Source organism: Arachis stenosperma, chromosome 4, assembly GCF_014773155.1.
Source record: "Arachis stenosperma cultivar V10309 chromosome 4, arast.V10309.gnm1.PFL2, whole genome shotgun sequence".
Lineage (NCBI taxonomy): Eukaryota > Viridiplantae > Streptophyta > Magnoliopsida > Fabales > Fabaceae > Arachis > Arachis stenosperma.
In genome coordinates this window covers 31680411-31752499 of record NC_080380.1, presented here as the reverse complement: position 1 = coordinate 31752499, position 72089 = coordinate 31680411, and the positions used below count along the sequence as shown (strand labels likewise).

The following is a 72089-nucleotide window of genomic DNA, read 5'->3' as shown; positions in this document are numbered from 1 at the left end:
TTCGAAAATAGAAGAGGGAAAAGTAGTTAAGTGGTTTTGAAAGAGATAAGAAACAAACAAAAAGTTAGTTAGTTGATTGAAAAAGATTTAAAATCAAGTTTGAAAAAGATAAGAAGATAAGAGTTTAGATAAGATGTTTTGAAATCAAATTTTGAAAAAGATAAAATTTTTTGAAAAAGATAAAATAAAAGATAAAAAGATTTAATTCAAAAATTTTGAAATTACTTACTTCACTAACAAGAAACTACAAGATAAGATTCTAGAACTTAAAGATTGAACCTTTCTTAACAAGAAAGTAACAAACTTCAAATTTTTGAACCAATCACATTAATTATTAGTGAATTTTCGAAAATTACATATAAAGATCAGAAAAAGATTTTGAAAATAATTTGAAAAAGATTTTTGAAATTTTCGAAAAATAGAAAAAAGAATGAAAAAGATATGATTTTTAAAATTGAAATTTTGACTTGACTAGTAAGAAATAACTAATTTTGAAAATTTTTGACCAAGTCAACCCAAAATTTCGAAAATTTGGAGGAAAATAAGGAAAAGATATATTTTTGATTTTTGAATTTTTAATTATGAGAGAAAAAAACAACAAAAATACTTTATGCATGAAATTTTTGGATCAAAACAATGAATGCATGCAAGAATGCTATTAATGTCAAGATGAACACCAAGAACATAAATTTGAAAAATTTTTAATGCAAAGAAAACATGCAGGACACCAAACTTAGAAATTTTTAATGCATGAAAAATATGAATGCAAAGATGCACATGAAAAACAACAAACAACACAAAACAAGAAAACATCAAGATCAAGCAAGAGGACTTATCAAGAACAACTTGAAGATCATGAAGAATACTATGAATGCATGAGATTTTCGAAAAATGCAAGAAAAAATTTTAAAAGCATGCAATTGACACCAAACTTAAGAATTGACTCAAGACTTAAACAAGAAACACAAAATATTTTTGATTTTTATGATTTTCTAATTTTTTTTATTAATTTTTTCGAAAATAAAGTTTAGAAAAACGAAAAATAAAAGAAAAATTTTGAAAAAGATTTTTGAAAAGAAAATTACCTAATCTGAGCAACAAGATGAACCGTCAGTTGTCCATACTCGAACAATCCCCGGCAACGGCGCCAAAAACTTGGTGGACGAAATTGTGATCCTTATTCTTTGAGTTGCATTCCTTGTAAAATTATGGAATTTGAAATTGGCACGAGGGAACAATGTATCATTTGTGATCAATGTTCTAACTATTTTGAGAGGAATCATTATTATGGCACTGGTTGAATTCACAACTCCGTTCAACTAACCAGCAAGTGTACTGAGTCGTCCAAGTAATAAACCTTACGTGAGTAAGGGTCGATCCCACAGAGATTGTTGGTATGAAGCAAGCTATGGTCACCTTGTAAATCTCAGTTAGGCAGATTAAACCAATTGATTATGGATTTTCTAAAATAAATAATAAAATAAGAAAATAGATGATATAATAAAAAGGGATAGAATACTTATGTAGATTCATTGGTAGGAATTTCAGTTAAGTATATGAAGATGCTGTATGGCCCAAGGACGCCTGCTCTCCTACTGCTTCAACTCAATCTTTCTTACTCCTTTCCATGGCAAGCTGTGTATAGGGGTTCACCATCAGCGGTGGCTACTTTCAATCCTCTCGGGAAAATGGTCCTCTGCGGCTGTCACTCGCATGGCTAATCGTCTGGAGGCATCACCCATGGTTGATGGCTACATCCCATCCTCGCAGTGAAAACTACGCTCACGCACTCTGTCACAGCACGGCTAATCACTGGTGGTTCCTGCGCCTACTGGAATAGAATCCCTTGATTCTTTTGCGTTTGTCATCACGCCCAGCACTTGCAAGTCTGAAGCACGTCACAGTCATTCATTACCGGAATCCTACTCGGAATACCACAGACAAGGTTAGACTTTCCGGATTCCCAGGATCCTACTCGGAATACCACAGACAAGGTGAGACCTTCTGGATCCTCATAAATGCCGCCATCTATCTAGCTTATACCACGAAGATTCTGTTGGGGAATCTAAGAGATACACATTCAAGCTCTGTTGCATGTAGAACGGAAGTGGTTGTCAATCACGCGCGTTCATAAGTGAGAATGATAATGAGGGTTATCTAATCATCACATTCATCATGTTCTTGGGTGCGAATGAATATCTTGGAATAAGAATAAGAGAGATTTGAATAAAAGAAAATAGAATTGAATTAATACTTGAGGTACAGCAGAGCTCCACACCCTTAATCTATGGTGTGCAGAAACTCCACCGTTGAAAATACATAAGTAAAAGGTTCAGGCATGGCCGAATGGCCAGCCCCCTAAAACGTGATCAATAGCCTCTTAGGATGAAGAAGAAAACAAAATTGAGACCAAAGATATCTAATACATTAGCAAATCATCCTATTTATAATAAACTAGCTCCTAGGGTTTACATGAGTAAGTAATTGATGCATAAATCCACTTCCGGGGCCCACTTGGTGTATGTTTGGGCTGAGCTTGATCAATCCACGAGCTGAGGCTTCTCTTGGAGTTGAACTCCGAGTTATGACGTGTTTTGGGCGTTCAACTCCGGATCATTACGTTTTTCTGGCGTTTAACTCCAGACAGCAGCATGTACTTGGCGTTCAACGCCAAGTTACGTCGTCAATTTCCGAATAAAGTATGGACTATTATATATTGCTAGAAAGCCCTGGATGTCTACTTTCCAACGCCGTTGAGAGCGCGCTAATTGGAGTTCTGTAGCTCCAGAAAATCCATTTCGAGTGCAGGGAGGTCAGATTCCAACAGCATCAGCAGTCCTTTTGTCAGCCTTTTTCAGAGTTTTGCTCAAATCCCTCAATTTCAGTCAGAATTTACCTGAAATCACAGAAAAACACACAAACTCATAGTAAAGTCCAGAAATGTGAATTTAACATAAAAACTAATGAAAACATCCCTAAAAGTAGCTTAAACTTACTAAAAACTACCTAAAAACAATGCCAAAAAGCGTATAAATTATCCGCTCATCACACTACCTCGACAGGCGGGATTAACCACCATCCCTGCCAGGCGCATAGCGTCTCAAAATATCATGTAAAAATATTATTTTAGTGGTTTTCAAAAGTATTTTCAGCATACATAAATCCATCACATCAATCCGAGTCCCCGACTCATCTCAACCATTGTCCCTTTTATAACTCAGTTTCCAAATACCAAAAGTCCATCATTTCTCATCTCACATACCAATCATCCTTCACCTAACATCAAACCATTCTCAGCACGCCAGAAACCTAGACCTCCGTTTTCTAATTTACCTTAAGATCATGTACTAGAGCCCTTAATTTATATCCCATGTTCTAATACTCAAAACTAGGTTTTTAACACCAACTTTAAATAATCGTAACTTTCTCTACAAAATTCCAATTTTTACAAACCTTATACTGATTCGAAGAATTTTCAAAGATCTTTAATTCTAAACAATTTTCAATCAATTTTGAAAACCGAGGCAAAAGTTATGATCAAACAAAGTTTACCAAAAACTCAATTTTTCCAAACTTCACAATTACCACCCTATCTCACCATACCCATACCAAATCATACCAAACCATCCAAAGCTCCATTTTCATCAAAATGTACCTGTTATAGCATAATACATCAACCTCACCACATTTTTCTTCTCATTTCATTATTCTCAATTCCAACATCAACTATATAACACTTATGATCAAAATCACCATCAAACCCACCATTTCATAAATCATAACACTACAATCATTATAAGAACCAACTCCCAATCCATACAATCATTCAACATCATCATATCATTATAATTCATCACAATCAACTCAACATTCATCAATTCATCAATATTTAGTATACCAACCATCCTTTTAATTCAACCTATCCTATTGGTCACTAGCCTATGTGTCCATGAATATTATATACTACATAGAGGAAACCGAAACCATACCTTGGCCGATTCCCTTTATGCACCCAAACTCAAAATGAGCACCAACAAGCTTCCAACCACAATCCAAGCTTTCAAATCCACTCCAACAAGCACAAATAAGTTCCAAAAGCTCCCATAGCCACAATAATCAAACTATATACATATAAATCACCACAAATCAACCTAGGGTTCAACATAAGCATAATCTCACAAGGGTTTAAGAGATTTTACCTTTCCCAACAGATTTGACAACACAAATCCAAAGCTAAGTAAGGATTAGAGCAAACCTAAACATCCAAAATCACAAAAACCCATTTAACCCAAAACTCTAATAAAACCCGAAATTTTGAAGAGCAGAACTGGAAGGATTTCGTGATTACCTTGAGGGTTTCTTGGATGGGTTTTGTAGAGCTCTTCACAAGGAACGCGTAGCCGCAAACGGTGCGGCGATCGGAGCTCCGTAGCTCAAGATATGAGCTTGGGAAGTTTGAAGTGAATAGTAACAATAGTGGAAAGCTCTCACCTCTCTCCTCACTTCAGCTGCTGTTGTGTTTAGGTTATGAGGGTGAAAATGGCTGAAATGGGTTCATTTAAGTGTATTTATATGTTGGGCTTAGGCCCAATTTGGGCCCGGTCCAATCCGTTAGCGTTTTTAGCCCGTTTGGCCTAACTTCGGGCCAAACCTTTAAAATAAATGCCCGGTTTTCTATTCCTAATGTTTTTCTAAGGTTTTTGACGGTTTTCACTTTTTATTGTGCGGTACTGGGCAGACTTGAACCGGTTCAACCGGTTTAACTGCCGGTTCGTAATTTTTCACGGTTTTTCGTAGAAAGCACATTTTCTGACTCAGAAAGACCCATTGAGTCCAAAAATCACCTTTAAATCCTCAAATTCTCTCTCTAACCTTTCGGAATCTAATTTGGGCAATTAGTTCACTTAATTAACCGGTTGATTAGTTGCGGTTCTTACATTCTCCCCACCAAATAAGAAATTTTGCCCTCAAAATTTGAATCACCTGAGAAAAGCTCGGGATAATCCTTTCGCATCTCAGACTCCAATTCCCAAGTGTGCTCTTCTACTCCTGCTCGCTCCCAAGCAACTTTAACCAATGGGACATCCTTTCCTCGCAGCTTCTTCACACTAGTGTCATCGATCCTCACTGGTATCACTTGGATAGTCGAGTTCTCTTTCAACTTGACCGATTCAGGCTCCAACACATGAGCCGCATCCGACGTGTATTTACAGAGCTGTGACACGTGGAATACGTCATGCAAGTTAGACAGATGAGGTGGCAAAGCTACTTGATACGCCACCGGCCCGAATCTCTTCAAAACCTCAAACGGTCCTATATATCTTGGGTTCAACTTCTTGGTCTTGATTGCTCTTCCAATCCCAGTTGTCGGTGTAACCCTAAGGAATACATGTTCTCCCACTTCAAACTTTAAGGGTTTCCTTCTCTGATCCGCATAACTCTTCTGTCGACTTTGGGCAGTTAAAATCCTTGCACGAATCTTCTTAATGTTCTCAGTAGTCTCTGCTATCAAATCTGGGCCCAAAACACTTATTTCTCCACATTCATATCAACAAAGTGGAGATTGACACTTCCGTCCATACAAAGCCTCATACGGAGCCATCCCAATGCTTGCATGAAAGCTGTTGTTATATGCGAACTCCACCAATGGCATGTAACGATCCCAACTCCCGGGTTGATCCAACACACATGCTCTCAGCATATCTTCCAACGTTTGAATAGTCCTTTCCGATTGTCCATCTGTTTGTGGATGATACGCCGTACTAAGACATAGCTTTGTACCGAAAGCTCTTTGGAAAGCTCCCCAAAACCTTGATGTGAATCGGGGATCACGGTCCGATACTATGCTTGACGGCACACCATGCAACCTCACTATCTCCTTGATGTATAATCTTGCCAACTCCTCCATAGAACAGTTTAGTCGGATAGGCAGAAAATGAGCGGATTTGGTTAAGTGATCTACGATCACCCAAATCGCATCAAACCCCGACCTAGTCCTCAGTAAACCGGTAACAAAATCCATTGCAATTCCTTCCCACTTCCACTGAGGAATCTTAAGTGGTTGTAGCATTCCTGACGGTTTTTGATGCTCTATCTTCACTTTTTGGCAGGTCAAACATTTGGATACCACTGTAGCTACATCACTCTTCATCCCCGGCCACCAGAACATCTTCTTCAAGTCATAATACATCTTCGTGCTCCCGGGATGAATAGAAAACCCACTGTTGTGAGCCTCCAACAGCAAGTCTTGCCCCAAACTCCCAACATCTGGTATGCAAATCCTTCCCTTGTATCTCCATAACCCTTCATCATCCTTAGTGAATTCTTCGCGTCTCTTATCACCAACTAGTTGAAACAATTGCTGAAACTTCTGCTCATCTTGCTGAGCCCTTTGTATTTTTGATTTAAACGTGCTTGAAATCTGTAACTGGTTCAAACAAGCTCTTCTGGCAACTTCACTAATATCCAGCTTAAGATCTACAAACTTATCCACTAGTTCTTCTTCCTTGATTCTCATCCAAGCAATTGTTAAAGATTTCTGACTCAAAGCGTCTGCTACCACGTTCGCCTTTCCAGGGTGATAACTCAACTCAAAATCATAATCTTTAAGCAACTCCATCCACCTTCTCTGGCGCATATTTAGCTCTTTCTGATCAAAGATATACTTGAGACTCTTATGATCAGAAAAGACGCTAAACCTTACTCCGTATAAGTGGTGTCTCCAAATCTTCAATGCAAACACAATCGTCGCTAATTCCAAGTCATGAGTGGGGTAATTCACCTCATGCGGTCTTAGCTGACGCGATGCGTAAGCCACCACATTCCGATGTTGCATCAACACGCAACCCAAACCCTTCAAAGAAGCATCACAATATACCTCAAACGGTTCACGCGGTTCCGGTAGGATTAGAACAGGTGCTGAAGTTAATCTCTACTTTAACGTTTGAAAACTTTCTTCGCACTCCGATGTCCACTCGAACGGCACTTCTTTCCTTGTCAACTTTGTCATTGGTAGCGCAATCTGGGAAAATCCTTCGATAAATCTCCGGTAATATCCGGCTAAACCCAAAAAGCTTCTGACTTCCGTCACAGTCGTCGGTCTTTCCCATTCCATCACCGCTTCTACCTTAGAAGGATCTACAGCTATTCCTCCTTTACTCACCACGTGGCCTAAGAACTTTACTTCCTCCTTCCAGAACTCGCACTTTGACAACTTAGCGTACAACTTTCGCTCCTTTAAGATTTGCAGTACAATCCTCAAGTGTTCTTCATGCTCCTTTACCGTCTTAGAGTAAACTAAGATGTCATCTATGAAAACCACCACAAATTTGTCCAAAAAGGGACGAAACACTCTGTTCATGTAATCCATGAAAATAGCAGGTGCATTCGTTAACCCAAAAGACATTACCGCAAACTCGTAGTGTCCATAACGTGTTCTAAAGGCAGTCTTAGGGATATCATCTTCCTTCACTCTTATCTGGTGGTAACCGGATCTCAAATCAATCTTGGAAAACACTCCAGCTCCTTGCAATTAATCCATCAAGTCATCTATCCTTGGCAACGGGTACTTGTTCTTCACTGTCACTTTATTTAACTGTCGGTAATCCACACACAAACACATCCCTCCATCTTTCTTCGTCACCAATAAAACTGGCGCTCCCCACGGTGATACACTCGGTCGAATGAACCTCTTATTCAAAAGCTCTTCCAACTGAGTCTTTAGCTCTGCCAGCTCTATAGGAGCCATTCTATACGGTGCAATCGATACTGGTCCGGCTCCCGGCACCAATTCAATCGCAAACTCAATTTCCCTTTGAGGTGGGAACTCGGGGATATCTTCCGGGAACACTTCTGGAAAATCACTAACCACCGGAATTTGATCTAAGTTCTGGGCATCGCCCAACACATTGGCAGCCAACAGAATATAACCCTGACACTCCTCCCCACTATAATGCACCATTACAGAGTTCAGGTAATACCCTGTAGCTACCACTGCTCCATTTTCTCCTTCCGGCATAAACCGAATTGTCCGTTCAAAGCAATCCAACAAAATTTGGTTCTTCGACAACCAATCAAACCCCAAAATCATCTCCAACCCCACCATTGGTAAAAAGATCAAATCGTGTACAAAGTCTCTACCCTCAAGCTTGAAACCTACTTGTCTACAACCTGACCTAGTCATAACTGTTTGATGCGGAGTATGTACATGTAGATCAAAAGGTAACTCTGATATTTTCAAGCCTAATTCCTCAACTTTAGCAAATGAAATAAACGAATGCGAAGCTCCAGTATCATATAATGCAACTGAGAATTTATCACCAATTAGACATATACCTTTCATCAAAGGATCCGCCTTGGAAGCATCCTTGGCATTCACAGCAAAGACTCGACCTTGATGCTGACTTTGGCCCGCATTCTGATTCCTTCCACGAGGGCAATCCCTTGCAATGTGGCCAGGTAACCCACACTTGAAGCAACCACCTAAACCAATCTTACATGAGTCATAAGGGTGAAAACGTCCACAACGATCACAAGCTAAATCCGGAGAACTCTTACTCTGATTTCCTCTTCCTTTAGCATACTGAAACTGATTCTGATTGTTCTTTCTGAAGCCCCCTTGGCCTTGAGGAGTATATCCCCCTCTTTTGAAGCTTTGTCCTCTAGGATGAAAATACTTGCCACGCCCATGACTAGAGCTCCCTCCATGAGTGTCCTTAGATGCCGCCACTGTCTTGGCATACTCCTCCACTACCCTTGCTTTGCTCACCAAGTCGGAGAAGACACGGATCTCCATAGGAGCCACGGCAGTTATAATATTATCCTTTAATCCCCTTTGGTACTTAATGCACCTCCAACTCTCGAAAGTCTCCGGGTCACCCTGACATACCCGAGAAAACCTACAAAGCTCTTCGAACTTGTTGGTGTACTCTGCCACAGACATGGAACCTTGCTTCAGCTGCATTAGCTCCATCTCCTTTGCTTCCCTTGCAGACTCAGGAAAGTATTTCTTGTAGAAAGCCGTTTGGAACACCTCCCATGGAATGTCGTTGTTCTGAAGCTGTAGCAAATGACACTCAACTTGCCAGCCTCTCCCGCTAGCTGATAAGCGGCAAACTCTACATATTGATTGAGAGGAACATGCTGCGCCTGTAAAGCACGCTCTATAGCCTGGAACCAGTGGTCCGCTTCAATAGGATCTGTGGATCCTCGGAAAGTTGGCGGATGAACCTTGAGGAACGTCGCCAAGGTCATCGGAACTCTTCCTGTGTTATCGCCATTACCCTCAGCATTATCATTGGTATTACCTTCGCCATTCCCATTTCCGTTGCCATTCCCAGTCGGTTGGCCCAATCTCTGCACTGCTTGCAGAGTCGCAACAGCATTAGCTTCCATGGTGTTAGCGAGATTCGCCATCGCCGCCATAAATTCGGCGTGATTGTCAGCTGGTTGCTCATTCCTACTTCCTCGCGTATGCGTTCGACCTCGCCCGCGAGTAGCCATGTAGGATTCCTGTCCACACCAAACAATAGATATCAAGGTGATCAGTCTCAATATCAAAAGTCTAGTGCTTCAATTATCCCAAACAGGCACTCACAAACAAGCATGCTATGCATATATCAAACAGATAACCTAATAGCATCAAAGAAAAGACACACAGAGTATGCAATGAAGCACAATCGGTCCATCCTTCAGGCTCACGAGAACGAACCGCTCTGATACCACTAAATGTAACACCCTAATTAGCCTAAGCCTTACCTCGCGTCGTAAAGCCAAGGTTAATCAGAGATTACGACAATTCTAAACTCATACATAATATATATATATGGAAAGAATAGCATAATCTAGAAGCCCGATGAAAGATATAGCTCAAAAACAGAATTTCGAAGCTTAAACGTACTAACGGAGCTACTAGATTAAGGCATAAGAAATAGACAAGATATAACAAAAGATAAGTATATAATATCATAGGGAACTAGTCACGACTCGCAGAGTTTAAGCCGGCTAGCCATATACTGATATACACAACCATACAGTGAAAATAGCTTATACAAGTTTTGTTCTCTCAAATACATGCCTCTAGGCAAAACAAAATACAAAAGGAGAGATGTATAAAAAAATAAACCAAAAAGAACTCCAAAATGATCCAAGATTCTCCGTTCCTATCACCAACCAAAACAACTCACCGAGGTGGGTTGCGACCTGTATCTGAAAAATACAACAACAATATGGTATGAGAACCGGAGGTTCTCAGTATGGTAACAGTTCCCAGTGATATAGGATATAAGACCCCGGGACGCCAAAGGCAATCCTAAGCTTCATATCCATCACAAGATTCAACTTAAAGCATTCTAAAACATTTAAGCATAATATACCAACTCGACTTAAATAAACCAGGTTATCTATCTTAAGGGATTTCTATTCTAACCAAACACCGCTGTCCCACAGCCTTCACCAACCAATCCTCCATGCGATCTCATCGCCACCGCCTTCCGAACCTCCTCAATCCCAGCAGAAAACACAGATAATGTTCAAAGCAAGTAAAGCACAAGTAGTAACATATATGGCAAATAATTCAGATAGCAAGTAAGCATGTTATTCAATTAGGCAAACCATTACAAGTAGACAAAGCATACAAGCAGATAGGAAATGCATATGATGAATGCCTGCCCTATTGACTGTGATATCACATTGTCGGTTCAACTGCCAACCCGACACATCTCCATGGAGACGTCGCCCTTCGGATTTCTCATATGGGAACCCCCGAGATATAGTGCCCGGATCACAGTCCAGGTACCGGCGCCTGCTCGCCCTATAGATTCGAAGGGATGCGAGCGGGATATTCTTGCCTCAGACCTCACATCTCAACGTAAGCGGGATTAACCACCGTCCTTACGCTGCCGCCACTACCTCGACAGGCGGGATTAACCACCGTCCCTGCCAGGCGCATAGCGTCTCAAAATATCATGTAAAAATATTATTTTAGTGGTTTTCAAAAGTATTTTCAGCATACATAAATCCATCACATCAATTCGAGTCCCCGACTCATCTCAACCATTGTCCCTTTTATAACTCAGTTTCCAAATACCAAAAGTCCATCATTTCTCATCTCACATACCAATCATCCTTCACCTAACATCAAACCATTCTCAGCACGCCAGAAACCTAGACCTCCGTTTGCTAATTTACCTTAAGATCATGTACTAGAGCCCTTAATTTATATCCCATGTTCTAATACTCAAAACTAGGTTTTTAACACCAACTTTGAATGATCGTAACTTTCTCTACAAAATTCCAATTTTTACAAACCTTATACTGATTCGAAGAATTTTCAAAGATCTTTAATTCTAAACAATTTTCAATCAATTTTGAAAACCGAGGCAAAAGTTATGATCAAACAAAGTTTACCAAAAACTCAATTTTTCCAAACTTCACAATTACCACCCTATCTCACCATACCCATACCAAATCATACCAAACCATCCAAAGCTCCATTTTCATCAAAATGTACCTGTTATAGCATAATACATCAACCTCACCACATTTTTCTTCTCATTTCATTATTCTCAATTCCAACATCAACTATATAACACTTATGATCAAAATCACCATCAAACCCACCATTTCATAAATCATAACACTACAATCATTATAAGAACCAACTCCCAATCCATACAATCATTCAACATCATCATATCATTATAATTCATCACAATCAACTCAACATTCATCAATTCATCAATATTTAGTATACCAACCATCCTTTTAATTCAACCTATCCTATTGGTCACTAGCCTATGTGTCCATGAATATTATATACTACATAGAGGAAACCGAAACCATACCTTGGCCGATTCCCTTTATGCACCCAAACTCAAAATGAGCACCAACAAGCTTCCAACCACAATCCAAGCTTTCAAATCCACTCCAACAAGCACAAATAAGTTCCAAAAGCTCCCAAAGCCACAATAATCAAACTATATACATATAAATCACCACAAATCAACCTAGGGTTCAACATAAGCATAATCTCACAAGGGTTTAAGAGCTTTTACCTTTCCCAACAGATTTGACAACACAAATCCAAAGCTAAGTAAAGAATAGAGCAAACCTAAACATCCAAAATCACAAAAACCCATTTAACCCAAAACTCTAATAAAACCCGAAATTTTGAAGAGCAGAACTGGAAGGATTTCGTGATTACCTTGAGGGTTTCTTGGGTGGGTTTTGTAGAGCTCTTCACAAGGAACGCGTAGCCGCAAACGGTGCGGCGATCGGAGCTCCGTAGCTCAAGATATGAGCTTGGGAAGTTTGAAGTGAATAGTAACAATGGTGGAAAGCTCTCACCTCTCTCCTCACTTCAGCTGCTGTTGTGTTTAGGTTATGAGGGTGAAAGTGGCTGAAATGGGTTGATTTAAGTGTATTTATATGTTGGGCTTGGGCCCAATTTGGGCCTGGTTCAATCCGTTAGCGTTTTTAGCCCGTTTGGCCTAACTTCGGGCCAAACCTTTAAAATAAATGCCCGGTTTTCTATTCCTAATGTTTTTCTAAGGTTTTTGACGGTTTTCACTTTTTATTGTGCGGTACTGGGCAGACTTGAACCGGTTCAACCGGTTCAACTGTCGGTTCGTAATTTTTTACGGTTTTTCGTAGAAAGCACATTTTCTGACTCAGAAAGACCCATTGAGTCCAAAAATCACCTTTAAATCCTCAAATTCTCTCTCTAACCTTTCGGAATCTAATTTGGGCAATTAGTTCCCTTAATTAACTGGTTGATTAGTTGCGGTTCTTACATGAATCCCAGTGAGGAAGACCTCATGGGACGTCCTCTAGACAAAAAGGAGTTCCCATTTGAGGAACTTAAGGAATCTGATGCTCATCTAGAGATCATAGAGATTTCATTGAACCTACTTCTGCCATTCATGAGCTCTGATGAGTATTCCTCCTCTGAAGAAGATGAAGATATTACTGAAGAGCAAGTTGCTAAGTACCTTGGAGCAATCATGAAGCTGAATGCCAAGTTATTTGGTAATGAGACATGGGTGGATGAACCCCCCTTGCTCACCAATGAATTGAATGACTTGGTTAGGCAGACATTACCTCCAAAGAAACAGAATCCTGGTAAATTCTTAATTCCCTATACCATAGGCACCATGACCTTTGAGAAGGCTCTGTATGACCTGCAGTCAGGCATAAACTTAATGCCACTCTCTGTAATAGAAAAACTGGGAATCTTTGAGGTACAGGCTGCCAAATTCTCATTAGAGATGACAGACAAATCCATGAAAAAGGCTTATGGATAGGTAAAGAACGTGCTAGTAAAGGTCAAAGGCCTTTACATCCCTACTGATTTCATAATCCTAGACACTGGGAAGGATGAGGATGAATCTATCATCCTTGGAAGACCCTTCCTAGCCACAGCAAAAGCTGTGATTGATGTGGACAGAGGAGAGTTGATTCTTCAATTGAATGAGGATTACCTTGTGTTTAAAACTCAAGGATCTCCCTCTGAAACCATGGAGAGGAAGCAAGAAAAGCTTCTCTCAATGCAAAGTCAAACAAAGCCCCACAGTCAAACTATAAGTTTGGTGTTGGGAGGCCACAACCAAACTCTAAGTTTGGTGTTGAACCCCCACATTCAAACTCTAAGTTTGGTGTTGGAAGGCCCCAACAATGCTCTGAATATCTGTGAAGCTCCATGAGAGCTCACTGTTAAGCTATTAACATTAAAGAAGCGCTTATTGGGAGGCAACCCAATTTTATTTATCTATGTTATTTTCTTTTTTTAGGTTGATGATCATGTGAAGTCACAAAAACAACTGTAAAAATTAAAGAAAAATAAAAAATAGCATTAAAAACAGCACACCTTGGAGGAGAAACTTACTCGCATTTAGACTCTAGTAAGGGTAGTAGAATGGGCGTTTAACGCCTAGTCTGGCACCATTCTAGGCGTTAAACGCCAGAAAGAAGCACCAGACTGGCGTTAAACTCCAGAAACAGGTTGTAGCTTGGCGTTTAACGCCAGGAAAGGAATAAAAGCTGGCGTTTAACGCCAGAAACAAGCAGCAGTCTGGCGTTAAACGCCAAGATTGCACAATAAGGGCATTTTGCATGCCTAAAAGGAACAGGGATGAGAAATCCTTGACCCCTCAGGATTTGTGGACCCCACAGGATCCCCACCTACCCCACCTCTCTCTCTTCCCCTCACACATCTCTATAACACTCTACCCAAAACACCACTCACCTATCAAATCCTTCTCTTTTCCTATAAATACCCCTCTTCAATCCTTCATTTTCACACATCACAAACCCTCTCCTACCCCCTTGGCCGAACCTCTATCTCTCTCCATCTCCTCCATTTTTCTCTTATCCTCATTCTTTCTTTCTTCTTTTGCTCGAGGATGAGCAAACCTTTTAAGTTTGGTGTGGTAAAAGCATTACTTTTTGTTTCTCCATAACCATTTATGGCACCTAAGGCCGGAGAAACCTCTAGAAAGAAAAAGAAAAAGCAAAAGCTTCCACCTCTGAGTCATGGGAGATGAAGAGATTCGTCTCAAAGATCCATCAAGACCACTTCTATGAAGTTGTGGCCAAGAAAAAGGTGATACCTATGCAATTCAGCTGGAATTGTCATAGAAAAAGACATCCTCATTGAAGAGGACAAGCCCATCATAAAAAAAAGAGGATGGAGCAAACAAGAGAGCCCACTCATGGACCTCAACAAGAGCATGAAGAATTCTCTCATCAAGAAATCCCTAAGATACCTCAAGGGATACATTTTCCTCCACACAACTATTGGGAACAATTAAGGATAGGAGCACCAAAAGCACTAAGGATAGAGCAACAAAGACAAGGAAGAGACATTGAGGAGCTCAAGCACTCCATAGGATATTCAAGAGGAAGAACTAGCCACCATCACTAAGGTGGACCCGTTCTTTAATTTTCTTGTTCTTATTTTTCTGTTTTTCGAATTTGATGCTTTATGTGTTATCCATGTTTGTGTCTTTACTATATGATCATTAGTGTCTAGTGTTTATGTCTTAAAGCTATGAATAATTCCATGAATCCTTCACCTCTCTTGAATGAAAAATGTGCTTAATTACAAAAGAACAACAAGTACTTGGATTTCAAATTTTATCTTGAAATTAGTTTAATTATTTTGATGTGGTGACAATACTTTTTGTTTTCTGAATAAATGCTTGAACAGTGTATATTTTTTATCATGTTATTTATGAATGTTAAAATTGTTGGCTCTTGAAAGAATGATGAACAAAGAGACATGTTATTGATAATCTGAAAAATCATGAAATTGATTCTTGAAGCAAGAAAAAGCAGTGAAAAAAAAGAGAAAAATGGCAAAAAAAAAGAAGAAAAAGAAAAAGCCAATAGCCCTTTAAACCAAAAGGCAAGGGTAAAAAGGATTCAAGGCTTTGAGCATTAATGGATAGGAGGGCCCAAGGAAATAAAATCCAGGCCTATGTGGCTAAATCAAGCTGTCCCTAACCATGTGCTTGTGTTATGAAGGTCCAAGTGAAAAGCTTGAGATTGAGTGGTTAAAGTCGTGATCCAAAGCAAAAGAGTGTGCTTAAGAACTCTGGACACCTCTAACTGGGGACTTTAACAAAGCTGAGTCACAATCTGAAAAGGTTCACCCAGTTATGTGTTTGTGGCATTTATGTATCCGGTGGTAATACTGGAAAACAAAGTGCTTAGGGCCACGACCAAGACTCATAAAGTAGCTGTGTTCAAGAATCAACATACTGAACTAGGAGAATCAATAACATTATCTAAAATTCTGAGTTCCTATAGATGCCAATCATTCTGAATTTTAAAGGATAAAGTGAGATGCCAAAACTGTTCAGAAGCAAAAAGCTATAAGCCCCGCTCATCTAATTAGAACTAAGTTTCATTGATATTGTGAGATTCATTGTATATTCTCTTCTTTTTATCCTATTTTGTTTTCATTTATTTGGGGACAAGCAACAATTTAAGTTTGGTGTTGTGATGAGCGGATAATTTATACGCTTTTTGGCATTGTTTTTACATAGTTTTTAGTATGATTTAGTTAGTTTTTAGTATATTTTATTAGTTTTTAAGAAAAATTCACATTTCTGGACTTTACTATGAGTTTGTGTGTTTTTCTGTGATTTTAGGTATTCTCTGGCTGAAATTGAGGGACCTGAGCAAAAATCTGATTCAGAGACTGAAAAAGGACTGCTGATGTTGTTGGATTCTGACCTCCCTGCACTCGAAATGGAATTTTTGGAGCTACAGAAACCCAAATGGCGCGTTCTCAATTGTTTTGGAAAGTAGACATCTAGGGCCTTCCAACAAGATATAATAGTCCATACTTTTTCTGAGTTTAGACGACACAAACTGGCATTCAACACCAGCTTTCTGCCCTATTCTGGCGTTAAACGCCATTAACAAGTTGCAAGCTAGAGTCAAATGCCAGAAACAAGTTACAAACTGGTGTTTAACTCCAAAGAAGGCCTCTACATGTGAAAGCTTCAATGCTCAGCCCAAGCACACACCAAGTGGGCCCGGAAGTCGATTTCTGCATCATTTACTTATTTCTGTAACCCTAGTAACTAGTTTAGTATAAATAGAACTTTTTACTATTGAACTAGGGGTCTTTTTCCCTATTTTTGAATTCATATACCATTTGGGGAGGCTAGCCATTCAGCCATGGCTAGACCTTGTTCTTATGTATTTTCAACGGTGGAATTTCTACACACCATAGATTAAGGTGTGGAGCTCTGCTGTTCCTCGAGTATTAATGCAAAGTACTATTGTTCTTCTATTCAATTCATGTTTATTCTTATTCTAAGATATTCATTCGCACAGCAGAGCTCCACACCTTAATCTATGGTGTGTAGAAACTCCACCGTTGAAAATACATAAGAACAAGGTCTAATGGCCATGCCTCCCAAATAACATGAAACAATCGAAAAAGGGTTCAAAGACCTGATCCCAAGATCAAAGATGATCAAAAGATCACAAATGATCAAAAAGATCAAAATACAATAGTAAAAGATCCTATTTATAGAGAATTAGTAACCTAGGGTTTACAGGAATAAGTAAATGATGCAGAAATCTACTTCTGGGGCCCACTTGGTGTGTGCTTTGTCTGAGCATTGAAGCTTTCACGTGCATAGGCTTCTCTTAGAGTTAAACGCCAGCTTTGGTGCCAGTTTGGGTGTTTAACTCCAGCTTTTATGCCAGTTTGGGCGTTTTACGCCAGAATTTTTATGCTGACTTGGAATGCCAGTTTGGGCCATCAAATCCGGGACAAAGTATAGATTATTAAACATTTCTAGAAAGCCCAAGATGTCTACTTTCCAACGCAATTGAGAACGCCCCAATTGAGCTTTAGTAGCTCCAGAAAATCCATTTCGAGTGCAGGGAGGTTAGAATCCAATAGCATCTGTAGTCCTTTTTCAGCCTTTGAATCAAATTTTTGCTCAGGTCCCTCAATTTCAGCTAGAAAATACCTGAAATCACAGAAAAGCACACAAACTCATAGTAAAATCCAGAAATGTGAATTTTGCATAAAAACTAATAAAAATATACTAAAAACTAACTAAATCATACTAAAAACTACCTACAAATAATGCTAAAAAGCGTATAAATTATCCGCTCATCAGCTGGCAACCGGAGAGAACTTTTAGAAAAAGTTTTAGTACCGAAAGAAGGTCCACATGGAATTGGAAGACAGAAATAGCATCGATAAGAAAGCAAACAGAATTCGAAAAGTTCAATGACAATGAAAGATTGTGAAAAATTGGGATAAGAGAAAGAAGAGATAGAGATAGAGTTGGGATTGAAGATAAATGGTAGTGGTAGCTTGGGATTTTATTGAAAATTAAAAGAAATTAGAGTTTGGATGCTTTTGTGGTACGAAACTCATTTTTTATAGGTACAACATTAGTTTTCTTATTTGATAGATAATTTTGTCAGCATTTGTAAAGTTCATGGGTACAAATAGTTATTTTTTCTTTAGACTATTTTAAACAAGTTTTCTGTTATCTCCTAAACATTTTTGCATCCTAAATAAGTGATTTGTTTTTTTAGTCCATCCTCCTGCTTAATTAAAAATATGTTATGCTAGTGCATGACTCATCCAACAATGGCTCATTGTCAGGCAACACATAGAGTGCTAAGCCATTTGAAAGCCTACTTGCTTGTCTTTTAGTTTAACAATGTTGATTGGAGAGGATGCCTTGATTATTGGTGACGATTAAGTGGCTACTATTTTAGCCAAGGAAGAATACATAGCTTGAGGGACCACAGATACATGAATTCACCAATTATGTAACGTATTGCATATTAGTTGTAATTGATCGTTTTTGATATACTTTTCATCACATAAAATATTTTACATGTGATGTCATGTACTATAACGCTTTCTTGCACCAAAATGTATTACATTATGTGTAACTATACTAGAAACACTAAAACAAAACATCATTTGGGTGACCGTTTTTGTTTTAATACTTAACGACAGTTATAACTGTCACTAAATATTTTCATGACGGTTAAAAAAAGCATCACAGATTTGAACGTCGTCGTTGACATAGTAACAGTTTTAAACCACCATTGGTAAGGAATGTCACTAAATTATTTGTGATGATTTTTGAAGTATAAAATTGTCATTAATTTACAACACTTGTCAAGGAATTTTCTGTGCTGTATTTCGTGACATTTTGAAACTGTCATTAAATTACTAAATCCAGTTATAGTTTTTCTTATATTTCGTGATTGTATTAAACCGTCACGAATTTTTTAGCGACGATTTGAAAATGTAACTATGTTACTAGTTTTTATGACAGCTTTAGGTATATTTAATGACTCTTTAAACCATCGTAATATTTTTAATGACAGTTTCTCAATTTGAAACCATTTTTAAGTTACTAATTTCCGTGATGGGCTTTTTCTATATTTAGTGACTTTTAAAACTGTCATAAGACTTTTAAAACTGTCATAATCTCTCCAACATTAAAGTTGAATTCTACAAAACTAGCATTGTATTTTAAGAAATAGCAACAATATATTTTAAAGTTAAATTCTACAAGTTTTACATAATCATAGTCCATAACATGTAAATTCAAAGAAAAAACAACAAAGAGAACATAAGGATATGATCATTATGATAAATTATTTTTCATTTGGCTCTGCTAGGTAGACAATGAAAAATATGAACAATATGAACAATAGGTTGATTTTTTGGCCCACTAAAGATTAAAAAAATCCAACCCAATCAAGTAAAAAAAATCATTTTACCTTATCTTTTCCAAATTCTTAACCATCCACCGCTGCTGACTCTCTTGGAAACCATATCAGCACTATTGTTGTCCCACCAGTCCCCCACTGGATTTGCAACAAGCCATCCCTTTTGTATGTAAAATGAACATCCATCCTTTTTGTATGTAAAATGAACATCTATCTCTCTTTTTTTTATATAAAATGAACATCCATTCTTTTTGTATGTAAAATAAAATACAATAATAGATTTGCAACAAGAACAACCATCCCTTTTGTATGTAAAATGAACATCTACATGCAAGGAATTAGAGAGTTATAGAGATGGGTTTGTAAAGTTTAATAGTTTTTGAAATTATTTGAACTATAATAAATGTGAAATTTTCAATGAAAAATGGAGTTATAGAAATGGTTTAAATCAACTTCATGAAAGATTACTTCTTTTAAATTGGTTATGAGTAGTGAGAATATGTTGTATGTAACATCCCGTTACCCTAAGCCTTACCTCGCGCCGTAAAGTAAGGGATAACAAAGTGTCACAAAAGTTCTACGACTCATATAATATTATATATATAGAAAGAAATAGTAATACTAGAAGCCCGATGAAGGAATCAATGCTCAAGGTCGCGTAAAGTGGAAATAGAAAACACGAAGTGTCCACACACGATAACTAAATGCGTAAGCACGAACAAGACAAGACATAATTCATATAAACCTTGTAGATAGCTCCAGGATATACAAGGCAATAATCAAATTAACAATATATATAAGTATGAAATACCAAAAAGAGAACTAGTCACAGCCTACGGAGTTTAGGCCGACTAGTCAAACTGAAATACAAAGAGATTTTGAAGTTTAAAACAGCTTATACAACTTATCTCTCAAATCAAGCCTCTAAGGCCATAAAGTCTAAAATAGAAAAGTGAGAGAAAGTACTACAGCAAAATAAAACAGAAGTAAACAACAAGCAAGGAACCGTACTGCGCTCAGCCACCATGTCTGCAATTTTACCGAGGTAAATTACGACCTGCATCTGAAAAACAACAACAAAGTATGGAATGAGAACTGGAGGTTTTCAGTATGGTAACAGTGCCCAATAATGTAAGATATAAGGTTTCGGGATGCCGAAGGCAATCCTAGAATTTAACATCGATACAAAATATTCAAGCTTAAAACAAAATAATTAACGTAAACCATAAACAATAAACAGGGTTTTCTAATCTTAAAGGATTTCTAAATAGTACTAATCACACCACTGTATCCCACAGCCTTCGCCAACCTACCCTCCATGCGATCCCATCACCACCGCCCACCTAACCTCCTCAGTACCAGACAAACACAGATAATGCAAGTAAGGAAAACACAGGTAGTATTCATATATATAACAAGTAATTCAAGAAGCAAGTAGGCATGTTATACAATTAGGTAAACTCAAGTAATCAAAGTAAGCAAGCATATAGAAGATGCATATGATGAATGTCTGTCCTATTGGCTGTGATATCACATGTCAGTTATACTGCCAAACCCGACACAAAATCTGGATGGCAACTCCCAGACTAGTCTCTCTGTTGCGGATACTCAGGAGGAATAATTCCGAGGGATGAGTGCCTTACCACCTTCTCCTTTTAGAGGGAAACATTTTGAGGGAGAGTGTTCTACCACCTTCCTCTGGATGCCGCATGATTCCGTGGGTTAGTGGCCTACCACCATGCAACAAGAGAGAAATCGCATGCTCAGGAGGAATAAATTCGAGGGATGAGTGCCTTACCACCTTCTCTTTTCAGAGGGAAACGTTCCAAGGGAGAGTTCCCTACCACCTTCCTCTGGAAGGATAAATATGAGTGAGAAGCCCAGCTTCAAGCCTCACATCCGAACGTAGGTGGGAGACTGCCACAGCCCCTACGACGGAGAACAATGCATATTGTAATCACATATTCAATCTCAGAAACCACTACTCATAGCACACTTCCGCTCATACTCATTCCATTAAGCATAATCATTCATTTCCAAGTCTTAAACTCATCATCCGTTCTTAAAGTCACAGGTTCATCATTAATATAGCCCGTCGTCAGATACCCAACTAGTCCATCCCTGTAACACCCTAATATTCAAATCCTTATGCTCGAGTCATAAGTCAATGATACTACGGTGGTACGACTCTCAGGTGGATTTTTAATATATAAATATAGGTAATTTCGAAAGGAGTATTAATCGAGAAGCCTAAAAAGAGTAGAAATAAAATCACGAAGACATATCACTCATGTTTCGACAACAAAAAGATAAACCGTGAAGCCGAAAGTGATATACGAACAAGGCATAAAGGAGATTAAGAGATAGATAACAGATAGATATATATAACATAAGTAAATAGCCACTAGTCGCGACCCGCGAAGTTTAGGCCGGCTAGGGTACAGTATGAAAGTAGTTGACAACAGTATATCCTAATCTCTCCCAAAGGAAACACGAGATCCTCTGTAGGCGAGTTCAAAAGAGTTTAATACATAATATAATCTTTTCAAAACAAAGGTGGAGAGATTCTAAGCAAAACACAAAGTAGAGAAAATAAAGATCTTCGCCGTCTATCAGACGACCCACAACTCACTTCTGAGCACCTGGACCTGTATCTGAAAAACAAGAGATATATACGGAATGAGAACCCCGGGCCCATGGGTTTCCAGTACGGTAGAAGTGCCAAATAAATACAATGTACTACAATAAAAACTCACTAAGCATCCTAAACTTCTTCACCAATTATCCATCCTAGGTTCTCGCTAATCCATGAATAGGCAACTGTCATAAGGGAGTGCTAAATCTAATTCATGTTTCACATGTTTTCCAACTTGCTGACTCTTTCACGAATCAGACTCAGAATCATAAACAAAACCATCACCAGTTGTTCTGCCTTAGCAATTCTATATCAATATATCATACCCTCACCTGGAGCTAGTAAAACCACATCACTGCGTCTACCCAGGGAGCTCAAATTATCTCATTCAATAATAATCATCATCATGCAATCGCATCATCAATTCATCTCATCAAGAACAGCCCTCAACATCCACCGACACCAGCATGAGGGGCCTCTCAGTTGTACAAATACAAGCAATACAGGCAAGTAATACACAAATAAGGTACAAGTAGAACAAGTAGCACATAATCAGGTAACATAGCATATATGATGTAGAACTCCAACACAAATAGGCAAACCCAAACAATTCAAACATATGCAAATGATGAATGCCTGTCCTATGGCTGATGATATCATCTGTCGGTTATCAAGCCAACCTGACGTGTTTGGTAGCTAACCCGGGCACAGTCTCTCTGTTACGCATTAATATCATTAGAGGGAATATGCGTCCTGTCGCCATTAGAGGGTATCGGTGCCCTGTCGCCATTAGAAGGTATCGATGCCCTGTCACCCTTACTACCAGAGAGAAAATACAAGCATACTCACATTCAACATTTTCCATCATTATTCATTTATCATATTCGTTCATTAATCATATATGCATCTCCAGCATACTCGCCACATGTTAATGCGTCCATAATCAATCATTGTTGTTATCAAACCTCAAACATTAACCTGGAGCAAACGGAACGAATCACAACCCTTGCTACTATCCAGGTATCACAAATACACATTATTCATAAATGCATAATTAAACTTATTATCATAATCCTCTTTCCCCATCTCATACCCAGAGCAAGTGGACGACGCCACTGCCTACTACCCGGGGTCACGCATCACATTCCACATTTGATCATTAATCATACACATATACATACTTAGCCATAACTCAATTCTTATCGCAGCCATCCGGCTCATGGCATGACCCATAACCAGCCAATAATCACCATCAAATACAGCCCTTTGTCTCACGGCATACACCGTATTTCTATCATCACCCTCAGCAACTCATACAGTCATTATTAATCATAACTCATCATTAATCTCACTTGCTTCATCCACAAGTGATCACATGTCCTAGTCTCTTTTCATTACTAGGCATACTATAAGGATTTAGGACATAGAGGGTGAGAATAGAGACTTATAGGTCTAGAATTTGGCATTAACAACTTAAAAGTCAACCTTGGGGTGAAAACAAGATCACGCATGCGCGTCGCCCACGCGCACACGTCGAACACCAAAAAGTCAATCGACGCGTATGCGTCGTCCACGCGTGTGTGTGGATGAAATGAAAGCTAAGGGACGCGTATGCGTCAGTCACGCATACGCGTGGGTGCGTTTTGTGCCCCACGCACAAAGCCAGCACGCTTCTCGCACAACTCTCGGGAATTTGGCTGGACAATGGGTGCAGCTCATCGACGCGTACGCGTGGGCCATGCGCACGCGTGGATGGTGCATTTTCAAAAATGACACGAGCGCGTCAGCCACGCCTACGCGTGGGTGAGCTGCATAATTCACTGTTTCAAACCTCAAACTTCCAACACACATAACTTCATCTACAAAACTCCTTTTTAAAACATTTCTAAACCGTTGGAAAAACGGCCCGCCGAAGTTGGTCAAAAATTAGTTTTTATCCAAACATAAAAATCATCAATTTTTCTAATGTTCCCAAGCCAAATTCGTTTCTAATCATCCAAATAACCACAACTCAATCACATCCATTACACTCAACCAAAACCAAACCAACCTCATCTACACCATTTCACCCAAAACCATTAAATTCCACTCTTAAGTTCCTTAACCCATATTATTCAATAACCAAACCAATCATTCACACATTCAATCTCTAGAATCCATCCAATCACTCATGTCATCCCACAACATACACGTTAACTTACCTTACTTACCTCTTTCCGGCCTCCGGCCCAAAATTCATGGCCTCCGGCCCAAATTAACAGTTTAAATATATATTCCACAAATCAATATTCATTATCCAATTCATCAAGTTCTCAACACACTAAACATACAAGGCCACACAATCCTTAACTCAATCATTAATTCACAATACATATCAACTATGCATATTAGCACCAACCATTTACACAATCCAAACTTAATCCTAGGGGCATCTAGCCTAGGAATCCTCATCACACCACATGGTACTTAAATGAAACTTAAACCGTACCTCTTGAAGCCAAACCAATTGAGCCTCTTCTATGGAAGTCTCCACCAACCCTTAGCTCCAAGCCTCACCAAAACTCCACAAGCAACACCAACCTCCCAATTGTGCATCAAAATCACCAAATACACTAACATAACCAATTTCACATATATACATCAACCTAGGGCTCATAAAAATGATAAATCACAAGGGATTGAGTACATCTTACCTCAGCCTATATGAAATAGGGATAGAACCCACTTAGAATCCATGTTGGAGTATCCCTAAACACCCAAAATCACAAGATTTCAACACTAACTACCCAAAAATGTGTAACAGTGGAGAATTTCGAAAACTGGGCAGAGATGAATGAAATACTCACCACAAAACTTAGATAGAATTGTAGAGGATGAGAAGAGCGACGCGTGGCCGTAAATGGCTCGTCAATCGGAGCTCTGTAGCTCAAGTTATGGTGGTTTGAAGATAAAAGAGAGTTAGGTTTTCTCTCTTCTCTTCTCTCTTCCCAAATCAGCGCCCCTCCTCTTATTTTTAGGGTAAAATGAGCTGAAATGCTCATAACTAATATTTATATATGTTGGGTCTTAGGCCCGGTTCACTTATTTTTGTCCGTTGGTCCAATTTTGGGCCAAAACCCTTTAAGATTAGCGCTCTAAATCGCACTTTAAATATTTCTACCTCCCCTAATTATAATTCCTCATTTCTTAATCTTATTTACTCATAATCAATTTTCTCAACTACAGTACCAGACAGATCTCAGCTGGTACTGCCGGTCAAAATTTCACTACGCGCTTTTACGTAGAAAACTATGTTTTCCGACTCAGAAAAATTCACTAAATCCAAATATCATATTTAAATTATCGAATTCCAATTGCCAAATCTTCCAACCATATTCGCTCCTATTTAACTTATTATTTAATTAATTTTGGTTAGACTGGGTTTTACATTCTACCCCCCTAACAGAAATTTTTGCCCTCGAAAATTCCATCCATTACTGCGAGTACATGAGCATAGTCTACCTTTATATCCAACGCATAACAGTTCCAAGGTCTTTTTACTCTGCGCGCTTCTGTTGCTGCGCTCTGATTTCTCTATCTCCGAGGATCTCGGTCATTCGTTCAACGCCGACATCCTTACTTTTATCGTCTCATCAACTCACACCCTATTAAATCTCAAATCATGTCATCAATAATATTGCCATCATCGTTAATCATAGCCATCACCCCACATCACTATAATCAATCAAAGATCATCACCACACCTTAATCATACTCCATCACTATCCTCTCTCTCTGCCAAGCCAATTCCTCTAATCACAGTTCAACCCCAAGCATAACCTCCAAACTTACTTTCTTATTCTCAAACCCTCGAATTTCTACATGACTTACTGTTATAAAGTCTCTGACTCATCAATCAAAAACCCCTTTCATTTCTAGAAATCAAATGAGTTTGGAATAACAAGCTAACAAAATTATAAGAATTCGGCTTCCTTTAATAATCTATAAAAGCATTTGAAACACATCTCTTTTGTTAAGGTTACTCAAATCAAAGGTCATTCTCGAAACTATAACCAACACTTTCAAATTCTTGGGAAATTTTGACAGCACCTCTCCTAAAAACTGGAGTTTACCACCCGTCACAGGTTCCCTCAAACCAATCTCAGTACCACATCAGCATTTCAATTTAATAGTTTTCACATTCGTCTTTCAAAACCAATCATTATAAATCTCAATCTAAATCCAAGGTCACTATGACCAAACATCATTGTACTCTTCTCTCAAACAAGACAACTTGCACTCTCTCATCATCTAAATCCAATTACGCATCAATGATAATTTCCTCATCCGCTTTAGACTCATCAAAGCTCACAGCCGCAATCAATTCCAATTATTTGGGGATCATTACTTGCAGTAACCCACTTAACCCTTCTAGTATTCAAACTTAAGATATTATAGTAAACTTTTATAGCTCTTATTCGTAGCTATCCTGTGTTACTACTTCCGCAAGTTTCTGCTGCTTTATTCTGATCTCTCGTCTAGTACTAGCTCTATCACTTACTTTCTCAAGTACTCAACCACAACTTAGCATGACTGGCATTCACTTGATTTCTATCTATGATAGCCAAAACCACATACCAACTTAATCGTACTTTTAACACGTTGTTACCGATCTTTCGCTTACCACTTCCCAAACCGCCGGATCTAGCGGTATCCCCTGCCGTTGTAGTGAACACACGACCTTGTTGTTGGCCTTGGAAAGTATTCTGGTTGACCTTCTCAGGACAGTTCCAGGACATGTGTCCAGCTCTTCCACAACTATAGCAAAGTCCCAATCCAGCTCAACACGGAGTTCCTGAATGATAGCTTTTACATCACCTATAAGTCAATTTATTCTGAAGTTGCTTTCCATACCTCCTCCCTTGGTGATTGTTGTTGTTGTTCCTTCGGGAGTTGTCTCAAAAAAATTTATCGTATAGGGATTTGGTCTCGTATTCACTCGCCTCTCAACGATGAGCGACTAAAGGTTGAATCAGCTCTATTCTCATTTCTTGCAGTTCACTGTCACTGGGTTTCGAACAATAACTTCGTACAGTTCTCAACACTTCCGATCCCTTAAATATAATCCAAATCACTTCTGCTATGTCTCTCTTATTCTTAACCTGTAAGAGTCTAGCTACTCCTCTAAGTTAACTAGATATCACTCCATCTCAACAACTAATGGTCCTCGACTAATTGTCCACTTAGACTCTACAATTATCAACACTTGTTATGCATCACGAACGAATATTTCATATTAATGATATGAAAAAAGTAAAAAATTCAACTGCTAGTTTAAAATTACCTCGGGCGTGAGAATCGGACCTCGCAGTACCCCGGTTCTTCCGGTTTGGGCAATCTTTGACCAAATGTCCTAGCTTCCCACAATTGTAACACAAACCTGAACCATAACGGCACAACCTATTTGGGTGATGACCCTCGCATCTTTGATAGTTCAAAACATCTGAAGCACCCGCTGCCTGTTTTTCCTTACTGTTTCCTTGCGAATTCTCATTCTTCGCAAGGTTATTCTGTCTTTGGAAAAAATGTTATGGGTATCCTCTTCTCTTAAACTCTTGACCCCTTGTTGCGTATCCTTGGTTGTGCTCTCTGCGGTGGGACTCCCGACGGTCATTCTCTACCTTAGCAGCCTTCCTCACACATTTTTCAGCAATGCGGCTCTTGTTCACAAGTTCGGAGAATACCCTAATCTCCATCAGTCCAACGGAGCTCAAGATGTCACTTCGAAGTCCTCCCTCTTACTTAATACACTTTCGTTCCTCGAAGTCTCCCAGAGCTCCCTGACACATACGAGAAAACCTGAATAGCTCCTCAAATTTATCCGTATATTTAGATACGGACATAGTACCCTGCTTCAGCTGTATTAATTCGAGTTCTTTGGCCGTCCTAGCAGAATTCGGGAAGTACTTCTTATAAAATTCCTCTTAGAAGGCACCCCAAGTGATAGGATCATTCCCCTGCTACAGGAGACGTCGAGCCCCTTGCCACCAATGCGATGCTTCCCCCGTGAGTAGATAGGTAGCAAATTCAACACACTGCTCTTCAGGCACCAACTGCGCTTGCAGTGCTCGCTCCATGGCCTGAAACCAGGTGTCAGCTTCAGTCAGATTGGTGGTTCCCTTGAACTTAGGTGGATTAACCTTTAAAAAAGTTGCCAGTGTCATCGGGCCCTGAGCTCCACTTCCACCATTGCCATTATTGTTTATCCGTTGCCCAAGAGCCTCCGTAGTGGCCTGCATAGCAGCAACCATATTCTCCAACGCCGCCATAAGGTTTACCGGGTTATTCGGGTTGATTTTTGGTTCTTGCGTACTAGTACGATCTCTCTCACGTCCCCGACCGGGTCCACGAGGCGCCATCTGGTTCCTATACACTCCAAACAATCGATATCAAGTTGATCAGTCTCAATATCAAAAGTATAGTGCTTCAAAGTACCAAAGGTACACTCATGGACTTCATGCTAGATGTATCGGTTAGATACCCTAACTAGCACAGGCACAAACTCAGAGTATGCATTGAAGCATAAGCAGTTCCATCCCTTAGGCTCACAAGGACGAACTGCTCTGATACCATAATGTAACACCCTAATATTCAAATCCTTATGCTCGAGTCATAAGTCAATGATACTACGGTGGTACGACTCTCAGGTGGATTTTTAATATATAAATATAGGTAATTTCGAAAGGAGTATTAATCGAGAAGCCTAAAAAGAGTAGAAATAAAACCGCGAAGACGTATCACTCATGTCTCGACAACAAAAAGATAAACCGTGAAGCCGAAAGTGATATACGGACAAAGCATAAAGGAGATTAAGAGATAGATAACAGATAGATATATATAACATAAGTAAATAGCCACTAGTCGCGACCCGCGAAGTTTAGGCCGGCTAGGGTACAGTATGAAAGTAGTTGACAACAGTATATCCTAATCTCTCCCAAAGGAAACACAAGAGCCTCTATAGGCGAGTTCAAAAGAGTTCAATACATAATATAATATTTTCAAAACAAAGGTGGAGAGATTCTAAGGAAAACACAAAATAGAGAAAATAAAGATCTTCGCCATCTATCAGACGACCCACAACTCACTTCTGAGCACCTGGACCTGTATCTGAAAAATAAGAGATATATACGGAATGAGAACCCCGGGCCCATGGGTTCCCAGTACGGTAAAAGTGCCAAATAAATACAATGCACTGCAATAAAAACTCACTAAGCATCCTAAACTTCTTCACCAATTATCCATCCTAAGTTCTCACTAATCCATGAATAGGCAACTGTCATAAGGGAGTGCTAAATGTAATTCATGTTTCACATGTTTCCCAACTCGCTGACTCTTCCACGAATCAGACTCAGAATCATAAACAAAACCATCACCGGTTGTCTCAGCAATTCTATATCAATACATCATACCGTCACCTGGAGCTAGTGAGACCACATCATTGCGTCTATCCAGGTAGCTCAAATTATCTCATTCAATAATCATCATCATCATGCAATCGCATCATCAAATCATCTCATCAAGAACAGCTCTCAACATCCACCGACACCAGTATGAGAGGCCTTTCAGTTGTACAAACATAAGCAATACAGGCAAGTAATACACAAATAAGGTACAAGTAGAACAAGTAGCACATAATCAGGTAACATAGCATATATGATGTAAAACTCTAACACAAATAGGAAAACCCAAACAATTCAAACATATGCAAATGATGAATGCCTGCCCTATGGCTGATGATATCATTTGTCGGTTATCAAGCCAACCTGACGTGTTCGGTAGCTAACCCGGGCACAGTCTCTCTGTTGTGCATTAATATCATTAGAGGGAATATGCGCCCTGTCGCCATTAGAGGGTATATGCGCCCTGTCACTATTAGAGGGTATCGATGCCCTGTCACCCTTACAACTAGAGAGAAAACACAAGCGTACTCACATTCAATATTTTCCATCATTATTCATTTATCATATTCGTTCATTAATCATATATGCATCTCCGGCATACTCGCCACATGTTAAGGCGTCCACAATCAATCATTGTTGTTATCAAACCTCAAACATTAACCTGGAGCAAGCGGAACGAATCACAACCCTTGCTACTACACAGGTATCACAAATACACATTATTCATAAATCCATAATTAAACTCATTATCATAATCCTTTTTCCCCATCTCATACCCAGAGCAAGTGGACGACGCCACTACCTACTACCCGGGGTCACGCATCACATTCCACATTTGATCATTAATCATACACATATACATACTTAGCCATAACTCAATTCTTATCGCAGCCATCCGGCTCCTGGCATGACCCATAACCAGCCAATAATCACCATCAAATACAGCCCTTTGGCTCAAGGCATACACCGCATTTCTATCATCACCCTCAGCAACTCATACAGTCATTATTAATCATAACTCATCATTAATCTCACTTGCTTCATCCACAAGTGATCACATGTCCTAGCCTCTTTTCATTACTAGGCATACTATAAGGATTTAGGACATAGAGGGTGAGAATGGAGACTTAGAAGTCTAGAATTTGGCTTTAACAACTTAAAAATCAACCTTGGGGCGAAAACAGGGTCACGTGTGCGCGTCGCCCACGTGCACGCGTGAAACACCAAAAAGTCCATCGACGTGTATGCGTCGTGCACGCGTACGTGTGGATGAAAAGAAAGCCAAGGGACGCGTACGCGTCAGTCATGCATACGCGTGGATGCGTTTTGTGCCCCACACACAAACCCAGCACGCTTCTCGCACAACTCTCAGAAATTTGGCTGGGCAATTGGTGCAGCGCATCAACGTGTATGCGTGGGTGATGAGCGGATAATTTGTACGCTTTTTGGCATTGTTTTTAGTATGTTTCTAGTAGGATTTAGTTAGTTTTTAGTATATTTTTATTAGTTTTTAGTTAAAATTCACTTTTCTGGACTTTACTATGAGTTTGTGTGTTTTTCTGTGATTTCAGGTATTTTCTGGCTGAAATTGAGGGACCTGAGCAAAAATCTGATTCAGAGACTGAAAAGGACTGCAGATGCTGTTGGATTCTGACCTCCCTGCACTCGAAGTGGATTTTCTGGAGCTACAGAAGCCCAATTGGCGCGCTCTCAACGGCGTTGGAAAGTAGACATCCTGGGCTTTCCAGCAATATATGATAGTCCATACTTTGCCCAAGCTTTGATGGCCCAAACCGGCGTTCAAAGTCACCCTCAGAATTACCAGCGTTAAACGCCGGAACTGGCACCAAAATGGGAGTTAAACGCCCAAACTGGCATAAAAGCTGGTGTTTAACTCCAAGAAGAGTCTCTACACGAAAATGCTTCATTGCTCAGCCCAAGCACACACCAAGTGGGCCCGGAAGTGGATTTTTATGTCATTTACTCATCTCTGTACACCCTAGGCTACTAGTTCTCTATATATAGGACCTTTTACTATTGTATTTGGGAGCTTTTGATCATGTTTTTATGATTGAACTCACTTTGGGAGGCTGGCCATTCTGCCATGCCTAGACCTTGTTCTTATGTATTTTCAACGGTGGAGTTTCTACACACCATAGATTAAGGTGTGGAGCTCTGCTGTACCTCGAGTATTAAGGCAATTACTATTGTTCTTCTATTCAATTCCGCTTGTTCTTTGTCCAAGATATCACTTGTTCTTCAACTTGATGAATGTGATGATCCGTGACACTCATCATCATTCTCACCTATGAACGTGTGACTGACAACCACCTCCGTTCTACCTTAGATTGAGTGAATATCTCTTGGATTCCTAACACACGATGCATGGTTGATCGCCTGACAACCGAGTGCTCGCCTAACAAACGAGCCAGCCATTCCGTGAGATCAGAGTCTTCGTGGTATAGGCAAGAACTGATGGCGGCATTCAAGAGAATTCGGAAGGTCTAACCTTGTCTGTGGTATTCTGAGTAGGATTCAATGATTGAATGACTGTGACGTGCTTCAAACTCCTGAGGGCGGGGCGTTAGTGACAGACGCAAAAGAATCAATGGATTCTATTCCGGCCTGATCGAGAACCGACAGATGGATAGCCGTGCCGTGACAAGGTGCGTTGAACATTTCCACTGAGAGGATGGGAGGTAGCCACTGACAACGGTGAAACCCTTGCATAAGCTTGCCATGGAAAGGAGTAAGAAGGATTGGATGAAGACAGTAGGAAAGCAGAGAGACGGAAGGGAAAGCATCTTCATACGCTTATCTGAAGCTCTCATCAATGATATACATAAGTATCTCTATCTTTATCTTTATGTTTCGTTCATCATCTATACCCATTTGAGTCTGCCTGACTAAGATTTACAAGGTGACCATAGCTTGCTTCATACCAACAATCTCCGTGGGATCGACCCTTACTCGCGTAAGGTTTATTACTTGGACGACCCAGTGCACTTGCTGGTTAGTTGTGCAAAGTTGTGTATGCCATGGTATTGAGCACCAAGTTTTTGGGGCCATTACTAGGGATTAATTGAGTTGTGAAAAGTAGTGATCACAATTTCGCACACCAAGTTTTTGGCGCCGTTGCCGGGGATTGTTTCGAGTATGGACAACTGACGGTTCATCTTGTTGCTTAGATTAGGTATTTTTCTTCAGAGTTCTTAAGAATGAATTCTAGTGTTTCAAGGTGATGTTCTTATCATCACCAAAGCTGATTGATTCTTATCAATTTAGCTCTTGAATGCAATGTCCTGCTGAAGCTTGGCTAGCTATGTCTAATTCCTTTAGACTAAAGCTTTAGACTAACATTGCATGATTCCTGGAATTCTCATTAAGAATTTTGATACCTTTATTTCTTTTCCACTTAAATTTTGAAAAATCCAAAAAAATTACAAAATCATAAAAACCAAAAATATTTCTTGTTTAAGTCTAGTGTCTCGTTTTAAGTTTGGTGTCAATTGCATGTTTCTGTTCTTCTTGCATTTTTCAAATTTATGCATGTGTCTTCATTAATCTTCAAGTTGTTCTTGATGATTTCCTTGTTTTGATCTTTGAATTCTATTGACTTGAGTATTTCTGTTGTTTGTCATATGCATTCTCATTTTGTTAGTGTCAATAGTATACAAACTGCTAAGTTTGGTGTCTTGCATGCATTGTTATTTGATTTTGGTTGCATTTTTTATTATTAAAAATCCAAAAATATTTTTAATTTATGTCTTTTCAAGTCAATAATACAGAGAATTGAAGATTCAGAACATACTGCAGAGGAATTATACAGAAAAAGCTGGGCGTTCAAAACGCCCAGTGAAGAAGGACAGACTGGCGTTTAAACGCCAGCCAGGGTACCTGGTTGGGCGTTTAACGCCCAAAAAGGTAGTGCATTGGGCGTTAAACGCCAGAATGTGCACCATTCTAGGCGTTTAACGCCAGGATGGCACAAGAGGGAAGATTTTGTTTTCAAATCAATTTTTTTTTCAAGTTTTCAAAGTTTTTCAAAATCAAATCTTTTTCAAATCATATCTTTTCAATCAAATCTTTTTCAAAATCAATTTCTTTCCTTTTTCAAAGATACTTGCTAACAATTAATGATTTGATTGAACAATTCAAGTATGTTGCCTTTTCTGTTGAGAAAGGTTTAATGTTTGAATCATATCTTTTCTTGTTAGGCAAGTCATTAATTTTTAAAATCAAATCTTTTTAAAATGTTTTTTTCAAATCATATCTTCTCAATCACATCTTTTTAAAAAAACCAATCATATCTTCTTAACCACATCTTTTTCAAATAGTTTTCAATCAAACCTTTTTGATTTCTAATTTCAAAATCTTTTTCAAAAATCACTTGATCTCTTTCCCACTCTTGGTTTTCGAAAATTAACTAGTGTTTTTCAAAATGTTTTTAAAATCTTTTACTTAATTTTCGAAAATTACTTCCCTTCTTCTCACATCCTTCTATTTATGGAGTACCACTCCTCCTCAATGCACAATTCGAACTCTATCTGATTAAAGTTCGAATTCTTCTACCTCTTCCTTCTAATTTTCTGTTCTTCTGACACCTAAAGGAATCTCTATACTGTGACATAGAGGATTCCATATTTTCTTGTTTTCTTCTCTTTCATATGAGTAGGAACAAAGACAAAGGCATTCTTGTTGAAGCTGACCCTGAACCTGAAAGGACCTTGAAGCGAAAGCTAAGAGAAGCTAAGGCATAACTCTCTGTAGAGGACCTAACCGAATTCTTCAAAGAAGAAGAACCCATGGCAGCCGAAAATAACAACAATGCCAACAATGCAAGGAAGGTGCTTGGTGACTTTACTGCACCTACTCCCGACTTCTATGGGAGAAGCATCTCTATCCCTGCCATTGGAGCAAACAACTTTGAGCTTAAGCCTCAATTAGTTTCTCTAATGCAACAGAATTGCAAGTTCCATGGACTTCCATTGGAAGACCCTCATCAGTTCTTAGCTGAGTTCTTGCAAATCTGTGACACTGTCAAGACTAATAGGGTTGACCCTGAGGTCTACAGACTAATGCTATTCCCTTTTGCTGTAAGAGACAGAGCTAGGACATGGTTGGACTCTCAACCTAAAGAAAGCCTGGACTCTTGGGAAAAGCTAGTCAATGCCTTCTTGGCAAAGTTCTTTCCACCTCAAAAATTGAGTAAGCTTAGAGTGGAAGTCCAAACCTTCAGACAGAAGGATGGAGAATCCCTCTATGAAGCTTGGGAAAGATACAAACAATTAATCAGAAAGTGTCCCTCAGACATGCTTTCTGAATGGAGCATCATAGGTATTTTCTATGATGGTCTCTCTGAACTATCCAAGATGTCTTTGGATAGCTCTGCTGGAGGATCTCTTCATTTGAAGAAGACGCCTGCAGAAGCTCAAGAGCTCATTGAAATGGTTGCAAATAACCAATTCATGTACACTTCTGAAAGGAATCCTGTGAACAATGGGACAAATCAGAAGAAAGGAGTTCTTGAGATTGATACTCTGAATGCCATATTGGCTCAGAACAAAATATTGACTCAACAAGTCAATTTGATTTCTCAAAGTCTGTCTGGAATGCAAAATGCACCAAGCAGTACTAAGGATGCTTCATCTGAAGAAGAAGCTTATGATCCTGAGAACCCTTCAATGGAAGAGGTGAATTACCTAGGAGAACCCTATGGAAACACCTATAATTCTTCATGGAGAAATCATCCAAATTTCTCATGGAAGGATCAACAGAGACCTCAACAAGGTTTCAACAACAATAATGGTGGAAGAAACAGGTTTAGCAATGGCAAGCCTTTTCCATCATCTTCTCAGCAACAGACAGAGAGTTCTAAGCAGAACCCCTCTGACTTAGCAACCATGGTCTCTGATCTAATCAAAACCACTCAAAGTTTCATGACTGAAACAAGGTCCTCCATTAGGAACTTGGAGGCACAAGTGGGACAGCTGAGCAAGAGAATTACTGAACTCCCTCCTAGTACTCTCCCAAGCAATACAGAAGAAAATCCAAAAGGAGAGTGCAAGGCCATCCACATGGCCGAATATGGAGAAGAAGGAGAGGAAGTGAACGCCACTGAGGAAGACCTCAGTGGGCGTGCACTAGCCTCCACTGAGTTCCCTAATGAGGAACCATGGGAATCTGAGGCTCAAAATGAGACCATAGAGATTCCATTGGATTTACTTCTGCTATTCATGAGCTCTGATGAGTATTCTTCCTCTGAAGAGGATGAGTATGTCACTGAAGAGCAAGTTGCTAAATACCTTGGAGCAATCATGAAGCTAAATGACAAGTTATTTGGAAATGAGACTTGGGAGGATGAACCCCCTTTGCTCACCAAAGAACTGGATGACTTGTCTAGGCAGAAATTACCTCAAAAGAGACAAGATCCTGGGAAGTTTTCAATACCTTGTACCATAGGCATCATGACCTTCAAGAAGGCTCTGTGTGACTTAAGGTCAAGTGTAAACCTCATGCCTCTCTCTGTAATGAAGAAGCTAGGGATCTTTGAGGTACAAGCTGCAAGAATCTCACTAGAGATGGCAGACAATTCAAAGAAAAAAGCTTATGGACTTGTAGAGGATGTTCTGGTGAAGATTGAAGACCATTACATCCCTGCTGATTTCATAGTCCTAGAGACTGGGAAGTGCATGGATGAATCTATCATCCTTGGCAGACCCTTCCTAGCCACAGCAAAGGCTGTGATTGATGTTGATGGAGGTGAACTGATCATTCAAGTGAATGAAAAATCCTATGTGTTTAAGGCTCAAGGATATCCCTCTATCACCATAGAAAGGAAACATGAAGAGCTTCTCTCAAATCAGAGTCAAACAGAGCCCCCACAGTCAAACTCTAAGTTTGGTGTTGGGAGGCCACAACCAAACTCTAAGTTTGGTGTTGAACCCCCACATTCAAACTCTAAGTTTGGTGTTGGGAGGTTCCAACATTGCTCTGAGTATCTGTGAGGCTCCATGAGAGCCCTCTGTCAAGCTACTGACATTAAAGAAGCGCTTGTTGGGAGGCAACCCAATGATTATATTTTATATTTTCCTTTGTTATTTTATTTTATTTTGTAGGTTGATGATCATGAGAAGTCACAAAATCAATTGAAAAAGCAAAAACAGAATGAAAAACAGGAAGAAAACAGCACACCCTGGAGGAAGAACCTACTGGCGTTTAAACGCCAGTGAGGCTAGCAGATGGGCGTTTAACGCCCAGTCTGGCACCATTCTGGGCGTTTAACGCTAGAAAGGGGCACCAGACTGGCGTTAAACGCCAGGAAAGGGTAAGAACCTGGCGTTAAACGCCAGAAATGGGCACCAGCCCGGCGTTTAACGCCAGAATTGGCTCAAAACGTGATTTTGCATGCCATTTGGTGCAGGGATGACTTTTCCTTGACACCTCAGGATCTGTGGACCCCACAGGATCCCCACCAACCCCACCACCCTCTCTCTTCTTCACCCATTCACCAATCACCTCAATACCTCTTTCCCAAAAACCCTTCACCTATCAAATCCCATCTTTCTCTTTACCACTCACATCCATCCTTCATAAAACCCCACCTACCTCACCCTTCAAATTCAAACCACTTTCCCACCCAAACCCACCCTTACATGACCGAACCATAAGCCCCCCTCTCCTATATAAACCCCTCTTCACTCCTTCATTTTCACACAACCTAAACACCACTTCTCCCCCTCTTTGGCCGAACACAAAGCCATTTCCTTCTTCCTCATTTCTTCTTCTTCTACTCTCTTCTTTCTTCTTTTGCTCGAGGACGAGCAAACCTTTTAAGTTTGGTGTGGTAAAAGCGTTGCTTTACGTTTTTCCATAACCTTTTATGGTATCCAAGGCCGGAGAAACCTCTAGAAAGAGGAAAGGGAAGGCAAAAGCTTCCACCTCCGAGTCATGGGAGATGGAAAGATTCATCTCAAAGGTGCATCAAGACCACTTCTATGAAGTTGTGGCCTTGAAGAAGGTGATCCCTGAGGTCCCTTTTTCACTCAAAAAGAGTAAATATCTGGAGATCCGACATGAGATCCGAAGAAGAGGTTGGGAAGTTCTTACCAATCCCATTCAACAAGTCGAAATCTTAATGGTTCAAGAGTTCTATGCCAATGCATGGATCACCAAGAACCATGATCAAAGTGTGAACCCGGATCCAAAGAATTGGCTTACTATGGTTCGGGGGAAATACTTAGATTTTAGTCTGGAAAATGTGAGGTTGGCATTCAACTTGCCTATGATGCAAGGAGATGAACATCCTTACACTAGAAGGGTCAACTTTGATCAAAGGTTGGACCAAGTCCTCACTGACATTTGTGAAGAGGGCGCCCAATGGAAGAGAGATTCAAAAGGGAAGCCGGTTCAACTAAGAAGGCATGACCTCAAGCCTGTGGCTAAAGGATGGTTGGAGTTTATCCAACGCTCAAGCATTCCCACTAGCAACCGGTCCGAAGTTACTCTAGACCAGGCCATCATGATTCATAGCATCATGATTGGAGAAGAAGTAGAAGTTCATGAGGTTATAGCCCAAGAACTCTATAAGGTGGCGGACAAGTCCTCTACCTTAGCAAGGTTAGCCTTTCCTCATCTCATTTGTCACCTTTGTTATTCAGTTGGAGTGGACATAGAAGGAGACATCCTCATTGATGAGGACAAGCCCATCACTAAGAAAAGGATGGAGCAAACAAGAGACCCCTCTCATCATGAGATCCCTGAGATGCCTCAAGGGATGCACTTTCCTCCACAAGACTATTGGGAGCAAATTAACACCTCCCTAGGAGAATTGAGTTCCAACATGGGACAACTAAGGGTGGAGCATCAAGAACACTCCATCATCCTCCATGAAATTAGAGAAGATCAAAGAATCATGAGAGAGGAGCAACAAAGGCAAGGAAGAGACATTGAGGAGCTCAAGCACTCCATAAGATCTTCAAGAGGAAGAACAAGCCGCCATCACTAAGGTGGACCCGTTCTTTAATCTCCTTGTTCTTTACTTTCCTGTTTTTTGAATTTTAGTGCTTATGTTTGCCTATGTTTGTGTCTTATGATCATTAGTGTCTTAGTGTCTATGCCTTAAAGTTATGAATGTCCTATGAATCCATCACATTTCTTAAATAAACAATGTTCTTAATTGAAAAAGGGAAGAATTGCATGAATTTTGAATTTTATAATAGTTTAATTATTTTGATGTGGTGGCAACACTTTTGTTCTCTGAATGTATGCTTAAACAGGGCATATGTCTTTTGAATTTGTGGTTCATAAATGTTGGCTCTTGAAAGAATGATGAAAAAGGAGACATGTTACTGAGGATCTGAAAAATCATAAAAATGATTCTTGAAGCAAGAAAAAGCAGTGAATACAAAAAAAAAAGAGAAAGAAATAAAGTTGTGATCCAAGGCAAAAAGAGTGTGCTTAAGAACCCTGGGCACCTCTAATTGGGGACTCTAGCAAAGCTGAGTCACAATCTGAAAAGGTTCACCCAATTATGTGTCTGTGGCATGTATGTATCCGGTGGTAATACTGGAAGACAGAGTGCTTTGGGCCACGGCCAAGACTCAATAAGTAGCTGTGTTCAAGAATCATCATACTTAACTAGGAGAATCAATGACACTATCTGGATTCTGAGTTCCTAAAGAAGCCAATCATTCTGTATTTCAAAGGATAGAGTGAGATGCCAAAACTGTTCAGAGGCAAAAAGCTAAAAGCCCCGCTCATCTAATTAATACTGATCTTCATAAATGTTTTTGGAGTTCATTGCATATTCTCTTCTTTTTTATCTTATTTGATTTTCAGTTGCTTGGGGACAAGCAACAATTTAAGTTTGGTGTTGTGATGAGCGGATAATTTGTACGCTTTTTGGCATTATTTTTAGTATGTTTCTAGTAGGATTTAGTTAGTTTTTAGTTAAAATTCACTTTTCTGGACTTTACTATGAGTTTGTGTGTTTTTCTGTGATTTCAGGTATTTTCTGGCTGAAATTGAGGGACCTGAGCAAAAATCTGATTCAGAGACTGAAAAGGACTGCAGATGCTGTTGGATTCTGACCCCCCTGCACTCGAGGTGGATTTTCTGGAGCTACAGAAGCCCAATTGGCGCGCTCTCAACGGCGTTGGAAAGTAGACATTCTGGGCTTTCCAACAATATATGATAGTTCATACTTTGCCCAAGATTTGATGGCCCAAACTGGCGTTCAAAGTCACCCTCAGAATTCCCAGCGTTAAACGCCGGAACTGGCACCAAAATGGGAGTTAAACGCCCAAACTGGCATAAAAGCTGGCGTTTAACTCCAAGAAGAGTCTCTACACGAAAATGCTTCATTGCTCAGCCCAAGCACACACCAAGTGGGCCCGGAAGTGGATTTTTATGTCATTTACTCATCTCTGTACACCCTAGGCTACTAGTTCTCTATATATAGGACCTTTTACTATTGTATTTGGGAGCTTTTGATCATGTTTTTATGATTGAACTCACTTTGGGAGGCTGGCCATTCGGCCATGCCTAGACCTTGTTCTTATGTATTTTCAACGGTGGAGTTTCTACACACCATAGATTAAGGTGTGGAGCTCTGCTGTACCTCGAGTATTAATGCAATTACTATTGTTCTTCTATTCAATTCCGCTTGTTCTTTGTCCAAGATATCACTTGTTCTTCAACTTGATGAATGTGATGATCCGTGACACTCATCATCATTCTCACCTATGAACGTGTGACTGACAACCACCTCCGTTCTACCTTAGATTGAGTGAATATCTCTTGGATTCCTAACACACGATGCATGGTTGATCGCCTGACAACCGAGTGCTCGCCTGACAAACGAGCCAGCCATTCCGTGAGATCAGAGTCTTCGTGGTATAGGCAAGAACTGATGGCGGCATTCAAGAGAATCCGGAAGGTCTAACCTTGTCTGTGGTATTCTGAGTAGGATTCAATGATTGAATGACTGTGACGTGCTTCAAACTCCTGAGGGCGGGGCGTTAGTGACAGACGCAAAAGAAGCAATGGATTCTATTCCGGCCTGATCGAGAACCGACAGATGGATAGCCGTGCCGTGACAAGGTGCGTTGAACATTTCCACTGAGAGGATGGGAGGTAGCCACTGACAACGGTGAAACCCTTGCATAAGCTTGCCATGGAAAGGAGTAAGAAGGATTGGATGAAGACAGTAGGAAAGCAGAGAGACGGAAGGGAAAGCATCTTCATACGCTTATCTGAAGCTCTCATCAATGATATACATAAGTATCTTTATCTTTATCTTTATGTTTCGTTCATCATCTATACCCATTTGAGTCTGCCTGACTAAGATTTACAAGGTGACCATAGCTTGCTTCATACCAACAATCTCCGTGGGATCGACCCTTACTCGCGTAAGGTTTATTACTTGGACGACCCAGTGCACTTGCTGGTTAGTTGTGCAAAGTTGTGTATGCCATGGTATTGAGCACCAAGTTTTTGGGGCCATTACTAGGGATTAATTGAGTTGTGAAAAGTAGTGATCACAATTTCGCACACCAGTGGGCCATGTGCAAGCGTGGATGGTGTATTTTCAAAAACGACGCGTGCGCGTCGGTCACGCCTATGCGTGGGTGAGCTACAGAATTCACTGTTTCAAAACCCAAATTCCAACACACATAACTTCTTCTACAAAACTCTTTTTTAAAACATTTATAAACCGTTGGAAAGATCGTTGAATAAACTTTCATAAAAATCCAATTTTCAAGAATTCCAAACTCCGTGGACTGAAATACAGCCCGCCAAAGATGGTCAAAAATTAGTTTTTGCCCAAACATAGAAATCATCAATTTTTCTAATGTTCCCAAGCCGAATTCGTTTCCACTCATCCAAATAACCACAACCTAATCACATCCATATAATTACACTCAACTAAAACCAAACCTACCTCATCTACACCCTTTCACCCAAAACCATCAAATTCCACTCTTAAGTTCCTCAACCCATATTATTCAATAACCAAACCAATCATTCACACATTCAATCTCTGGAATCCATCCAATCACTCATGTCATCACACATCATACACGTCAACTTACCTTACTTACCTCTTTCTGGTCTCCGGCCCAAAATTCAAGGCCTCCGGCCCTAATTCACAGTTTAACTGTATATTCCACAAATCAATATTCATTATCCAATTCATCAAGTTCTCATCACACCAAACATACAAGGCCATATAATCCTTAACTCAATCATTAATTCACAATACATATCAACTATGCATATTAGCACCAACCATTTACACAATCTAAACTTAATCCTAGGGGCATCTAGCCTAGGAATCCTCATCACACCATACGGTACATAAATGAAACTTAAATCGTACCTCTTGTAGCCAAGCTAATTGAGCCTCTTCTATGGAAGTCTCCACCAACCCTTAGCTCCAAGCCTCACCAAAGCTCCACAAGCAACACCAACCTCCCAATTGTGCATCAAAATCACCAAATACACTAACATAACCAATTTCACATATATACATCAACCTAGGGCTCATAAAAATGATAAATCACAAGAATTTGAGTACATCTTACCTCAGCCCATATGAAGTAGGGATAGAACCCACTTAAAATCCATGTTGGAGTATCTCTAAACACCCAAAATCACAAGATTTCAACACTAACTACCCAAAAACGTGTAACTATGGGGAATTTCGAAAACTGTGCAGAGATGAATGGAATAATCACCACAAAACTTAGATAGAATTGTAGAGAATGAGAAGAGCGATGCGTGGCTGAAAATGGCTCGTCAATCGGAGCTCCGTAGCTCAAGTTATGGTGGTTTGAAGATCAAAGAGAGTTAGGTTTTCTCTCTTCCCTTCTCTCTTCCCAAATCAGCGCCCCTTCTCTTATTTTTAGGGTAAAATGAGCTGAAATACTCATAACTAATGTTTATATATGTTGGGTTTTAGGCTCACTTAGGCCCGGTTCACTTACTTTTGTCCGTTGGCCCAATTTTGGGCCAAAACCCTTTAAGATTAGCGCTCTAAATCGCACTTTAAATATTTCTACCTCCCCTAATTATAATTCATCATTTCTTAATCTTATTTACTCATAATCAATTTTCTCAACTGCAGTACCAGACAGATCTCAACCGGTACTGCCGGTCCAAATTCCACTGCGCGCTTTTACGAAGAAAATTATGTTTTCCGACTTAGAAAAATTTACTGAACCCAAATATCATATTTAAATTATCAAATTCCAATTGCCAAATCTTCCAACCATATTCGCTCCTATTCTCCACTTTTGCATGCTTTTTTCTTACTTCTTCAATCCATAATTGCCTTACAAGTTTGAAATTACTCAACGAACACATCAAGGCATCAAATAGAATTAAAGTGAATAAAATTTAGCAATTAAAATGCCTAAAAAGCATGTTTTTACTTTCAAGCACAATTTAAGAAGAAATCATGAAACTATGCTATTTCAATGGATAAATATGAGCAAAGTCAATAAAATCCACTCAGTTAAAGCAAATAAATACCATAAAATGTGGATTCATCGTTAAACTTATATGAGATTACTTCCTATTTCCACTAGAGACCAATAAGTTTATCTCTGCACAATGTTTCAAAGCTCGCAGTGGTGTTGAGCTCATAAACAAAACAAGATATAGAATGCAGTGATAATATGAGTACAAATGTTAATTAGTCAAAAGGATATTAATAGAGAAAAATTAGTCAAGGGTAGTGATAGAGAATATACTCCCTTTCTTTCATATTTAAGTTAGACTTTATGTAAATTTATAAATTTTTTAGATTACTTTTCTATCAAGCTTTTAAGGCAAAGGTTCAAATGGTAATGCAATCCCTGAACATTTTCTGTAAGACTTCTAGAATGAAAGTCAATCTTCATGTGTCCAAGGCTTTGTACTCTAAAGACATGTATGGACATTGAATGGATATATTTACGGGTATTTTTTCCATCATTGCTTTAAACTTGGGCATGTATTTGGTGTGAATCTCAATAATTCTTGTTCAATCAGGGTGTCTTTTCATTCGGTGATTGAGAAGGTTATAGGCATATTAGCTAACTAGAAAAGAAGGATCCTCAACAGAGCTAGTAGGGTCTTTATCATATGCATATATCTTATTTCTCAAATTGAGTTTGAGATAAATTAGCTACTATGATGCGTTAATTTTTTTGGAAAGGGCAAGTGGATTGCAGGAGAATTTCGTTAGTTAAAAGGTCGAAAGTGGTTACCCCTAAGAAGCATAAAGGCCTATGTGGCCTAGGTGTTATTGATTCTACATGTGCTAATGTATCTTTATTTGGAAAACTAGTTTGATAACTTTTTTACTATCAGGACAAATCTTAGGTAGTTCTTATGAGGACAATGTAGTTGAGGAATAATGGAACTTTAGACAGGTTTCTTCCTTGTAGTGCATCTCATATTTAGAAGATCATCTTTAACGCCTTTCAATCACTTAAGGATGGTTATTCTTGGAGTATTGACCTTTCTAATAAATCTTTCTGGTTAGATAAGTGGAGGCATGAGGGCTTTATTGCTAAGTACCTCCCTTTTGTTCATATTTCTGATTCTGATTTGACTATTATTAGAAATATTTTTGTGAAATGGTCATTGGTGTAAGACCTTGATTTTTTAGAAATTAAATAAAGAGTTATTTATGGGTTATTATTATACTTAATTATGATTTTGTTTTCATAAAATTATTTACCAAAAGAAATTAAATCAAATATCGAGACTTTGAGTCTTATTTTATAAATAAGAAAAATTAATTTGATTTTCTCTAATTTTTAAATTAGAACACTTATTTGAAAATAAGTTTTGTAAATTGATAAATAACTATTATTTTCAAAAGTAATTATATTAAACTATATTTGATTTTTAATTACTACGGTATCCTATAATTTTATTAAAATTACTAAACTACTCAAACTCGAACCCAACACACACTCACCCTCACTCTCCTCACCCTCAGTGCCATCACTTATACACCAGACATAAGAGAGAGTGTGTGTGTATGTGTGTGTGTGCAAACCAGAGGAAAGAAAGGGAGAAGAAGAAGAGGCTGGTGCTAGCGGGGCTGGAAGTCGTTGTCACTGTCGACCACGAAGAGTGAGAGAGAGAGGTGTTGAGAGAGTTACAATGCAAGGAAAGAGAGCCCGTGCAAAAGGCAATGCCGCTGCCATGCTGTCGCCACCACTGTCGAGATTGTCGTCGCCGCCACCATCGAGATTGTCATCACCGCTGGAGGGGAACGTCACCATCATCGTCACGGCTACAAGCTTGGGCTTCGAAGAGAGAGCAGGAACCCAAAAAGAGAGAAAATACAATAGTGGTGGGCGGTCACCGCGATGTCACTGTTGAGCCAGTCTATTGCCGTCAATGTTAAGCCGTTGCTGGAGGCTGCGCCACCATGCCTCTGGCCGCTGAGAAACAGCACTGACATCGATAGAAAACAGCACCGTCGAAGCCACTGCTAGTTTTCCCTAACTCTGCCTAGCTTCTCCCGATTCTGTCCTTGCCAGTGAAGGTCACTGGAGCTGTTGTTGCTCCATTTTCTTGTTTCTTTTAATTTTAGTAAGTTGTTTTTGCTTTGAAATCCTTATAGTTGTTGTTCTATTATATGCTTGTTAAGGATTTTGTGACGTTAATGTTTTAGGGTAGAGCTACTATGATTGCATTCTGTGTTTAATGGTTGTTGCTGCTATGGAAAATGGTTGGAATTGATGCAGCTGCTATGAAATAAGAATAAAAAAGAGTTTGTTACGTAGTTGAGTAGTGATTGAGGTAGGTTTTTTCTTAAATGTATTTTGTTTCAAGGATGAAGGTTTCAGAATGGTTTAGAGAATAGGGGACTAAATCTATGGCCTCCTTTTTTTTACTTCTGACTAGAAAGGTGAACTTAGTTGCTGAAGTGTCTGTCAAATAAGAATTTAGGAGACAGTTTAATTTCATCTCTTCTCTATGCTTTTTAGGAACAGAAAAATTGTTACTTCTTGAATAGCTGTGACTTCGGAGATAAATATAATGCATGAGACCTTTTTATTTTGTTTCTACACAAAAGAAAATAGAAGAAGAATAAAGAAGAGAAATTCACATAGCTATGTATCTTGGTTTAGCCACCACATGCAATGTGACCTATATCCAGTATCCCCACAATAGTGGTGAAATTTTTACTATCTTCAAAGATTATAAATACCAATTTTTTTAGGATTCAACCGAATCCTATCTGGGACAAACCCAACTTCTACCCAAGCTAGATTTGACTATAGATTCACTCCCTAGATTTTCAACTACTAAGTGCTCACCCAACTTAGCAAAGAAATTCCCTCAGGATCATGAATAGAAAATAGAAAAACTTATAAAGGATATTTGAAATAAACATTTGGCTTTTCTCCAAGTCTAAATCTCTTTGCCTTTTTTCTCACTAGTTTTTTCTTAATTTCTCATATTAATGCCTTTTTCATTGAAACAAAGAAAGATAAAATTGAGAAAGCTAAATATTCAATAAAAAACTATGAAGGAGAAGAAGATATAGTTTTGTAAGCTATGAAAATCTAAACTTTATGCTCTCACTCTTTGAATCAATCTCTGGCCGTTTACCCTTTTAATAGAGGAGTAAAGCTTTCAAAGCTTGAAATTTGGCTTCAACAAGTTTGAGTTCTTCTTCCCCGAATATGTGTAGCAGTGGAGGCGCAGAAGAGAGATAGAATAGTAGTAGTGATTGAACTTTACATGCATCCATACCTACCATTTTCTCTTTCATCCTGTTCAAATTTCTTGAAGGATCTGAGCCATTCATTTGTGCTTTAGCTTCAAGTTTCTCTTTTATCCCTTGATTTGCAGTAGAGCTCCATAATCTTCAACTTACCAGTTCAGTGCATGCAAAGCGAATACTTCTTCAACAATCTTCAATGAAGCACAAAGATGGAAACGTTTTCCAATTTAGCATTCGGATGCGATCTTTGCTTAGAGCACTGGCTCATTTGACTTTCTTCTTCTTACTTGATTTTGGTAACCCACTTTTTCATCTTTTGATTTGAACCCTAATTAGAGTTCCTTTTTATTGCTTTACTTTTTGGAGGTGATTCACGTGGGTAGAGAAAAGAGAGAGACAAAGATAAGAGAGAGAACTAGTTTGGTTACTTTGTGTTGGTTCAAATGGAAGTGAAATTTTATTTCTTGGTTAGCTACCTTTTTTCTTGGGCCATGATACGAACTTCGGCTTGGATCATCATTGGACTTTGTTTGCTTGTTTTTTATTTTGATGGTAGAGTATTAGATTAATTTGAGATCAGCAACTCTTTCTTTGGATCATGAGGGATGAGATGAGTACTTGTGGGTCTGAACCATTGTTGGGCTTTGTTGCCTTTGGGCTTATTTGGTTTATGTGATTACTACACAATAATCAAACCTAATCATATGCATAATTGGGCCTTTAACACAATGATAATGTTTAGTATCATCAATTAATTGTTATTAGTTCTTTAAACTCAACAATTTCTCCTTTGATGACAAACATTATAAAAAGAATTGTAAAAAAAATGAGAAGTTTTAAGGAACTTTTTTTTGATGATACAATCTTTGATGTGAACTCTCCCTTTCTTTTATTCACATGGCTCCTGTAACAACGCGATGTTTTTCGAAAAATGTTATTTTCAGCAATTAGTTTTATTTCGATGAGTTAATTCTGAGCTTCGAAGTAAAATAAATAATAATATAATTTTATTATTATGTTATTAATTTATTCTACATTCTATAATTATAATAGAGCCTAGATATTATTATTATTATTATTATCAAGTCTGATATTTGTCGATATAAGTAATTATCGATATTTTCTTATGAGCTTAGAGTTGCTAATGCTTTATCAAATATCCTTCATCTTTAAGTTACTAATGTCATTTACATTAGTAACTCATATATAATTAATCCTATATCTATTATTACTTGTGTTTTAATATATTCGATTTTCATAAGTATTAGTTTAAGATATTTATAATTTGAATCGTTGACTCGACTACTTAACTTAATGACATGTGACCCTTTTGACACGTGCTCCCCCTTCATTAACATATTATTATAATCATCAATCTTTCTTACCTTCATTTCATTCTAACCGAACCAAGAAAAAGAAAGAAAAAGGAATTGGCTTATATGCCGATATATAGTCATGACGGATAATAATGCCTTAGCCACCACAAATTTTTATTCTCATTGCCTTAATCACTTTCATTTTTTTTCTCTCATCACCGAATGAACTTAGAAAATAAGAGAAAGAGAAAACGAGAGCGAGAAAGAGAGAACCTCTATGACTGTGAAGCTTTTGGCTTTGATTTTTTGAGATTCGTAACTTCAATAAAAAATTTAATTCAATAAAATTAATCGTATCTTTCTCTTCTATATGTTGGTGTCACTTTTGTTCGACAGAAGTTGACATTGACGTAACTCTCTTTTTCCTTGAGTTCAGCCAATTGAAGTTCTAGGAGGCACAAACAATTTCTGACATTTTCTTCTTCAGCAGCTCGATCAAAAAGTTTTTTCCAAATTTCTATTGTTTTGATTTCATACATAAGTAGGATTTTGGTAATTTCTCACCGGTTAAATTGGTATTGGATAAGTAAATTGATGTTGTGATTGATTATTGATTGAATTTGACTAAATTTATGTTGAATTTTTGTGATATATTGATATTTGTGATAGGTTTGAGGTTCGGTCGATTTAAGTGCAGACAAGAACCGAATTATTTTGATGAACTTGGGGCTGGAATATTGTTGATGATCAAGTGAAATTGGTGACATTTGATGGCCAAAAAATTAAATTAAAAACTGTGAAGAATTAGTAACCGTAAAACTAAAAAACGGATTAAGATTTAAATGTATATTTTGAAAAGAAAATAAGAAGGGTTTCAGTTCTTTGTGAAGAAAAAAAGCAGCCATGAAGAATTATTTTTGGGGAATATAAATATATTTTTATAGAGAGATTGAGTTTAATATTATAATTATATAAGTTTTTCAGGTAATTTAGGTAATAAATAAAGATCAGAGGTAAAACAGGTATTTTATAAAAGTTCAAAGTTATTTTTATAAATATGAAGCAAAGAGTGAATGTTTAAATATAATTCTATAAAATATTGAGCTCAAAAATAAAATATTAAGGAGTTTGTGGTTTAGAAAGTAATTAATAAAAGTTTGAAAATAAGGTTTTATAAAATAAGTTTTAAGAGCATTATAAATATTATTTTAAATTTCTGTTTAAACATACTAATTTACATTAGAGTAAATTATTATTATAATTATTATTTATCAAAGATATTATTTTACAAGAATATTATTATATGTATTATGAACAATAAAATAGAGAGTAGTAAACAGAGTAATCTTAAAAGCTTAAAATACCGACTTAATTAAAGAACATTATGATTCTTTTTCCATAAAATACTTGGTGGATGGTGAGAGAACAGTGTGAAGATAGTTTGAACTATTAAGGATAAATAAGTAAAAGTTTGAAGAAAGAGAGAAGATAAATCGGCACGTGTGATTATGAGAATGTCACAAGAGGGTGACGATGAGTATGGTTATGGTGCTGAAGGATAAAAGTTAACAAGCCGTGGGCTTTGTATGTGAATGATTGTGTGGGGACCCCCACAAATATGGAATGGCTTCTAGGGGGAAGGGGTCACATGCTTCAGTTGAAGAATCAGCGCCTGCAAGTACTTGCAGATATCATGTTCGACATACTTCAACTGGAGAATCAGTGCCGCAAAAAGTAGAAACTTGCAGAGGTTATGTTGCTAGAATGCCTTATCCGACTTGCGAGTTGGATTATGTCCGGTACGGGTCAAAAATAAAAAATGAACTCATTACCTGTGATAGGACTAGACATGCATCATCCTTGCTACGTATTTGTATTTTACTTGATAAGGTAAAATTATGTGATTGTCTTGTGTTTGTGCATTTCTTAATGGTATTCTAACTAGTTGTGACTGGATATTTCTCTGTGACTATTGTATATTTGGCTGTGAATTAATTGAACTGTGATAACTCTGACTTAACTAACTACCTCCGACCCTACTAAGAACCCCCGAGTTTTTACCCCTTCCTTCCTTCCCTATCAGATGTGGTTGAAATTTCCTCTGACAACGACAATCGATCCTTGGGAGTTGAGAATGTGGCTTTTGGGAGTTTTTGTGTTAGCTTAGCTTTTGTGTTTAGTCTCTCACTTTTGATTAGACTCACTGAGAGAGTAGGATGTATATAGTTGATTAGGCTAGTTTTTGAGCACCAGCTTAGGGGATTCCTATATGGACCAAGGCCGGGAGTATTGATTATGTATATAGTAACAAGGTGTGAAGGGTTGTATGCTATCTTATGACTCGTAAGACAATATATGTATATGTATATATATATATATATATATATATATATATATATATATATATATTATCTCTATCTCTGATGTTTGTGGTACTTTATCGTACTTACTAAATTATTTTAGTTTTTCGAAAATTCGATCATGCGCTAATATGATTACAGGCTTGATAATAAATATTTAGTTAATTTTTAGGAAAGCAAGTTAGTGATGTTTGATTTTCAGTATGATCATGACGTACTGAAAATTGGGTCGTTACAACTCTCCCTGAATGTTTGCATTTTTTTAACCTGTGATTAACATAATCTACATAGAAATAATGGCCAACATCCAAAAACTATTTCAAATAGTTTTATACATTGAGTGAACTAGCTTGATCACTAGAAAATTTTTACAAGACTATTAATCCAAACAAAATCATCATTTAACCTCAACTAATAGCAAATAGTGATCATAATAGTGATAAAAAAATTATCAATCAAAGTCACAGGCAGTTTTTTCAAAATAAAACAGCAGCCTTAAACAATCAGTGTCACAAACAATTAGTGTCAATGATTCATAAATAAATCATAATAAAATAGCATCACAGCAACACATCAGTTTGTGAGTTAAACAACCTAACAATTCATTTTTCTTTGTCTCACTTCCCGTATCGTTATCAAGGAGAGTAAGTAATCCCTACATAAAATATGTTAAGTTTCCAAATACAAATCAGCAGTGCAATCAGTTTAGAGTTTATTATCTAATCTATTACAGTCATCCAAAAGAATTGAAAAGTATCAAAGTAACATAAGTGAAACATCAAAAACAGTTTTTCATGTGCATTAGCATCAACAAGGAGCTAGACATCAGGTCCCTCATCCCCGGTTCCTAGAATATTTTCTTCTTCATGCTCAGACATCATTTGATCATTTTTCAATTATTCAAGGTACTTTCTATACTTCAACTCTGCTTTCAGACTTTCTCAATGAATTTTCATTTTGAATCGTAAGTCTTCTAACTTGTTGACTAGAAGAGATCATGTGCTTGGTAAGGTTAACAAATTCTTACAATACATCTTTGACAATACCATTTACCAAGTACTTGTTGGAAGTTGATGTACCGGCAGCTGACAGAGGAGGGATACTTTCATCTTCTTTTTCTATAACCGTCAATTTTTTCTATGACTGTTTGACTGCACCACTACCTTTAAGAGATGAAATTCTATTATCTTGAATCTCATTGTTCAGATCAACACCAAAGTGCTCAAAGAAACAAGTTAAAAATTTACCATATAGTAGTGAAATATTTTTATCACTTTTGATGCAATCATACATATGACGCATCATAAGATACGCAAAAGATATTTAAGCTTTGTTAAGAATGGCATAGAGAACTAAGGTGTTACAGAGTGTAATGTGTTGATACAAACTACTTTGAAGCAAGAGAATGTGAGTAATAATGCAGTGTAGCTAGGCTTTGACAAGACCTAGGGCTCGGTGGTTAGGAGTAACACCATCCATGAGAGAAATGTTCTCATAAATATTGACCAAAACATCCTTGTGTGATATCCCTGGATCATTATCCCACTTTCCAGTGACATAGGCATTGACGTCAACATCATAATAGTCCAGGGCGTCACCAATAGATTCTTTGTTTAAATGAATTTCATGGCCTTTAAAATAAGACTGAATAGATTTCTCATGATAGTACATATTGGCATAAAATTCTCTAAGTAAATCAGGGTAAACTGATTTTCTGATTTCAAAAAGGTTTTTCCAGTCTAAGTAAACAATGTTTTCAATAAAATTTATTCTTTTCTTAGCCAGAGCATATTAATCATCCAGATATGTGAAAAACAAAGGTCTTTTAGAAAAAATATCTTATCAAATTCTGGATGAAAAATGAAAAGGATCAAAGTGAGAATGAGGATGGTTATTAAAGTGAGATTTTAAACTAACGTGATCAGGGTTTATTGGTTCTTTCATTGAGTTAAGAAAGGGTCTTCGGTTACCTTTGAGTGTGTGACTTAAAGTTGCAGAGCGTCCTTGAGGACGAGATGAAGAACAAGGATGTGGAGATGCTGGAGGTTCTTCTTCAGTCATGGGTCTCTTCCCTTTTGTTGTGTTTGCCATAGCTTCAGCCTCTGGTGGGGGTTGTGGATGGTCGTCGAGAAGTAGTTTGGTTCGTGCCATCAGTTTGGAAACAGAAGAAGAGTAAGATGAAGAATGGGAGTGAATATGGATATGAGTGTGAGCTTGGCCTTTTGGAGGAGGATTTCATGGAGCACAGTAGGTTCCTGAGCCTCTTCATGTAGCAACCTTCTTTCTCATCTTTATAAAACCTAATGTCTGCAGTTATGGGAGTGGTAGAGGTTGGAGAATATGAGAGGTTTTCAACGACTGCTATAAATGCTTTGAAAATTTTTGAAAACACAAACTGATATTTAAATAAAATGAAAAGGTATTTCAAAGAAAATTGATTTTGAAAGGATATGCAAGCAAGCAGTTTGAAAAGACAAGTCATAATAAAATTTGAAAATTAGAATTTGATTTGACTTGATGAGAAACCTTAAAATAAATAATTTTTAGATTTATGATCAAAACAAACAATGAGGCCCACATCATAGAATTAGAACTTCTTCCTTTTGGGCCCAATGGTGGTTTTAAGGAAACACAAAGGACCACCAAAGATTCAGGTTTGACCCATATTAATTATTTTTACCAACACTCAGTCTGATATCTAGGGAACCTAGAGGGAGTCATCATTTGTCCATTTTTATCTCCTATTGACCTGTGAGACAAAAACACACAGAGAGCTACATCATCAAATTAATTCAAAAATTCAGCACCAACAATACCCAGGGCAGTTCTGAACTTGCAAAATCTGTCTTTTGACAATGGTTTTGTAAATGAATTAGCAAGTTGATCTTCAGATTTTACAAATTGCATGTCAATTGTTCTCTTTTCCATATATTCTCTAATAGAGTAAAATTTAACTTCAATGTGCTAGGTTCTTGAGTATAGAATAGGATTTTTAGAAATGTTTATTGCACTCATGTTATCACACAATAAAGAGATACTATCGCCTTGCAATTTATAATTTGCAAGTTATGTTTTACGCCATAACAATTGTGAACAACAATAAGAAGTCGCTGTGTATCCAGCCTCAACTGTGGACAATGCAACAGTAGCCTGTTTCTTGTTAGACCACATGTTTAGCAACTGTCCAAGAAAGCAACAGATCCCTAAAGTGTTTCTTCTATCAACTTGGTCACCAACAAAATCTGCATCATAATATCCCACTATACAAAAATTGTTAGATTTAGGATACCAAAAACTAAAATCAGAAGTGCCATTTACATATCTAATGATTCTTTTGACGGCCGGAAGATGGAATTCTTTTGGATGTGATTAGAATCTAGAGCAAACTCCAACACTTTAAACAACATCTGTTCTAGAGGATGTTAGATACATAAGAGATCCAATGATTCTCTATACCTTGTTTCTTCCATATCTTTTCCATTTTCATTCTTTTCTAGTTTAGAGTTTAGATCCATTGGAGTGCTCATTTGTTTGGAATTTTCTAAACTAAATTTCTTTACTAATTCTTTGGCATATTTACCTTGGTGCACAAAAATACCACTAGGGGTTTGTTTGATTTGGAGTCCTAAGAAGAATGTGAGTTATCCCATCATGCTCATATCAAACTCATTAGTAATTAATTTTCCAAATCAGCACATAAGGCTTTATTAGCCGAACCAAACACAATATCATCCATATAAATTTGAACAAGAATGAAGTTATCATTAAATTCTTTAACGAAAAGAGTTGTATCTGTGGTATCCCTTTGAAAATCATTTTTTGATAAGAAAGAACTAAGTCTTTCATACCAAGCTCTAGGAGTTTGTCTCAAACCATAAAGAGCTTTTAAAAGTTTAAAAACATGGTTTGAAAAATTGTTGTTTTCAAAATTTGGAGGTTGAGCCACATATATTTTTCTATCAATAATACCATTTAAAAGGGCACATTTGACATCCATTTGAAAAGTTTGAACCCTTTGTGAGTAGCATAGGCAAGTAATAATCTTATTGCTTCCCTTCTTGCAACCGGAGCAAAAGATTCATCAAAGTCAATGCCCTCTTCTTGATCATACCTTTGAGCCACTAGTCTTGCTTTATTTCTTGCAATGCTTCCATCCTCACCCAATTTGTTTCGGAAGATCCATTTGGTACTAGTCACCTTCTTCCTATTTGAGGTTGGTACAAATGTCCAAACTTTATTTTTCTCAAATTGGATTAGCTCTTCTTCCATTGTCTTAACCCATGATGGATCATTAAGAGCTTTCTTCACATTTTGAGGTTCTATTTGAGAGATGGGAGCAAGATCACTGTGTTTCATTCTTCTTCTATTTGATGATCTTGTGGTAACTCCTTAAGATGTATCTCCAACTATAAACTCTTGTGGATAGTTCTTCAAGAACTTTCATTCTATGGGTTTGGGTGATGCAAGAGCAGATCTAGTATGTTTTGGCTCTACAATATTGAGATTTCCAAAATTCTCTACTGTAGTAAGAGACAAAACATAATTATCTCCTGTAATTTGGGATGCAGAGTTTTAAACAACAATTTCCTATGAGGGTTCTGATTTGTCTTCACCTTGAGTTTCACTTGAGTTTTGTTTAGTTTCAATTCCTGCATTATTTTCTTCAACAACACTTGAAATGGAGTTAGATTCACAAAAGGTAACATGCATGGTCTCTTCAATGATTCTATGTTCCTTAAGGTACTAGAAGAATCAAAATAATAAAATCATACAATCCTACAATTAATATACAGATATGCTAAATTGATCAAAATTGATTCTAATTATTCTCTAATATTTTCCCCTCAAACTCAAGTGGGAGCTAAGGATACCCATCTTGAGTTTGGATATCAAAGTTTGGAAATGAGTCGGATGATGAGCCTTCATGAAGATATCGGCAATATGTCCAGTGTTCCAATAGCTATGAGCAGAATAGCATTAATAAGGATATGTTGCCGAACAAAATAACAATCAATCTCAATGTGTTTGGTGTGTTCATGAAACATATCATTATGGAAAATCTGAATAGCACTGCGGGATCATCATCCCAATTAGCATCTGAGTACGCCTGAAGGGATAAAGATGAACGGGTAGAAAATAAAGGCTATAAAATAGGGTGACTTTGATGTAGCGAAGAATGCAAAGAACTGCAGCATAGTGAGTAGTAGAAGAAGTTGACAAGAACTGGCTAAGAACATGAATCGTATAGGCGATGTCTAGTCGGATGACAGTTAAATAGACGAGTCCTCCAACTAATTGTTGATAAAGAGTAGGATTATCCAATACAATGCCATACATAGGAGTAAATCAAATATTAAACTCAAGAGCTGTAGACTTAATGCAACTATTTGTAATTTTGGCTCGAGCAAGAAGATTTGAAGCATATTTAGCTTGAGAGAAATAGATGCCTTCATCGGTGGATATGACTTCTAGACCAAGAAAATAGTTAAGAGAACCAAGATCTTTCATCTCAAAAGTATGGTGAAGGGACTTCTTGAGATCAGAGATACCATCAACATCATCTCTAGTAATGATTATGTCATTAACATACAAAAGTAGAAGAACAACTTCATGTTTGCTTTTACAAATGAAGAACACATTCTCATGAGGGCTGCAAGTGAAACCAAGATTGCATATGGTGGTGCTAAACTTGTCAAACCATTCACGAGGTGCTTGCTTAAAGCCATAAAATTCCTTGCGAAGGAGACATACTTTGCTAGAAGGACAAGGATATCCCGGAGGTGGTTTCATATAGACCTTATTTTTCAAATCCTCATTAAGAAATACATTCTTCACATCCATCTGACTAAGAAACCATTTTTTGACCGCAGCAATTGCAAGGAGAGCTCGAACAGATGTAAAATGAGCGACTGGATCAAAAGTCTCTGCATAATCAATACCATACTCTTGCGTACAACCTTGAGCAACCAATCATGCCTTATAACGATCAATAGAACCATCAAAGCGAGTCTTGATCTTGTATACCCATTTACTACCCACAATTTCTTGATCAGAAGTAGGATCAACCAAGTTTGAAGTGTGTGCTTTTTCAAGTGCCTGGATTTCTACCTGCATTTCTTATTGGAAACTTGGATTAGTAGAGGCCTCTCAGAATGACTGAGGTTCATGATGATGAAGAATAGTAGAAAAATATTGATAATCAAGAAGATGAGGAGTTGGATTTCTTACCTTAGAAGAATGAATGCAGGAAGGAGGCATGATAGTATGAGCAGGAGCATCAGCCGGTCTGGAATCATCGGAAGATGGAGAAGACAGAAGAGAAAGGGCCTCGAGGGATGGACTTGAGATAGAACCTGTAGTATCATTAATAGAAAAGAGATCAACATTTGGAGTTAATAAAAAATAATGACGGAGTAAAAGGAATGGCCTCAAAAGAGGAAAAACTAGAGAACATGTGATGCTTCTAGAAGACAACATGACAAGATATATGAATACATCGAGAGATAGGACCCCAACAATGATAATCCTTGTGTTCAGAGGCATAGCCAAGAAAACAACATATACGAGACCGAGGTTCAAGCTTATTGTGTTCATGAGGCTGAAGAAGGACAAAACAGGCAACCAAAAATAAGAATATAGCTGTAATCAGGAGAAGTTTGATAAAGACGCTCATAGGAAGTAGTGTTACCAAGGACAGAAGAAGGGAGTCTAATGATAACATGAACAGTAGTAAGAACAGCTTCACCCCAAGTATGCTCAGGACAGGAAGAGAAAATAAGCATTGCACGAACAAAGTCAAGAATATGGCGGTGCTTTGCCATTTTATGTAGAGGTATCAAGACAAGAAAATTCAGACAAAGTACCTTGTTCAGAGAGAAAATTTAAAAGTTTGGAGTCACAATATTCCATAGCATTATCGCGTTTGAAGATTTTAATGACCTTTGAAAATTGAGTTTGAATAATATTGGCATAGTTAATATAAATCTGAGGTAGCTCATGACGATTAGTCATAAGATAAACTTAAGTAAAATGTGAATAATCATTAATAAAGACTAAAAAGTATCGAGCCCCTCCCATAGAAGCGGTGGGAGCGGAGCCCCAAACATCAGAATGAATAAGTTCAAAAGGAGAGCAAGCAAGAGAGGAATTATTAGAAAAAGATAAGGCAGGTTGTTTTAGAGTTTGGCAAGAGATGCAATCAAAACACTCATTCTGAACTTGACCTAAAACACCCCTAGAAATAAGAGGATGTAATTTCCCTAAGGAGCTATAGGGAAAACGGCGGTGCCACAAGTGAAGAGTAGATGGAGAGAGAATAGCATGGAGATTTGACGTAGAAGGAACATGAACATTCTTGAGCTCAAACAATCTTCCGACCTTACAACCAGTCCTGATGATCTTTCCCATCCGACGATTCTGCACACGACAACCAGAAGTAAAAAATTTGTCATCAAAATTGAGCTCAACAAGTTTACCAATAGAGATAAGATTAAAATTTAATTTTGAAATAAAATAAGTATCAGGAAGATAAATATTGGACTGTGAAATACATCCCTGATGTGTTGCATGACCGATAGAACCATTAGCAGTGTTAACAGAAGGTGTGTTTGCAGTGGTCAACAACGACGAGAAAAGATGTCGCAAAAGAGGCATATGACTAATACAACTAAAATCAAAATACCATTCAGAATTACCTGGAGGGGTGGAAAGAGCAGTAGAGGTATTACCAGAAAAAGAGAGAAGTTCCTTAAGAAGAGATTCAATGTCTGATAGAGAGACAGATGGTAGGTTGAGAGAGGTAGAATTGGTGGATTCGATAGTAGCAGTAGCAGTAGAATTAGGTATATTCAGAGAGTTGTTATAAATCCTGTGATGAGGTTGATACTTGTTCTGATCTGAACGTGGTGGTCTAGTAGGACAGGTAGTAATCAAGTGACCCGAGAGCTTATAATAATGGTAGAATAGTTTCAGGCAATTGGGGCGAATGTGACCTTTCTATTTGGATTTACGACATTCAATAGAGGGACAATCAAAGAAGGGGTTCCCAGGACAGTTATAGTTTCGAAAGAATTCGCCCTTTCTATCAGTGGTAGCAAAGACAGTTTCACTCTTAGATCGAGTCAATCCCAAGTGTGTTTCTTCAGACATAAGACGAGGAAGAGAATCTTCAAGACTAGGCAAGGGATTTTGATGAAGAAAAGCCCTAATCGGGTCATAGTCATCAGTAAGCTCCATAAGAAACTGTGTGAGACATGTCCAATTCCGATAATCCTCATATGCCTTAGCATCAGTAGAATCTTTAAGAACAGGCTCATAAGAGGTCAATTGATCCCAAATAATTTCCATATGAGCAAGAAATTTAAAAACCAATTGGCCACGTTCTTGCTTAAGTCTATGAAGCTCCTTTAGTAGTTGATACTGATGAGAGAGATCAAAACTAGTGTAATGCTTTGCCAAATGATCCCACACCTCTTTAGCAGTTTTAAAATGCCCAAACTGTAAATGAATACCGGGAGTAGAAGTATTGCAGAATCAAGTCATAATCTGGTATTTTTACTATCCCAATCTTCTAGTGTCTCTGCAAATTCTTTCTCAACATCCTCCTTAGAATTGGAAATTGATGAGCAGATATTTTATACGCTTTTTGGGGGTATTTTCATATAGTTTTTAGTAGGATCTAGCTACCTTTTAGTATATTTTTATTAGTTTTTATACAAAAATCAAATTTCTAGACTTTACTATGAGTTTTTGTGTTTTTCTATGATTTCAGGTATTTTCTGGCTGAAATTGAGGTACCTGAGTAAAAATCTAATTCAGAGGCTGAAAAAGGACTGTAGATGCTGTTGGATTCTGACCTCCCTGCACTCGAAATGGATTTTTTGGAGCTACAGAAGCCCAATTGGCGCGCTCTCAATTGCGTTGGAAAGTAGACACCCTGGGCTTTCCAGAAATAGATAATAGTCCATACTTTGCCCGAGTTGTGATGACGCAAACTGGCGTTTAACACCAACTTTCCACCATATTCTGGTGTTAAACGCCAAAAACAGGATACAAGCTGGAGTTAAACGCCCAAACTGGCACAAAAGCTGGAGTTAAACACCAGGGATAGCCTCTACACGTAAAAGCTTCATTGCTCAGTCCAAACACATACTAAGTGGGCCCCTAAAGTGGATTTTTGCACTATCTATCTTAGCTTAATCATTTTCTGTAAACCTAGGTTACGAGTTGAGTATAAAAATTACTTTTAGAGATTCCTTCAGTATCTCATGACATTTTACATCTGAACTTGTATTTCCTACGGCATGAGTCTCTAAACCCCATGGTTGGGGGTGAGGAGCTCTACTGTGTCTCGATGGATTAATACAATTACTTCTGTTTTCTATTCAATCGCGCTTGATTCTATTCTAAGATATTCACTCGCACTTAAACATGATGAATGTGATGATCCATGACACTCATCACTATTCTCAACCTATGAACGTGTGCCTGTCAACCACTTATGTTCTACCTTAGATTGAGTGTTTATCTCTTGGGTTCCTGGTTCACGAGTTTGACTGCCTCTCCTGACAACAGAGCGTTCAAGCCGTGAATCCAGAGTCTTCATGGTATAAGCTAGAATCAATTGGCAGTATTCCTGAGATCCGGAAAGTCTAAACCTTGTCTGTGGTATTTCGAGTAGGATCTAGGATGGGATGACTATGAAGAGCTTCAAACTCACGAATGTTGGGCGTAGTGACAGACGCAAAAGGATCACTGGGTCCTATTCCAACACAAGTGAGAATCGACAGATGATTAGCCATGTATATGGACCATTTTCACTGAGAGGACGGATGGTAGCCATTGACAACAGTGATCCACCAACATACTGCTTGCCATGGAAGAAGCCTTGTGTGCGTGAAGAAGAAGACAGTAGGAAAGCAGAGATTTAGAAGACAGAGCATCTCCAAAACTCCAACCCATTCTCCATTACTACATAACAAGTATTTATTTCATATTCTTTTATTTTTCGCAATTAAAACTAAGAACCCTTATTGATATCCTGACTAAGAGTTATAAGATAACCATAGCTTGCTTCAATCCGACAATCTCCGTGGGATCGACCCTTACTCACGTAAGGTATTACTTGGACGACCCAGTGCACTTGCTGGTTAGTTGTGTGGAATTGCAAAAGTGTGATTGTGATTTCGTGCACCAAGTTTTTGGCGCCGTTGCCGGGGATTGTTCGAGTTTGGACAACTGACGGTTTATTTTGTTACTTAGATTAGGAAAAAAAATTTTCTTTTTGGTTTAGATTTTTTTAATTTCTTTTCAAAAAAAAATTCTTTCAAAAATATTATTTTTCTTTATTAATTGTTAGTTTTTCATTGAGTCTAGTTGCATGTTTTAAGTTTGGTGTCTTTTGTGTTTTTGTCATCTAAAAAATTATATAATAATTAAAACCTTTTTCAAAAAAAATAGTTTTTCTCTGTTTAATCCTTGCATTTGTTGAATGTGTCTTATGTTTTTGGGAATAGTTGCTCCTTTGAGTCTTCCTTTCTAAAATCTTTTTAAAAATAATTTTTCTTTGATTAAATCTTCTGTCAAATTTTAAGTTTGCTGTTCTCTTGTTAATTTTTCTTTAGTTTTCAAAAATTTTATTTTGGTTTTCTAAAAATTTTAAGTTTGGTGTTCTTTCTTTTTGTTCTTGTTGTTCTTGTGAGTCTTCAAAGTGTTCTTGAGTCTTCTTTGTGTTTTGATCTTAAAATTTTTAAGTTTGGTATTCCTTGGTGTTTTTCCTCCAAAATTTTTGAAAACAAGGAGCATTAGATCTAAAAATTTTAAGTCTTGTGTCTTTTGTGTGTTTTTCTCTTTCATAATAAAATTCAAAAATAAAAAATATCTTTTCCTTTAATTGCTCATAATTTTCGAATTCATTCGATTGATTTGTTCAAAATTTTTAAAATCATATCTTTTTCAAAAACTCCTAACCACTTCCTCTCTCCTCATTCTTTTTCGAAAATCCTCATAAAATATTTTCAATTTTTTTATTTTATTATTCTAATATCCATTTTATTATATAATAAAACCAATAAAATAAATCCACATCATCTCCATTTTTCCATCATGGACCTAAGTGGAAATGAACAGTCCAGAAGGACTCTGGGGTCATATGCTAACCCCACTACTACTTCATATGGGAGTAGTATATGTATACCCCCCATAAGAGCTAACACTTTTGAGCTAAATCCTCAGCTCACTATCATGGTGCAAAAACATTGCCAGTATTGCGGTCTTCCACAAGAAGAACCTACTGAGTTTCTGGCACAGTTCTTACAAATTGCTGACACAGTACGTGATAAGGAAGTGGATCAGGATGTCTACAGATTATTGCTGTTTCCATTTGCTGTAAAAGACCAAGCTAAGAGGTGGTTAAATAACCAGCCCAAAGCCAGCATAAGAACATAGAAATAGTTGTCAGACAAATTCCTAAATTAATATTTTCCTCCAAAAAGGATAACACAGCTAAGGCTGGACATCCAAGGTTTTAAACAAGAGGATCATGAATCCCTTTATGATGCATGGGAGAGGTACAGAGAGATGCTAAGGAAATTCCCTTCTGAAATGTTTTCCGAGTGGGTGTAGTTAGACATCTTCTACTATGGACTTACAGAAAAAGCCCAGATATCCCTAGACCACTCAGCTGGTGGATCTATACACATGAGAAAAAAATTGAAGAAGCTCAAGAGTTCATAGATACAGTTGCTAGAAATCAGCATCTATACTTAAGCAGTAGTCCTCTATGAAAGAAGAAGCTAAGGCAGTATCCACTGAACTTAGTCCTCCAGAACAGGTTACTGAATTCAATCAGCAATTATGCTATCTAACAGAACAGCTAGCAGAGTTTAAGGCAATGCTACAAGAAACCAAGGATGCAAACCAATGTTTGGAGGAACAATTGAATCAGACAAAACAGCAGTTATCAAAACAGATAACAGAAGAGTGCCAAGCAGTTCAATTAAGAAGTAGAAAAATATTAAATACCTCAACTCAAAGCAGCAGAAAGCCAAGAAAAGAACAACTGACAGAGAATGAGCAAATTACCACCCAAAATTCCTCTGTGGACAGTAAGAGCCCAGAGAGGAATGATTCTGGCGTTCAAACGCCAGAAAAGGGTGAAAATTGGCGTTAAACGCCCAGTGGATGCCCAGTTCTGGCGTTCAAATGCCAGAAAAGGGTGAAAAGTTGGCGTTAAACGCCCAACCCATGTCCATTTCTGCGTTCAAACGCCATAAAAAGGTAGGAATCTGACGTTAAACACCCATTCCTCCTCCTATCCTAGCATTCAAATGCCTATGAGGGATCAGACACCTACAAGTGCTGATAATAACCCCCTCAAGAAGGCTTCTCAACCTACCTCTGTAGGAAATAAACCTGCAGCAACCAAGGTTGAAGAATACAAAGCTAAAATGCCTTATCCTTAGAAACTCCGCCAAGCTGAACAGGATAAATAATTTGCCCACTTTGCAGACTATCTCAGGACTCTTGAAATCAAGATTCCGTTTGCAGAGGCACTTGAGCAAATACCCTCTTATGCTAAGTTCATGAAAGATATCTTAAGCCATAAGAAGGATTGGAGAGAGACTGAAAAAGTTTTTCTCACTGAAGAATGCATTGCAGTCACCTTAAAGAGCTTGCCAGAAAAGCTCAAGGATCCTGGGAGCTTTATGATACCATGCACATTGGAGGGTACTTATACCAAGACAGCTCTATGTGATATTGGGGCATGTATCAACCTAATCCCTGCAGCCACTATCAGAAAGCTTGGCTTGACTGAAGAGGTCAAATCAACTCAGATTTGTCTTCAACTTGCTGATGGCTCCATTAAATATCCATCAGGCATAATTGAGGACAAGATTGTCATAGTTGGGCCATTCGCCTTTCCTACTGACTTTGTAGTGCTGGAAATGGAGGAGCACAAGAGTGCAACCCTCATTCTAGGAAGACCTTTCCTAGCAACTGGACGAACCCTCATTGACGTCCAAAAAGGGAAAGTGACCCTGAGAGTCAATGAGGATGAGTTTAGGCTGAATGTTGTTGAAGCAATGGAGCATCCAGACACATCAAAGGACTGCATGAGAGTTGATATTATTGACTCCCTGGAAATGGAGATCAGTATGGCTGAGAGTCTCAAATTAGAGCTAGAGGACATCTTTAAAGATGTTCAGCCTGATCTAGAGGTACCAGAGGAAATAAAAGAACCTCTGAAAACTCCTTAGGAAGAGGAGAAACCTCCTAAACCCGAGCTCAAACCATTACCACCATCCTGAAATATACGTTTCTGGGAGAAGGTAACACTTTTCCCATAATCTTATGCTCTGCTTTAGAGCCACAGGAAGAGAAAGCACTAATTCAGGTGCTAAGGACACACAAGACAGCTCTTGGGTGGTCCATTAGTGATCTTAAGGGCATTAGCCCAGCCAGATACATGCACAAGATCCTACTGGAGGATAATGCCAAGCCAGTGGTTCAACCGCAAAGGCAGCTGAATCCAGCCATGAAGGAGGTAGTGCAGAAAGAGATCACTAAATTACTAGAAGTTGGGATTATTTATCCTATTTCTGATAGCCCCTGGGTGAGCCCTGTCCAAGTTATACCCAAAAAGGGAGGCATGACAATGGTTCATAATGAAAAGAATGAATTGGTTCCTACGAGAATAGTTACAGGGTGGCGTATGTGTATTAACTATAGAAGGCTCAATACAGCCACCAGAAAGGATCATTTTCCTTTACCATTCATAGACCAAATGCTAGAAAGACTAGCAGGTCATGACTATTACTGCTTTTTGGATAGCTATTCAGGTTATAACCAAATTGCAGTAGATCTGCAGCATCAAGAGAAAACAACATTTACATGTCCATCTGGAGTATTTGCCTACAGAAGGATGCCTTTTGGTCTGTGCAATGTACCAGCAACCTTTCAGAGATGCATGCTCTCTATCTTCTCTGATATGGTGGAAATATTTTTGGAAGTCTTTATGGATGACTTCTCAGTATTTGGAGTCTCATTCAACTCCTGTCTTGATCATCTAGCACTTGTTATGAAAAGATGCCAAGAGACTAACCTAGTTTTAAACTGGGAAAAATGTCACTTTATGGTGACTGAAGGAATTGTCCTTGGGCATAAAATTTCGAACAAAGGAATGGAGGTGGATTAAGCTAAGGTAGAGGTAATCAAAAAATTACCACCACCCACCAATGTTAAGGCAATCAGAAGTTTTCTGGGACATGCAGGATTTTACAAGAGGTTTATAAAGGATTTTTCAAAAATCGCAAAACCTCTGACTAACCTGCTAGCAGCTGATACACCATTTGTCTTTGATACAGAGTGTTTGCAGGCCTTTGAGACTCTGAAGGCTAAGCTGGTCACAGCGCCTATCATTTCTGCACCAGACTAGACATTACCATTTGAACTAATGTGTGATGCTAGTGACCATGCTATTGGTGCAGTATTGGGACAGAGGCATGACAAGCTTATGCACATCATTTACTATGCTAGCCATGTTCTAAATGACACGCAGAAAAATTACACAACCACAGAAAAAGAATTGCTTGTGGTGGTTTATGCCATTGACAAGTTCAGATCCTATTTGGTAGGATCAAAAGTGATTGTGTACACTGACCATGCTGCTCTTAAATATCTACTTACAAAGCAGGATTCAAAACCCAGGCTCATAAGATGGGTGTTGCTTCTGCAAGAGTTTGATATAGAAATAAGAGACAGAAAAGGGACAGAGAACCAAGTAGCAGATCACATGTCCGGAATAGAACCAGTAAAAGGGGGCATCCTACCCCTCTACTGAGATCTCTGAAACCTTCCCGGATGAGTAACTATTTGCCATTCAGGAAGTACCGTGGTCTGCAAGCATTGCAAACTATAAAGCGGTAAGATTCATACCCAAAGAGTACAGCAGGCAGCAAATAAAAAAACAGACCTCTGATGCAAAGTACTATTTGTGGGATGAGCCATATCTCTTTAAGAGATGTGCAGACGAAATAATCCATAGATGTGTGCCTAGAGAAGAAGCATAGAAGATCCTATGGCATTGTCATGGATCACAATATGGAGGACATTTCGGAAGTGAGCGAACAGCCATAAAAGTCCTCCAATGTGGCTTCTACTGGCCTACCCTATATAGAGACTCCCGAAAGTTTGTACGTAACTGTGACAGTTGCCAGAGAGCTGGTAATTTGCCTCAAGGTTACGCCATGCCTCAACAATGGATCTTAGAGATTGAGTTGTTTGACGTATGGGGTATTGACTTCATGGGGCCTTTCCCACCATCATACTCAAACACTTATATTCTGGTGGCTGTAGACTATGTATCTAAATGGGTAGAGGCAATTGCAACACCCACTAATGATACTAAGACAGTGCTGAAGTTCCTCCAGAAATATATCTTTAGCAGATTTGGTGTCCCTAGAGCACTAATCAGTGATGGAGGCACTCATTTCTACAATAAATAGCTTTACTCTGCTATGGTCAGATACAGAATTAGCCACAAGGTGACAACTCCATATCATCTACAGAAAAATGGGCAAGCTGAAGTCTCTAATAGAGAACTAAAAAGAATCCTGAAACGGACTGTAATTGCCCGTAGAAAGGATTGGGCAAGGAGCTTGGATGATGCTCTCTGGGCATACAGAATAGCATTCAAGACCCCTATAGGAACTTTTCCATACCAGCTTGTGTATGGGAAGGCCTGTCACCTGCCCATGGAACTGGAGCATAAAGCCTACTGGGCAACCAGATTCCTGAACCTTGATGCTAAATTAGCTGGAAAGAAAAGATTGCTCCAGCTGAATGAGCTAGAAGAATTCAGACTTAATGCTTTTGAAAATGCAAAAATTTACAAAGAGAAAGCAAAAAAGTGGCATGACAAGAAACTGTCATCCAGAGTCTTTGAGCCAGGACAAAAGGTTCTGCTGTTTAACTCTAGGCTCAGACTATTCCCTGGGAAATTAAAATCCCGGTGGAGAGGACCATATGTGATTACAAGTGTGTCACCATATGGATATGTAGAGCTTCAGGATATTGACTTTGAAAAAAAGTTCCTTGTTAATGGACAGAGAGTCAAGCATTATCTTGAAAGCAATATTGAGCAAGAATGCACAAAACTGAGACTAGATTAAAGCTCAGTAAGGTCCAGCTAAAGACAATAAAGAAGCGCTTTCTGGGAGGCAACCTAGCCATTGGCATAGTTTATTTATTATTTAAATAATAATTATAGGAGTTTGATATAAATTATCTTCAACATTGATTCTCAATTACAGAAGTTCACAGAGTTACAGAAGGATTCAGAACAGAAAGCATAGAAAAGGAGCTCACTGGCACGAAAATGCCAGTAAGAGGCGCTTTTGGGCGTTTAACGCCAGTAAAGATACCTTTCTGGGAGTTAAACGCCAGAATGGGTACCATTCTGGGCGTTTAACGCCAGAATTAAAGCATCCTGGGCGTTTAGAAAAACACCTAGTGATAAAGGCTTTCTAGCGTTTAGCGCCAGCTAGGGTATCTGGCCAGGCGTTAAACGCCCAAAACAAGCACCAATTGGGCGTTAAACGCCAGAATGGATGCCATTCTAGACGTTTAACGCCAGGAATGTAGAGGGGAGGAAATTTAGTTTCCAACTCAATTTTCGTCAAATTTTCATGTTTCCAACCATAGTTTCTTGCATGAATATGTTATAAATTCTCTTAATTCTCATTTTTTACTCTCCTCATATTCCTCTCCTTTCCTTTCTTTTGCTTGAGGACAAGCAAACCTCTAAGTTTGGTATGTTTTTCATGATCACTGGGTTAAGATTCACCAATATCATGGCTCCTAATGGAAAACAAACCACTCCAAGAGTTAAGAAAGAGAACATTCCAAAACCACTTTAGAATCAAGAGAGGTTCTTAACCAAAGAACATGGAGACCATTACCACAAAATAATGGGTCTAAGGTTAGTGATCCCGGAAGTTAAATTCGATCTGAAAGAAGACGAATATCCGGAGATCCAAGAGCAGATTCGAAACAAGGGATAGGAAATCCTAGCCAATCCTGAGACAAAGGTGGGTAGAAATATGGTTCAGGAATTCTACTCAAATCTGTGGCAAACAGATAAGCAGAGAGTGACTGGAACCGCCTTCTATACCTTTCGGATTATGGTCAGAGGGAAGATTATTTACTTCGACCTGGACAGAATAAGAGAGGTTTTCAAGCTGCCTCAACTACAAGATGATCCAGAATCCTTTAATAGGAGAATGGTGAGATTAGATAAGCGCTTGGACCAAGTTCTAGAGGACATATGCCTCCCTGGAACCAAGTGGATAACCAACACAAAGGGTGTCCCAAATCAACTCGAGAGAGGAGATCTCAAACCAATTGCTAGAGGCTGGCTGGACTTTATTGGGCGTTCTATACTGCCCACCAGCAACCGCTCTGAAGTCACTGTCAAAAGAGCCATGATGATCCATTGCATTATGCTGGGAAACGAAGTGGAGATTTATCATCTAATTTCTTGTGAGCTTTACACAATTGCAAACAAGAACTCCACTGACGCTAAATTGGCTTACCCAAGCTTAATCTCTCTGTTATGTAAAGATGCTGGGGTAAAGATGGGAGTGGATGAATATATCTCAGTTGAGCACCCAATCACCAAAAAGTCAATAGAAGGACAACAACTGCAAGATAACTCCATCAAAAGAAGGGCACAGGAGTTCCTCCCAGAAATCCCTTAGATTGACTACTGGACCCGCCTAGAAACATCTGTCACCAAGCTGCAAGAAGCTATGGATCAACTTAAGGAAGAACAGCAAAATCAAAATAGCATGCTTTGCAAACTGCTTAAGGAACAAGAAAAGCAAGGGCGTGAGCTACAGGAGCTGAAGCGCCAGAAGCTCTCCCTTGAGGGACCAGACACCCCACAAATTGAATGAGCATCCATCTCTCAAAATAATGGTTGTTGAGTCCTAATCTTAAATCTGTGATAACTTTTATTATTAGAAATCTATTTTAAGAATTACATAAGTATTAGTAATTAGGGTCTTTATTTTTATTTTCTATTTTTATTATCTCCAAGTAAGCTATAATTTGTTCCTCTCATCATTACTAAACATGAATAAAATAGTAGATTCTCTTTAGAGTAAGGAGGCAATTATTTCAAGTTTTCAATAAGGAAAATTCTAATTATTTTTATGTGGTTGCAACACTTTTTATTTTCTGAATGAATGCATGAACAATGCATATTTTTTATAGTGAAGTTTATGAATGTTAAAATTGTTAGCTCTTGAAAGAATGATGAACAAAGAGAAATGTTATTGATAATCTGAAAAATCATGAAATTGATTCTTGAAGCAAGAAAAAGCAATGAAAAAAATGGCGAAAAAGAGAAAGAAGGAAAAAGAAGAAGCAAGCAGAAAAAGCCAATAGCCCTTTAAACCAAAAGGCAAAGGTAAAAAGGAGCCAAGGCTTTGAGCATTAATGGATAGGACGGTCCAAACGAATAAAATCCTGGCCTAAGCGGCTAAATCAAGTTGTCCCTAACGATGTGCTTGTGGCATGAAGGTCCAAGTGAAAAGCTTGAGACTGAGTGGTTAAAGTCGTGATCCAAAGCAAAAAGAGTGTGCTTAAAAACTCTAGACACCTCTAACTGGGAACTTTAGCAAAGCTGAGTCACAATCTGGAACGGTTCACCCAGTCATGTGTCTGTGGCATTTATGTATCCGGTGGTAATACTGGAAAATAAAGTGCTTAGGGTCACGGCCAAGACTTATAAAGTAGCAGTGTTCAAGAACCAACATATTGAACTAGGAGAATCAATGACACTATCTAAAATTCTGAGTTCCTATGGATGCCAATCATTCTGAGCTTCAAAGGATAAATTGAGATGCCAAAACTGTTCAGGAGCAAAAAGCTACTAGCCCCGCTCATCTAATTAGAATCTAAGCTTCACTTAAAACTCTGAGATGTATTACCTCATGATCTTCTGTTTATCCTATTTTATTTATCTAGTTGCTTGAGGACAAGCAACAGTTTAAGTGATTCAATGTCTGATGGAGAGACAGATGGTAGGTTGAGAGAGGTAGAATTGGTGGATTCAATAGTAGCAGTAGCAGTAGAATTAGGTATATTCGGAGAGTTGTTATGAATCTTGTGATGAGGTTGATACTTGTTCTGATCTAAACGTGGTGGTCTAGTAGGACAGGTAGTAATCAAGTGACCCGAGACCTTACAATAATGGTAGAACAGTTTCGGGCAATTGAGGCCAATGTGACCTTTCTGTTTGGATTTACGACATTCAATAGAGGGACAGTCAAAGAAGGGGTTCCCAGGACAGTTATAGTTTCGACAAAATTCGCCCTTTCTATCAGTGGTATCAAAGACAGTTTCACTCTTAGATCGAGTCAACCCCAAGTGTGTTTCTTCAAACTTAAGACGAGGAAGAGCCTCTTCAAGACTAGGCAAGGGGTTTTGATGAAGAAGAGAAGCCCTAACCGGGTCAAAGTCATCAATAAGCTCCATAAGAAACTGTGTGAGACATGTCCAATTCCGATAATCCTCATATGCCTTAGCATCAGTAGAATCTTTAAGAACAGGCTTATAAGAGGTCAATTGATCCCAAATAATTTCCATATGTGCAAGAAATTCAAAAATCGATTGGCCACGTTCTTGCTTAAGTCTATGAAGCTCCTTTAGTAGTTGATACTGATGAAAGAGATCAAAACTAGTGTAACACTTTGCCAAATGATCCCATACCTCTTTAGCAGTTTCAAAATGCCCAAACTGTAAATGAATGATGGGAGTAGCAGTGTTGAAGAATCAAGTGATAATCTGGTAATTTTTACTGTCCCAATCTTCTAGTGTCTCTGCAAATTCCTTCTCAACATCCTCCTTAGAATTGGAGGTTGAAGAGCAGATATTTTATACGCTTTTTGGGAGTATTTTCATATAGTTATTAGTAGGATCTAGCTACTTTTTAATATATTTTTTTAGTTTTTATGCAAAAATCACATTTCTGGACTTTACTATGAGTTTGTGTGTTTTTCTGTGATTTCAGGTATTTTCTGGCTGAAATTGAGGGACCTGAGCAAAAATCTGATTCAGAGGCTGAAAAAGGACTGCAGATGTTGTTGGATTCTGACCTCCCTACACTCGAAATGGATTTTCTGGAGCTACAGAACCCCAATTGGCACTCTCTCAATTGCGTTGGAAAGTAAACATCATGGGATTCCCAGAAATATATAATAGTCCATACTTTACCCGAGTTGTGATGTCACAAACTGGCGTTTAACGCCAACTTTCCACCCTACTCTGGCGTTAAATGCCAGAAACAGGATACAAGTTGGAGTTAAACGCCAAAACTGGCACAAAAGTTGGAGTTAAACGCCAGGAATAGCCTCTACACGTGAAAGCTTCATTGCTTAGCCCAAACATATACCAAGTGGGCCCCGGAAGTGGATTTCTGCACTATCTATCTTAGCTTAATCATTTTCTGTAAACCTAGGTTACGAGTTGAGTATAAAAACTACTTTTAGAGATTCCTTCAGTATCTCATGACATTCTACATATGAACTTGAATTTCCTACGGCATGAGTCTCTAAACCCCATGGTTGGGGGTGAGGAGCTCTGCTGTGTCTCGATGGATTAATACAATTACTTCTGTTTTCTATTCAATCGCGCTTAATTCTATTCTAAGATATTCACTCGCACTTAAACATGATGAATGTGATGATCCGTGACACTCATCACCATTTTCAACCTATGAACGCGTGCCTGACAACCACTTCCGTTCTACCTTAGATTGAGTGTTTATCTCTTGGGTTCCTGGTTCACGAGTTTGATTGCCTTTCCTGACAACAGAGAGTTCAATCCGTGAATCCAGAGTCTTCGTGGTATAAGCTAGAATCAATTGGCAGTATTCCTGAGATCCAGAAAGTCTAAACCTTGTCTGTAGTATTCCGAGTAGGATCTGGGATGGGATGACTGTGAAGTGCTTCAAACTCACAAATGTTGGGCGTAGTGACAGACGCAAAATGATCACTGGGTCCTATTCCAACACAAGTGAGAACCGACAGATGATTAGCCATGTATATGGACCATTTTTACTAAGAGGACGGATGGTAGCCATTGACAACGGTGATCCACCAACATACAGCTTGCCATGGAAGAAGCCTTGCGTGCGTGAAGAAGAAGATAGTAGGAAAGCAGAGATTCAGAAGACAGAGCATCTCTAAAACTCCAACCCATTCTCCATTACTGCATAACAAGTATTTATTTCATGTTCTTTTATTTTTCGCAATTAAAAGTAATAACCCTTATTGATATCCTGACTAAGAGTTACAAGATAACCATAGCTTGCTTCAATCCGACAATCTCCGTGGGATCGACCTTTACTCACATAAGGTTTTACTTGGATGATCCAGTGCACTTGCTGGTTAGTTATGTGGAATTGCAAAAGTGTGAGTGTGATTTCGTGCACCAGAGGTCCCATCTTTAGATTTGTTAGTCACAGTTGGCATAACAGGATAAACAATATCACCAGTTGCATATCGCCATAATTTTCTCCCTTTAAGAAATCTTCACATAACTTTAACCCAATAAGCATAGTTGGAGCCATTAAGGATAACAAGAATAGGCTAAAAAAATCTGATTTCTCCATAATAATAGAAACAAAGGCAAAAAAGAGAAGAAACTACAAATTCGAAGTAGAAAATGATAAAACGAAGGGAAGAATAGGAAAGAGCTAACCAAAAAATTTTAGGAGAGGTCCCACTGCCTGCCACGCTAGATGCCACATTAGCTGCCACATCAGTAAGAAAGGATATGTCGCACCCCGTGATAGGAGGAGGAGAACATGTTAGTGCTGACGTGGCGAGGAGGTGCCATGCGGGTCGAGTCAGGGCAAGTCGAGCATGGGATCCTGGAGTGTCTGGCGTGACACATGGCGAGATACGGAGCCGTTGATTTGGGGTGCTAATCTGACAGCGCTGGAGGCATCTGGAGGGAGGAGAACGTCAGACGGACAGGGAACTTCTGGTGGTGCGTAGTGGCGCGTCCGGTGGAATCTGGTGGCAATTCTGGAAACGTTGAAATCGTGACGACGAGACGAAGGCGATGGTAGCAGCAGTGACAAACCAAGGCATCGGGAAAGGATTGAAAAATAAGGACAAAAAACTACCGGAGGGATAAAACACAAGGGCTAGAAACCAATTGTCATTGAAAAAAAATAACCTATGCTCTTGATACCATGTTAGGAACAAGAGAGTAATATGAAAAAAAGTATTTTTTGTATTATTCAGTTTGAAAAAAAGTACAATGTACCAAGGGTATATATTGGTGCTAGAAGAATCAAAA

At 38.5% G+C, this 72089-nt stretch overlaps 1 non-coding gene across 1 annotated transcript; it reads right to left on the bottom strand.

The window, feature by feature from the left end:
• Nucleotides 1-34514: 34514 nt before the first annotated feature.
• LOC130978381 (small nucleolar RNA R71) lies at nt 34515-34622 on the bottom strand. Its single transcript, XR_009086027.1, has one exon. It is a non-coding gene; the product is annotated as a small nucleolar RNA R71 (small nucleolar RNA).
• Between the last annotated feature and the right edge of the window lie 37467 nt (nt 34623-72089).